The sequence below is a fragment of the Protomyctophum parallelum genome, assembly GCF_964188405.1.
Source record: "Protomyctophum parallelum genome assembly, chromosome: 1".
In the NCBI taxonomy this organism is placed as follows: Eukaryota; Metazoa; Chordata; class Actinopteri; order Myctophiformes; family Myctophidae; genus Protomyctophum; species Protomyctophum parallelum.
The window spans coordinates 89154834-89226922 of record NC_139697.1 but is presented as its reverse complement, the minus strand read 5'-3'; the positions used below and the strand labels follow the sequence as shown (position 1 = coordinate 89226922).

The window sequence follows — 72089 nt, the reverse complement described above, 5'->3', positions numbered from 1 at the left end:
GGCCGGAGGTCGGGGGGGGCGAGCATGGCAGAGTGGCGCTCCACCAGCACCCAGGGTACAGATGAGCTTATATGTAATGGCCTTGTCTACACACAGTTACGCGCACGCACGCACGCACGCACGCACGCACGCACGCACACACACACACCAGTTCATCAAATAAAACCTTCTGTTTTTAGTCTTAAGAAAGGAAAATGTGAGACTTTTTATTTTATTTTATTGAAACCTATGTCCCCTAATGTAAAAGAGGATAAATTAATATATTTAATGAAAAACTGTATAGTTTCTTGGAGTTCTTTTTTCTTCTTCCTGTTCCAATTTCTTTACACAGTCAATCTTGCAAGTGATCAATTAATTTTTTGTTTTTTTTTGTTTTGTTTTAAATTAATGCTTTGACCGGGCACTTTTAATAGGGAACTTCTCTTACCGGTGTGTGTGTGTGTGTGTGTGTGTGTATGTGATTTGCTGCCGATCCTGACAACGCTGTCTCACTTAATCTAGCAGTGTGCCTGGATCCTAAATGATCCTGAGTTGTTTCTACTACAGAGAGAGAGAGAGAGAGAGAGAGTGTGCGTGTGCGTGCGTGTGTGTGTGTGTGTGTGTGTGTGCGTGCGTGTCTTACCGTTCTGCATAAAAGACAGATAGCAAACAGGAATCCCGAAGGATCTTGTTGTTGTTGTCAGGAATTCTTGGCTCTGACTATTATTAAAGATGGAGTGCCGTGATTTTTTTAATTTTTATTTCCAGCATTTCATGTGTTTATGAGGTGACAGTACATTAGACCCCTTGGTGTGGTTTTTATGTGCAATGATTATCTTCCCTTTGTATTTAGGGTTTATTCCTGGAGGCTGAAAGCTTGACAGGTCAAACGTGCCAATGAAAAAAACAAACAGTGATATAGTGACATCACAATACATGCCCTCTCCTAATCCCTCCCCCTTCATCACACAACCACAGCTGTGGTTGTTGCTTAATTCAGTTCAGGTGGATCACCACCCAGGCATAGGCCTACTTAATGGACTGGCGGACGTGTCCACATAAAAGCGACATTTTTACAAATAAAAAAAAAACTTTCGCATCACCTATAAATCAGGCGTATGCACAGGTGCGTAGGACAGTGGACATCAATGAAAGCAATAAGGTACACCCGCACACTGTGTATTTGTCCCTGATGCCTGAGGAAGGTCCGGAGGGACCCAAACGTTGCTTCATTAAATAAGACAATACTCATTGGCCGAGCAAATACACAGTGTGCGGGTGTACCTTATTGCTTTCATAGGGTAGGGGGGGAATCACGGCACTCCGTCTTTTAATTCTTTTTTTTATCTGGCAATTTTTCCTTTGATGTTTACACTCAAATATCTCATATAGTGACTTCAAGATCAAACACAATCATAACAATTTCCTCTTGAAGCCACGTCAGGAGAGAGAGAGAGAGAGAGAGAGAGGGGATTGGTTCTGTGCATGCAGCCACCCGACGCCGAGCGCCACACACACACACACACACACACACACACACACACACACACACACACACACACACACAGCACTACAGCTGGAGAAGCGTTATGGTATGCACATGATGTACAAAGAGGCTTTGTTCTTTTTGAATTGTAATTATTTCTATGTACGATATACTGTAGGACTGTTTCTGAATCAGGTCACTGTTTTTAAGGTTCCTCTCTGTCATTTAGCCCGTTGAGACCTGGAATGCACCACTGCGTGACCACTCTAGACATTATTTTAAACTTTTAGCTGTTGAAAAATAGCAGATCTACAAGCAGATCTGCTTTTTTTTTCCCAACAGCCATTTTTTTAATCTCGTGAAAACGTGTGCAAATCTTTGAATATATTCTTTCATAGCGAACGTTTTTAAAGATTTTTTGCCTTTATTGATAGGGTACAGTATAGTCAGACAGGAAAGGGGGGAGAGAGATGGGGGGGGGGGGGGGGGTGACACGCGGCAAGGGCTCGGGAGTCGAACCCACGGCACGCCGTCCGACTGGCTCGGCATGCAGCCTATAGACCGATTCACAGAGGGGTGCCCTGGGCGCGGCCATTACTGACGTGAAATCCATGGAGCAGGTGCTCCGTAGGCCAGGTGTAGCTAATCAGTGCTGTTGAGCTTAATGGTACACCTCAGTAATGGCCGCAGCCAGGAAACCCTCAGTGAATCGGCCTATAGGTGCCCAGACGGTTGAGCTAACCGTCCGGGCCAGAGCGAACGTTTTTTTGCGTCCGGGGAGGGGTCGGTCCCTGGAACAAAGCTTTTATTTTGAGACAAGAAGGATTCCGCTGCCAAATATTAGAGATATAATTCCAGGGTTTCTCGTCATCAAAACGTTTGAGAGAACCACTGACATATAGAAAACATAGGGGTTTTTTTATCATGAAACTGACACGATTTAGGAGACATTTAGTAGAATGTGGTCTCGGGTCTGAATGGGTTATAAAGGAAGTATACGTAATCAGGTTGTCTTGTACATTATAGTCTCTCTCTAGACTGTCACAATGCTGCATTGAATCCAGGTGTCCTGTAATAACACACCCCTTTGTTCTTCAATATACCCGTGAGGCTTGGCAACATGATTGTGAAATAAATGCTTTATTTTTAGTGCAAAAACGAAAAAAGTAATGGGATAATAATTCTGACACCTTAAATGGCCAAAGTCAGGTTAATTAGCAAGGACATGCTGTTTTTGAAGATGTTCCATATGATTATGTTGGTTTCCTCGTTTCTGATCATTTCTGTAACCTGAAAAAAAAACGATATACACACCTTACTTGAATTGTTGATATTTTCTGTTTGGCAGGTATTGAAGGGTGTTGGTTGGACAAAACTTGTTTCTGGAGCAGAATAAATAGAAGTGTTACTAATGACAATTAGAACCTGACTATTTAACCAAACCAGAGTTGTTTTTGATCCACATTTTTAGTCCAAACCGTTATGTGTATTCACTACTGATTCTGACCTGTGCTTGAAAAGACCAAATTGATCACTTGCAAGGGAGGTACACAAAGGACTTTATTATTCTTCTTCTTCTTCTTATTTTTTAAGTTAAAGTGGAAACAGCAAATGCATTGTTTATTTTATTGTACACTGTCACTGGCTTAAACCTACTGAGACTACTGTAACTTTAGAGTGTCATGATTGTGTATGAATGTTCTGCCTACTGATGTGGGTGGAGCTGTGACTGTGTGTGTGTGTGTGTGTGTGTGTGTGTGTGTGTGTGTGTGTGTGTGTGTGTGTGTGTGTGTGTGTGTGTACTGTACACACACTGATGATGATGTGTGAGTGTGTTCACACACTGATGCCCATGTTCTGTCCTCACGTCCTTCCCTAAGGCCTGATTCACACCTAAAGGACACCTGTCTTGTCCGTGCCTTGTGTCTTGTCCATGTGACTTTCCAATGGGAGTCACATGGTTTGACCAAACTTTTCTGTTTGATGGGGCAGAACACAGCCATCAAACAAAAATGTTTGGTCAAACCATGTGACATCCATTGGAAATGCATTGGGGGGTGGCCATTAAACACAGACAAGACAGGTGTATTTTAGGTGTGAATGAGGCCTGAAACACCCCTTCAGAAGCCTTAAGTATTTTGGTCCTTGGACGTTCCTTTTGAAAATGAGCATGGTTTTAATGAAAACCCCAAATAATAATAATAATAATAATGGAAGAAGGAAAAATAATGGTAAGGATACTTGGTGGAAACGGTAATTTCTTATTTTGTCTATCATTTTTCTGAATAGAAAGCAATTCCTTAGAGAGATTCGTTCTTACGGAGCGCAAACAAAATGGAGTAATATTTTGTAATTATATATTTTAGAGAAACGCATAGTCACTGGGCTTTAACATCCCCCCCCCCCCCCGCCCTAGTTCCCCAGGTTTCAAAGCTTCAGTTTGCAATTGTTACTATTTAAAATACTTGATTTGCTTGTTATTTAAATCTTATTTTATTTTTTATTTTTTTGTTTCTTGTACTATTGCTGTGAAATGGAAGAAGGTCCATAAGCCTTTGTTTCGTGTCATTCTGTACGACAGATAAGAAGCAAGAGAGAGAGAGAGAGTTCTGCTACTCTTTTTTGTAATATTGTAATAATAAAATAAAGATCTAATTTATGCTTTGATATGAGTTCCACTTTGATGCCTAATTGTCTCATTGGCTGTGATTCAATTACAACTACTTATTGTCATTACTTTGAAGACCTCTTTGACAGTGGTGGAAAATAACTAGCTACTATAAGTACTTGAGTTAATTGAGGCTAAGTTATGTACTAACAAGTACATAACTTATCCTCAACTCAAGTACTGTACAAAAAACACTCCTTGGGCTAAATTAGGCTTGCCAAAATGTGCCCAAAAGTTATGAAAATGTGATGACGGTCACAAATGTGAGTGTTTTTCATGCAAAACTAATGCTCAGCGGTCCAGGCACCTTGGCTGGTAATCCAGTCTGGCAGTGTGCCGCGGGTTCGACTCCCGATCCCGGCATGTCACCCCATTTCCTGTCAGCCCTATACTGTCTATCCCTCCATAAAAAATATATATATATAAAATAAAATATACTAATGCTTGGAATGAATTCAAAATCATGAAAAAAAAACCCTAGTTTGATACATCACATGCTACTTAAATCATAATGAAATTTAGAGAAAAATGCCTTACGGTATATAGGTTGTTAATGGTGGCCATATGGATTTGGCCGCTGTGTCGACCCCAAAGGTCGCCCATAGAAACGCTGATAACAGCCCAGCTAGGCCAGTATAGCACCTATACTGAACCATAGCTATATAGAGGATGACAACGGTGATAAAAGGCCCCTTTCAATAGGATGATAAAGTGAACATAGTGAAGATGACTGCCTCTCACAGTAATCGGTTTCACAAACCCATTTGGACCTGAGATCGGATTCAAAAAATGTCGTCTACATCCTGACAGTTTTCTGAAAAAGCTATGTTTCTATGTCAGTCGTTCTTCGATTTTTCTAAAATAGCAGACCTACAAGCTTGTGGCGCGCCACCGAGCTTGTAGAGCGAGCTTGTAGATCTGCTATTTTTCAATAGCTAAAGCATGACATGATGCTAACACCAAAAGGGGTTCCCGCCGAAAATGGGCGGGAATGGGCGGAATATAATATAATAATAGACAACAACCAGCTTCATATTCCTCCAGTAGTCGTACAGTAAGGATACCATTCTGCAACATGGTGCAAAAAGCTGCTGGGCGGTTCGGCAGAGGAAGAATAACATAAGGCATAAAGGACAATAGAGTGCCTATACTAACACACCTGTTGTCCCCATGTTGGGATTACTCTTGTGTTATTATATTAAATATTGTAATATTGTGTACGACGACCGTGTATGGTGAAATAGATCCATCGATGTGTTCAATAGTGTCGTATGCTTTGTGTTTTGATGAAATGCTCCATTTGTGCATTGCGATGTGTGCAGTGCTATAATCAGAGACATATCTGTCTATATGACAACTGAAATAAATGACTCCATTATTTACAACCCCCCCCCCCTCCACACAATTGATACCATTTTGTCAATACTGAACAAGGACAGAGACAGGTTTGTTGAGGGAATGCTTGAAAATGTATTGCCATAGATCAGGCGTTCCCAAAGTGGGTTCCGGGGACCCCCAGGGGTCCTTGAGAGAGTTCCAGAGGGGGTCTCCAGCTAAATGATAGTTTGGAAGCAAAAGGGCCCTTATGGGATCTGTAACTCGGGTCCATTTGGTTCCATTTGTGCACTCTCGGAGTTAAATTAGCATTGATTTTACAATATAAATGGACCCCAGAGATAGAAATGCCATTATAATAATAATAATAATAAAGCTTTACTTATATAGCACCTTTCAAGAACAAGGTCACAAAGTCAAAATATTCATCAAAATCTCTTTTTTGCAAGTAGAAATTAATCCGGGTCTTACAGGGTTAACAACAAAGGAAACACAATAATGAACACAATAATAATAGCAAAACATTGGATAACAGAAAGTGAAAAATACATCAGAAAATACATAACATTCACAACGATAAAGGATTGAAAGCAGCTTTATAGAAATGGGTCTTCAGGAGTTATTTAAAACGAGGAACCTCCAAGGCTGACCTCCAGGGGCAGGGCATTCCACAGTAAGGGTGCACAGACTGCAAAGACCCGGTCACCTATAGTATAGTTTTTATTGTTCTCATAGGGGTCGAGTAGGAGGATCTCAGGCTCTAGGGGTCGAGTAGGAGGATCTCAGGCTCTAGGGGTCGAGTAGGAGGATCTCAGGCTCTAGGGGTCGAGTAGGAGGATCTCAGGCTCTAGGGGTCGAGTAGGAGGATCTCAGGCTCTAGGGGTCGAGTAGGAGGATCTCAGGCTCTAGGGGTCGAGTAGGAGGATCTCAGGCTCTAGGGGTCGAGTAGGAGGATCTCAGGCTCATAGGGGTCGAGTAGGAGGATCTCAGGCTCTAGGGGTCGAGTAGGAGGATCTCAGGCTCTAGGGGTCGAGTAGGAGGATCTCAGGCTCTAGGGGTCGAGTAGGAGGATCTCAGGCTCATAGGGGTCGAGTAGGAGGATCTCAGGCTCTAGGGGTCGAGTAGGAGGATCTCAGGCTCATAGGGGTCGAGTAGGAGGATCTCAGGCTCTAGGGGTCGAGTAGGAGGATCTCAGGCTCTAGGGGTCGAGTAGGAGGATCTCAGGCTCATAGGGGTCGAGTAGGAGGATCTCAGGCTCTAGGGGTCGAGTAGGAGGATCTCAGGCTCTAGGGGTCGAGTAGGAGGATCTCAGGCTCTAGGGGTCGAGTAGGAGGATCTCAGGCTCTAGGGGTCGAGTAGGAGGATCTCAGGCTCTAGGGGTCGAGTAGGAGGATCTCAGGCTCTAGGGGTCGAGTAGCTCCGAGATGTAGGACGGGGCAAGGCCGGTCGTGGCCTTGAATGTAAAGAGCAGAATTTTGAAGTCCATTTTAAAGGAGTTTGTCAACCAGTGGAGGGTGGCCAGGATAGGTGTGATATGGTCAACCAGTGGAGGGTGGCCAGGATAGGTGTTATATGGTCAACCAGTGGAGGGTGGCCAGGATAGGTGTTATATGGTCAACCAGTGGAGGGTGGCCAGGATAGGTGTGATATGGTCAACCAGTGGAGGGTGGCCAGGATAGGTGTTATATGGTCAACCAGTGGAGGGTGGCCAGGATAGGTGTTATATGGTCAACCAGTGGAGGGTGGCCAGGATAGGTGTGATATGGTCAACCAGTGGAGGGTGGCCAGGATAGGTGTTATATGGTCAACCAGTGGAGGGTGGCCAGGATAGGTGTTATATGGTCAACCAGTGGAGGGTGGCCAGGATAGGTGTGATATGGTCAACCAGTGGAGGGTGGCCAGGATAGGTGTGATATGGTCAACCAGTGGAGGGTGGCCAGGATAGGTGTTATATGGTCAACCAGTGGAGGGTGGCCAGGATAGGTGTTATATGGTCAACCAGTGGAGGGTGGCCAGGATAGGTGTTATATGGTCAACCAGTGGAGGGTGGCCAGGATAGGTGTGATATGGTCAACCAGTGGAGGGTGGCCAGGATAGGTGTGATATGGTCAACCAGTGGAGGGTGGCCAGGATAGGTGTTATATGGTCAACCAGTGGAGGGTGGCCAGGATAGGTGTTATATGGTCAACCAGTGGAGGGTGGCCAGGATAGGTGTTATATGGTCAACCAGTGGAGGGTGGCCAGGATAGGTGTTATATGGTCAACCAGTGGAGGGTGGCCAGGATAGGTGTTATATGGTCAACCAGTGGAGGGTGGCCAGGATAGGTGTGATATGGTCAACCAGTGGAGGGTGGCCAGGATAGGTGTTATATGGTCAACCAGTGGAGGGTGGCCAGGATAGGTGTGATATGGTCAACCAGTGGAGGGTGGCCAGGATAGGTGTTATATGGTCAACCAGTGGAGGGTGGCCAGGATAGGTGTTATATGGTCAACCAGTGGAGGGTGGCCAGGATAGGTGTTATATGGTCAACCAGTGGAGGGTGGCCAGGATAGGTGTTATATGGTCAACCAGTGGAGGGTGGCCAGGATAGGTGTGATATGGTCTCCCAGTGGAGGGTGGCCAGGATAGGTGTGATATGGTCAACCAGTGGAGGGTGGCCAGGATAGGTGTTATATGGTCAACCAGTGGAGGGTGGCCAGGATAGGTGTTATATGGTCAACCAGTGGAGGGTGGCCAGGATAGGTGTGATATGGTCTCCCAGTGGAGGGTGGCCAGGATAGGTGTGATATGGTCAACCAGTGGAGGGTGGCCAGGATAGGTGTTATATGGTCAACCAGTGGAGGGTGGCCAGGATAGGTGTGATATGGTCAACCAGTGGAGGGTGGCCAGGATAGGTGTGATATGGTCAACCAGTGGAGGGTGGCCAGGATAGGTGTGATATGGTCTCCCAGTGGAGGGTGGCCAGGATAGGTGTTATATGGTCAACCAGTGGAGGGTGGCCAGGATAGGTGTGATATGGTCAACCAGTGGAGGGTGGCCAGGATAGGTGTGATATGGTCAACCAGTGGAGGGTGGCCAGGATAGGTGTGATATGGTCAACCAGTGGAGGGTGGCCAGGATAGGTGTTATATGGTCAACCAGTGGAGGGTGGCCAGGATAGGTGTGATATGGTCAACCAGTGGAGGGTGGCCAGGATAGGTGTTATATGGTCAACCAGTGGAGGGTGGCCAGGATAGGTGTTATATGGTCAACCAGTGGAGGGTGGCCAGGATAGGTGTGATATGGTCTCCCAGTGGAGGGTGGCCAGGATAGGTGTGATATGGTCAACCAGTGGAGGGTGGCCAGGATAGGTGTTATATGGTCAACCAGTGGAGGGTGGCCAGGATAGGTGTGATATGGTCAACCAGTGGAGGGTGGCCAGGATAGGTGTGATATGGTCAACCAGTGGAGGGTGGCCAGGATAGGTGTGATATGGTCTCCCAGTGGAGGGTGGCCAGGATAGGTGTTATATGGTCAACCAGTGGAGGGTGGCCAGGATAGGTGTGATATGGTCAACCAGTGGAGGGTGGCCAGGATAGGTGTGATATGGTCAACCAGTGGAGGGTGGCCAGGATAGGTGTGATATGGTCTCCCAGTGGAGGGTGGCCAGGATAGGTGTTATATGGTCAACCAGTGGAGGGTGGCCAGGATAGGTGTGATATGGTCAACCAGTGGAGGGTGGCCAGGATAGGTGTGATATGGTCAACCAGTGGAGGGTGGCCAGGATAGGTGTGATATGGTCTCCCAGTGGAGGGTGGCCAGGATAGGTGTGATATGGTCTCCCAGTGGAGGGTGGCCAGGATAGGTGTGATATGGTCAACCAGTGGAGGGTGGCCAGGATAGGTGTGATATGGTCAACCAGTGGAGGGTGGCCAGGATAGGTGTGATATGGTCAACCAGTGGAGGGTGGCCAGGATAGGTGTGATATGGTCAACCAGTGGAGGGTGGCCAGGATAGGTGTGATATGGTCTCCCAGTGGAGGGTGGCCAGGATAGGTGTGATATGGTCAACCAGTGGAGGGTGGCCAGGATAGGTGTGATATGGTCAACCAGTGGAGGGTGGCCAGGATAGGTGTGATATGGTCAACCAGTGGAGGGTGGCCAGGATAGGTGTTATATGGTCAACCAGTGGAGGGTGGCCAGGATAGGTGTTATATGGTAAACCAGTGGAGGGTGGCCAGGATAGGTGTGATATGGTCAACCAGTGGAGGGTGGCCAGGATAGGTGTTATATGGTCAACCAGTGGAGGGTGGCCAGGATAGGTGTGATATGGTCAACCAGTGGAGGGTGGCCAGGATAGGTGTGATATGGTCAACCAGTGGAGGGTGGCCAGGATAGGTGTTATATGGTCAACCAGTGGAGGGTGGCCAGGATAGGTGTTATATGGTCAACCAGTGGAGGGTGGCCAGGATAGGTGTGATATGGTCTCCCAGTGGAGGGTGGCCAGGATAGGTGTGATATGGTCAACCAGTGGAGGGTGGCCAGGATAGGTGTGATATGGTCAACCAGTGGAGGGTGGCCAGGATAGGTGTGATATGGTCTCCCAGTGGAGGGTGGCCAGGATAGGTGTGATATGGTCTCCCAGTGGAGGGTGGCCAGGATAGGTGTGATATGGTCAACCAGTGGAGGGTGGCCAGGATAGGTGTGATATGGTCAACCAGTGGAGGGTGGCCAGGATAGGTGTGATATGGTCAACCAGTGGAGGGTGGCCAGGATAGGTGTGATATGGTCAACCAGTGGAGGGTGGCCAGGATAGGTGTGATATGGTCTCCCAGTGGAGGGTGGCCAGGATAGGTGTGATATGGTCAACCAGTGGAGGGTGGCCAGGATAGGTGTGATATGGTCAACCAGTGGAGGGTGGCCAGGATAGGTGTGATATGGTCAACCAGTGGAGGGTGGCCAGGATAGGTGTTATATGGTCAACCAGTGGAGGGTGGCCAGGATAGGTGTTATATGGTCAACCAGTGGAGGGTGGCCAGGATAGGTGTGATATGGTCAACCAGTGGAGGGTGGCCAGGATAGGTGTTATATGGTCAACCAGTGGAGGGTGGCCAGGATAGGTGTGATATGGTCAACCAGTGGAGGGTGGCCAGGATAGGTGTGATATGGTCAACCAGTGGAGGGTGGCCAGGATAGGTGTTATATGGTCAACCAGTGGAGGGTGGCCAGGATAGGTGTTATATGGTCAACCAGTGGAGGGTGGCCAGGATAGGTGTGATATGGTCAACCAGTGGAGGGTGGCCAGGATAGGTGTGATATGGTCAACCAGTGGAGGGTGGCCAGGATAGGTGTGATATGGTCAACCAGTGGAGGGTGGCCAGGATAGGTGTTATATGGTCAACCAGTGGAGGGTGGCCAGGATAGGTGTGATATGGTCAACCAGTGGAGGGTGGCCAGGATAGGTGTTATATGGTCAACCAGTGGAGGGTGGCCAGGATAGGTGTGATATGGTCAACCAGTGGAGGGTGGCCAGGATAGGTGTGATATGGTCAACCAGTGGAGGGTGGCCAGGATAGGTGTTATATGGTCAACCAGTGGAGGGTGGCCAGGATAGGTGTGATATGGTCAACCAGTGGAGGGTGGCCAGAGTAGTAGGTAAGGACACCCTATATCCCTCCCACCCTTTTTATTTAGGGGGGATTTTTATTCCCCAGGGACCCCTATGTCCGATTTCGGTATTCTCAGCCTGAGGACACTTTGTGGGCGGGGCCTAACCCTTTTTTCCGATGACGTCATAGTATTGATTTTGCTATTGGCACTTTGCCAGTTTGGCAGTTAGTGTCATCATGATTGTAGTTCTGCTTTTGTGTGAGGATCTCATCGTATTGATCCTGTTTGGGTGGACTTTGCCAGTTTGGCAATCAATGATCATTAGTTCAGACTATCTTCAACCTTATTTACTATATACGTTTATTCATTAACCAGTGGTACTCTGTACATGCCAGTGAAACTAATTCTCGCCTCGTCTGGGGCAGTAGGTTCTGTACAGGCTGTGTGGCTGTGTGTGTGAGTATTGATTTTGCATGCTTGGATCAATAGTTCGTATATGGGTCGTGACAGGGACATGCTTTTGCTGGGTGTGTGTGTGTGTGTGTGTGTGTGTGTGTGTATTGCTCTTACTCCCATTTTTGGGAAAATGTATTGAGTGAGTTATAAGCAGACAAATTATAGCGATGGTTTTTAACAGCTTAGATTATTTCCAGTTTGGTTATAAAAGTCAGAGAGGAACTGATTATGCAACTATCAGCCTGCTTATCCCCATCTTACTAGGCCAGCTTTTTATTGATTTTACGTTTCCTTTCAACCGCAAGCAGTGGTCTCAGTTGTCTTACTGAGGAAGGGGGGACAGTGGGGAGGAATCATACAGAGCATATCTATTATCTCTTCAGAACTGGTGCGGGGAAGAAAAAAAAAACTCGTTAGGGATCAATGTGACAAAAACAAAAGAAGCTTGTCATTCATGAAGAGGAACCTGTGCAGGCCATTACAAATGGTGGACAAATAGTGGAGGTAGTAGACAGTTTTAAATACTTAGGCAGATATATTGACAGCAAACTCAATTTTCAGTGAAAATACTGAACAGATTTTTAAAACTTGTAACCAACGTCTCCACCTACTACGCAAGCTCAACTCCTTTAGAGTGAGCAAGCATATCGTGGAAACAGTCTATAAAAACCTGATAGAGGGAGTCTTGAGTTTTAACATGGCAATGTGGTTTGGCAATCTAAAGGTCAAAGGAAGAAGCAAGCTGCAGCGAATAGTAAATCTAGCCTCAAAAATAATTGGGAAGAGACACCAGCAATTAGGCTGTATCTACAATGAGATACTTCGTAAAAAAAAAAACTATCAAGATAGCAAACGACCCCGTCTCATCCACCCTCCACTGACTTCCAGCTACTTCCCTCTGGTAGACGGTACAAACTAGGCATGCCACGGTATGAGATTTTACAGTACGGTACGATGCCGATATTGATAATCTATACCTTGGTATTCCAAGGTATTTATATTTATAAAAATAAAATAAAAAGATTGCCCCCCCTGACCTATGTCTAGTGACTACCTCCACATCCTTATAAGCCCTTCTTTGTTCCCCAACATGCAGGCCTACACATATATATATATATTTATATATATATATATATATATATATATATCATAATATATGCCATGATTATGAATTGATTACCCTGGACCGAATGGAAACAAGACAGCAAGGACTTTTATCAGTGATCCCTTTGGATATGTGGTTGACTGTATCCTATACTGATTACACTTCTGCCAATAATGTATTCAGTCAGTGAATCAATAGCTATTCCCCTGTCCCCATTGTATTTCACTGTACTATGGCTCCCCCTAATGGCCGTTTTGTACCCAGTATGGTGGAGCAGAGGTGATGCAATCTGCGCATGATCACAACCGTCAATGTGTGCCTCCGTGTTGACAGTCCACACTTAGTTACTACATATGGAAATATGGAATATACATTTGGATCTGGGTGTTTTTCAGCAACACTAACTCAAAGGTAGGAACCAACTTTTCAATCTACTGTATCTGTGGGGTGAAAATATTTGTGTTAAGTGTTGTTGATGTTGTTGTAATCGTTTGTTTTTTACTGTTTGGTAAAGTTTTGCATGGTTCAGGTTGTCTTAAGGTTTTGTTTTAATGTATGACTTGGATTATTTTGGTACGTGGTGGCGTATTTTGTGACATTTGCATGGTTCAGGTTGTCTTAGTGTTTTGTTTTAATGCATGACATGGGTTATTTTTGGTATGTGATGTGGTGTTTTATGAGTTATGCATGGTTCAGGGTGTCTTAAGGTTTTGTTTTAATGCATGACATGGGTTATTTTTGGTATGTGGTGTGGTGTTTTGTGGCATTTGCATGGTTCATGATGTCTTAATGTTTTATTTTAATGTGTGACATGGGTTATTTTTGGTATGGGGTGTGGTGTTTTGTGACATTTGCACGGTTCACAGTGTCTTAAGGTTTTGTTTAATGTATGACTGGGGTTATTTTGGTATGTGATGTGGTGTTTTGTGAGTTATGCATGGTTCAGGGTGTCTTAAGGTTTTGTTTTAATGCATGAGTTGTATTATTTTGGTATGTGATGTGATGTTTTGTGACATTTGCACGGTTCAGGTTGGGTTAAGGTTTTGGTTTAATGTATGACATGGGTTATTTTTGGTATGGGGTGTGGTGTTTTGTGACATTTGCATGGTTCAGGTTGTCTTAAGGTTTTGATTTAATGTATGACAGGGGTTATTTTGGTATGTGATGTGATGTTTTGTGACATTTGCATGGTTCATGGTGTCTTAATGTTTTGTTTTAATGTATGACTTGGGTTATTCTTGGTATGTGTTGTGGTGTTTTGTGACATTTGCATGGTTCATGGTGTCTTAAGGTTTTGTTTTATTGCATGACATGGGTTATTTTTGGTACGTGATGTGGTGTTTTGTGACATTTGCACGGTTCATGATGTCTTAATGTTTTGGTTTAATGTATGACTTGGGTTATTTTTTGGTAGATGGTGATGTATTTTGTGACATTTGCATGGGTCAGGGTGTCTTAATGTTTTGTTTTAATGCATGACATGGGTTATTTTTGGTACGTGGTGATGTATTTTTGGTATGTGGGGTATGTGGTTGGGGAATTTTTACATGGTTCATGATGTCTTAATGATTTGTTTAAGGTAGGAGTTGTATTATTTTGGTAAGTGATTGTATGTTTTGTGGCATTTGCATGGTTCAGGTTGGCTTAATGGTTTATTTTAATGTATGACTTGGATTATTTTTTGGTACATGGGGGTGTATTTTGTGGCGTTTGCATGGTGCATGGTTCAGGCATGCCACGGGCATATCTGTGGCCGTTTGAGCTGTGAGGTTGGGGTTAGTACTGAGTAATGTACGGTTAGTTCATGCTAGTAGGGTACATGTTTAAAGTAATCATGTATATCATATTGGCGTAACTAAATTTGAAATGAGTTGAGTGGACTATGTATTTTTAGATGAACACACTATGTTGTTCACCTATAATTATAGGGATCGATGACTAGAGTAGATTGACGGCATTTTACAATAGCTAGTATTAGGTATTATTGACATTTAAAGTTAGATAGACTATAGTCTATACTACATGGTGGTATAGGCATCCATGGATTTCCAGGGAATTCAACCCGAATCTGTAGACGGGGTCTGTACACAAAACACAATGTTTTGTGTTGACAATAACTACGAGGCAATAACAGCCATCATACTAGTAAATATTATGTATACTAGTTAAATTATCTAAACTCTGTGATTTGGCATAGACATTTTTCACGACACATAGGAAGAGTCTAAACTACATGCATAATAATAAAATATGGTTGAATGTTTCAAATAATGGATAGTTAGAATGGGTCATGCATGATTTTAATACAAGCACCTTAACATCACCATGTCTGATGGTGCAGTGTGTAAATGTAACAGGTTATCTACATGGTGTATACTAAAGCATGTAATACTGATGTACCGATGTTTTTCCAAGAGTTCAGATCGTATAGTTTAGAAAATTGTGTAAGTCTATACTATACGAGGTCTTTAGATCATGGTCAGCACCAAATATCATACCAAAAGTCTGTATCTTATGTTTATCAGGTTTTATTTTGATCAGAAAATAGACAATTATGCAGATGAACATACACTGTAGCACAACATGGAGCAAAATGTACAAGACAATGAATTCACCAGGACATCAAATATACTCAGTCATCAACTATTTCTATTGTGTATATATATATATATATATATATATATATATATATATATATATATATATATAGATATATATACAACGATGCAATCAGGTCAATCATAGTGGCAATAGTTATGTCCTTGATTATTATTTTTTGGATCATATCAGGGTAAATCCTTCCAGTAATGCAAATAAGATGTACATAGCCTATGGATTCTTGACATTGGCAGTGGTCCTACCTCAATACCGCTACTTCTCAATACCTTAATAACACCCGGTATAAAATCATCAGTCCACAACTTGTTCATTAAATCTTTAAAATGATTGTAGAAGTAATATCGGGGCGTAATATTCAAACATGTGTGCTCGGTTTGACTAGAATGGTCTATGCGGCAGCCGTTGCAATCATCCTTCATCTGTTCGGTTATAGCGTTTGCGAGTAGTTGACCAACATGTATTTTCAGAATATCTGTAAGATTTGTGGGGTTTGTCCCAGCAAACTCATCCAAAGTCAGTGGCCAATTCAGGGGGTATGGCGGCGAAAGCAATGGTGTGTCGGAGGCTGGAGGGTCATGGGGAGCAGTTGAATTTGGGGGTGATAGGTCTACCCTCTCAAAATACTCTGTGTCCCCCGCACCATAGACCCAAAATGCCCTCTCAAAATGTTCATCGTTCTCTGGATCATAGTCGCAAAATGCCCGGGCATCATCATATTCATCGCTGTCCGTATCTGCAGTACTGATGTTATGCCACCACGGGGGGGTGTATACATGGTCCATTGAGGGTCCATACACCATGAGAGGTCCCTTCATTCGAGTTTGATTCTCCCAATGAAGAAGTAGAATCCTCCATGGTCCGTGAATGGCGCAATATACTGGCAATAATGAGTTAGCATTTTACCTATAGTGTAGGAGGGGGTGGGCTGGTAGCTGCAATTGTTGGCCCATCGGTTTCTAGATCAGAGTGGGGTGTGGGTGCATCGTTTTCTAGGGCGCTGTACGAATTATGATTTACAGGACGGTTATCCATTGAGAATATATTCTTATCTTGGTAGCAGGTAGAGTACATGTCGTCTTTCTTTCTTCGTGGGCAGCTAGTGTCTCTATTGTAGGATTACTCAGTTATGCAGGGTTATTCTCCGTATTTAAGGACATCCCCGGAGAGGTGGAACCTAAAGAATAACTGCCATACTAATCATATGGCCGACCTTTGAGGTCAAACAGGGTTTTTTATACAGTACCGGATACGTTACACCCCCAACAAAAGAAAGGCAGGATCATCACCAATGCATAATCCTGATTAGTTACAATAGTCGCAAAGTTTAGTATACTACCACCGTAAGAACCTAACTAGAATCTAACAACGGTAATAGTGTAAATATATATATATATATATATATATATATATATATATATATATATATATGAAATAAAAACAACAATGAAGATATGTTGATTTTTTTTTGTTTTTATTAGTGAGAAACATAGCACGTATTTACACAAGTATGTTACACATTACATTTAATAGACATGTTCAGTTCATTCCCATTCGCTTTGGGGTTTCAACCAGGTAGAGTTGGGTTTCAACCATCTAGTTTTTAGGTGAAGCAGACGCTGAGATCATCGACATGCCTTGGGTGGAGACAGAGGGGAGGGTATGTCCTCATCACCAGAGTCTGCAGGGGATGGTGGTGGATTGGAGTAGTTCTCTGGTTCAGAGTTCGGTGCTCGGGAGGACGGGGTTGTAAGGGAGAGGTGTACAAATTCCGCATTTTCGGCCAGTCCAGGAGTTTTCTTGCTCGTAGTCATGTCCAATGGTTCGATGCTAGCAAAATATTCCTCATCCGTATCGATTATTAACCCGTCCGACTCGAAGTCCTGCTCATCAATTCTCGACATATGGTTACTTAGCAGCTCCGCGGCCATGATCTCGTCCTCTGCCCTCTCTTTGTATAATTCAAAATCACGGGTATAGACAAATCTACCCCGTGTTGAATTATATTCCTCTAGTCTGAGAGGGGTAATATACGGGCTATATGACTGGTGCTCCACAGGTTCAACGGGTTTACGTGGTTTACCCATAGCCTCCATGACTAATACTGAGAGGAGAAAGTTGATAACAAATGGTGTTTCCTGAGAAATTATCTCCTATAGCCTTATCCTCTGGTGTGAATAAGCCTTATCCTCTGGTGTGAATAAGCCTAACTCTCTTTGCTCTATACATACATCTAGATCTGAGCCCTCCCTTTTAATTAGTTTGTTCCTTAGCTATACACCCCACCCCTCTCAGTGATTATTCATAGTAGTGTCTACAATACATTTACATTGATACATTTCAACTAGGCTATTAACCTATGTTGTCGTCAGCAGTTTCAAACCAGTATCTAAAAAATAATGCATGTTTCTACATGTACATGTATCAATTTTTGTTAATTATTAGCCATACGATTTTGAACAATATTGATCAATATACTTTATAATTTAAGCTTGGAGAGTCCATGGCATAGGCTATATAGAGTAGATGCATAGATGTAGATAATATCCTTATTGCCAGTATATTGCGCCATTCACGGACCATGGAGGATTCTACTTCTTCATTGGGAGAATCAAACTCGAATGAAGGGACCTCTCATGGTGTATGGACCCTCAATGGACCATGTATACACCCCCCGTGGTGGCATAACATCAGTACTGCAGATACGGACAGCGATGAATATGATGATGCCCGGGCATTTTGCGACTATGATCCAGAGAACGATGAACATTTTGAGAGGGCATTTTGGGTCTATGGTGCGGGGGACACAGAGTATTTTGAGAGGGTAGACCTATCACCCCCAAATTCAACTGCTCCCCATGACCCTCCAGCCTCCGACACACCATTGCTTTCGCCGCCATACCCCCTGAATTGGCCACTGACTTTGGATGAGTTTGCTGGGACAAACCCCACAAATCTTACAGATATTCTGAAAATACATGTTGGTCAACTACTCGCAAACGCTATAACCGAACAGATGAAGGATGATTGCAACGGCTGCCGCATAGACCATTCTAGTCAAACCGAGCACACATGTTTGAATATTACGCCCCGATATTACTTCTACAATCATTTTAAAGATTTAATGAACAAGTTGTGGACTGATGATTTTATACCGGGTGTTATTAAGGTATTGAGAAGTAGCGGTATTGAGGTAGGACCACTGCCAATGTCAAGAATCCATAGGCTATGTACATCTTATTTGCATTACTGGAAGGATTTACCCTGATATGATCCAAAAAATAATAATCAAGGACATAACTATTGCCACTATGATTGACCTGATTGCATCGTTGTATATATATCTATATATATATATATATATATATATATATATATATATATATATATATATACACAATAGAAATAGTTGATGACTGAGTATATTTGATGTCCTGGTGAATTCATTGTCTTGTACATTTTGCTCCATGTTGTGCTACAGTGTATGTTCATCTGCATAATTGTCTATTTTCTGATCAAAATAAAACCTGATAAACATAAGATACAGACTTTTGGTATGATATTTGGTGCTGACCATGATCTAAAGACCTCGTATAGTATAGACTTACACAATTTTCTAAACTATACGATCTGAACTCTTGGAAAAACATCGATACATCAGTATTACATGCTTTAGTATACACCATGTAGATAACCTGTTACATTTACACACTGCACCATCAGACATGGTGATGTTAAGGTGCTTGTATTAAAATCATGCATGACCCATTCTAACTATCCATTATTTGAAACATTCAACCATATTTTATTATTATGCATGTAGTTTAGACTCTTCCTATGTGTCGTGAAAAATGTCTATGCCAAATCACAGAGTTTAGATAATTTAACTAGTATACATAATATTTACTAGTATGATGGCTGTTATTGCCTCGTAGTTATTGTCAACACAAAACATTGTGTTTTGTGTACAGACCCCGTCTACAGATTCGGGTTGAATTCCCTGGAAATCCATGGATGCCTATACCACCATGTAGTATAGACTATAGTCTATCTAACTTTAAATGTCAATAATACCTAATACTAGCTATTGTAAAATGCCGTCAATCTACTCTAGTCATCGATCCCTATAATTATAGGTGAACAACATAGTGTGTTCATCTAAAAATACATAGTCCACTCAACTCATTTCAAATTTAGTTACGCCAATATGATATACATGATTACTTTAAACATGTACCCTACTAGCATGAACTAACCGTACATTACTCAGTACTAACCCCAACCTCACAGCTCAAACGGCCACAGATATGCCCGTGGCATGCCTGAACCATGCACCATGCAAACGCCACAAAATACACCCCCATGTACCAAAAAATAATCCAAGTCATACATTAAAATAAACCATTAAGCCAACCTGAACCATGCAAATGCCACAAAACATACAATCACTTACCAAAATAATACAACTCCTACCTTAAACAAATCATTAAGACATCATGAACCATGTAAAAATTCCCCAACCACATACCCCACATACCAAAAATACATCACCACGTACCAAAAATAACCCATGTCATGCATTAAAACAAAACATTAAGACACCCTGACCCATGCAAATGTCACAAAATACATCACCATCTACCAAAAAATAACCCAAGTCATACATTAAACCAAAACATTAAGACATCATGAACCGTGCAAATGTCACAAAACACCACATCACGTACCAAAAATAACCCATGTCATGCAATAAAACAAAACCTTAAGACACCATGAACCATGCAAATGTCACAAAACACCACAACACATACCAAGAATAACCCAAGTCATACATTAAAACAAAACATTAAGACACCATGAACCATGCAAATGTCACAAAACATCACATCACATACCAAAATAACCCCTGTCATACATTAAATCAAAACCTTAAGACAACCTGAACCATGCAAATGTCACAAAACACCACACCCCATACCAAAAATAACCCATGTCATACATTAAACCAAAACCTTAACCCAACCTGAACCGTGCAAATGTCACAAAACATCACATCACATACCAAAATAATACAACTCATGCATTAAAACAAAACCTTAAGACACCCTGAACCATGCATAACTCACAAAACACCACATCACATACCAAAATAACCCCAGTCATACATTAAACAAAACCTTAAGACACTGTGAACCGTGCAAATGTCACAAAACACCACACCCCATACCAAAAATAACCCATGTCACACATTAAAATAAAACATTAAGACATCATGAACCATGCAAATGCCACAAAACACCACACCACATACCAAAAATAACCCATGTCATGCATTAAAACAAAACCTTAAGACACCCTGAACCATGCATAACTCATAAAACACCACATCACATACCAAAAATAACCCATGTCATGCATTAAAACAAAACACTAAGACAACCTGAACCATGCAAATGTCACAAAATACGCCACCACGTACCAAAATAATCCAAGTCATACATTAAAACAAAACCTTAAGACAACCTGAACCATGCAAAACTTTACCAAACAGTAAAAAACAAACGATTACAACAACATCAACAACACTTAACACAAATATTTTCACCCCACAGATACAGTAGATTGAAAAGTTGGTTCCTACCTTTGAGTTAGTGTTGCTGAAAAACACCCAGATCCAAATGTATATTCCATATTTCCATATGTAGTAACTAAGTGTGGACTGTCAACACGGAGGCACACATTGACGGTTGTGATCATGCGCAGATTGCATCACCTCTGCTCCACCATACTGGGTACAAAACGGCCATTAGGGGGAGCCATAGTACAGTGAAATACAATGGGGACAGGGGAATAGCTATTGATTCACTGACTGAATACATTATTGGCAGAAGTGTAATCAGTATAGGATACAGTCAACCACATATCCAAAGGGATCACTGATAAAAGTCCTTGCTGTCTTGTTTCCATTCGGTCCAGGGTAATCAATTCATAATCATGGCATATATTATGATATATATATATATATATATATATAAATATATATATATATGTGTAGGCCTGCATGTTGGGGAACAAAGAAGGGCTTATAAGGATGTGGAGGTAGTCACTAGACATAGGTCAGGGGGGGCAATCTTTTTATTTTATTTTTATAAATATAAATACCTTGGAATACCAAGGTATAGATTATCAATATCGGCATCGTACCGTACTGTAAAATCTCATACCGTGGCATGCCTAGTTTGTACCGTCTACCAGAGGGAAGTAGCTGGAAGTCAGTGGAGGGTGGATGAGACGGGGTCGTTTGCTATCTTGATAGTTTTTTTTTTTACGAAGTATCTCATTGTAGATACAGCCTAATTGCTGGTGTCTCTTCCCAATTATTTTTGAGGCTAGATTTACTATTCGCTGCAGCTTGCTTCTTCCTTTGACCTTTAGATTGCCAAACCACATTGCCATGTTAAAACTCAAGACTCCCTCTATCAGGTTTTTATAGACTGTTTCCACGATATGCTTGCTCACTCTAAAGGAGTTGAGCTTGCGTAGTAGGTGGAGACGTTGGTTACAAGTTTTAAAAATCTGTTCAGTATTTTCACTGAAAATTGAGTTTGCTGTCAATATATCTGCCTAAGTATTTAAAACTGTCTACTACCTCCACTATTTGTCCACCATTTGTAATGGCCTGCACAGGTTCCTCTTCATGAATGACAAGCTTCTTTTGTTTTTGTCACATTGATCCCTAACGAGTTTTTTTTTTCTTCCCCGCACCAGTTCTGAAGAGATAATAGATATGCTCTGTATGATTCCTCCCCACTGTCCCCCCTTCCTCAGTAAGACAACTGAGACCACTGCTTGCGGTTGAAAGGAAACGTAAAATCAATAAAAAGCTGGCCTAGTAAGATGGGGATAAGCAGGCTGATAGTTGCATAATCAGTTCCTCTCTGACTTTTATAACCAAACTGGAAATAATCTAAGCTGTTAAAAACCATCGCTATAATTTGTCTGCTTATAACTCACTCAATACATTTTCCCAAAAATGGGAGTAAGAGCAATACACACACACACACACACACACACACACACACACACCCAGCAAAAGCATGTCCCTGTCACGACCCATATACGAACTATTGATCCAAGCATGCAAAATCAATACTCACACACACAGCCACACAGCCTGTACAGAACCTACTGCCCCAGACGAGGCGAGAATTAGTTTCACTGGCATGTACAGAGTACCACTGGTTAATGAATAAACGTATATAGTAAACAAGGTTGAAGATAGTCTGAACTAATGATCATTGATTGCCAAACTGGCAAAGTCCACCCAAACAGGATCAATACGATGAGATCCTCACACAAAAGCAGAACTACAATCATGATGACACTAACTGCCAAACTGGCAAAGTGCCAATAGCAAAATCAATACTATGACGTCATCGGAAAAAAGGGTTAGGCCCCGCCCACAAAGTGTCCTCAGGCTGAGAATACCGAAATCGGACATAGGGGTCCCTGGGGAATAAAAATCCCCCCTAAATAAAAAGGGTGGGAGGGATATAGGGTGTCCTTACCTACTACTGGCCAGGATAGGTGTTATATGGTCAACCAGTGGAGGGTGGCCAGGATAGGTGTGATATGGTCAACCAGTGGAGGGTGGCCAGGATAGGTGTTATATGGTCAACCTGTGGAGGGTGGCCAGGATAGGTGTTATATGGTCAACCAGTGGAGGGTGGCCAGGATAGGTGTGATATGGTCAACCAGTGGAGGGTGGCCAGGATAGGTGTTATATGGTCAACCAGTGGAGGGTGGCCAGGATAGGTGTGATATGGTCAACCAGTGGAGGGTGGCCAGGATAGGTGTGATATGGTCTCCCAGTGGAGGGTGGCCAGGATAGGTGTGATATGGTCAACCAGTGGAGGGTGGCCAGGATAGGTGTGATATGGTCAACCAGTGGAGGGTGGCCAGGATAGGTGTGATATGGTCAACCTGTGGAGGGTGGCCAGGATAGGTGTTATATGGTCTCCCAGTGGAGGGTGGCCAGGATAGGTGTGATATGGTCAACCAGTGGAGGGTGGCCAGGATAGGTGTGATATGGTCTCCCAGTGGAGGGTGGCCAGGATAGGTGTGATATGGTCTCCCAGTGGAGGGTGGCCAGGATAGGTGTGATATGGTCTCCCAGTGGAGGGTGGCCAGGATAGGTGTGATATGGTCAACCAGTGGAGGGTGGCCAGGATAGGTGTGATATGGTCTCCCAGTGGAGGGTGGCCAGGATAGGTGTGATATGGTCAACCAGTGGAGGGTGGCCAGGATAGGTGTGATATGGTCTCCCAGTGGAGGGTGGCCAGGATAGGTGTGATATGGTCAACCAGTGGAGGGTGGCCAGGATAGGTGTGATTATGGTCAACCAGTGGAGGGTGGCCAGGATAGGTGTGATATGGTCAACCAGTGGAGGGTGGCCAGGATAGGTGTGATATGGTCTCCCAGTGGAGGGTGGCCAGGTGTGATATGGTCAACCAGTGAGGGTGGCCAGGTGTGATATGGTCAACCAGTGAGGGTGGCCAGGATAGGTGTGATATGGTCAACCAGTGGAGGGTGGCCAGGATAGGTGTGATATGGTCAAGCTTTCTTGCCCCTGTTAAGAGGCGGGCTGCTGCGTTCTGGACCAATTAAATGGGGGTTCGTAGCCTAATGCATGTCAAACTGGGGGTCCTTGAAATTAAACGGGTTGAGTCTCTGGCATATCTCTTCAAATGGGGGTTCGCAGACTAATACATGTAAATTTGGGGGTTTGGGAACCACTGCCAAAGATATACCTATATATAATTACAGGGAATAGGCTATTATGAGATTATTTCTCTGAGTACGTCAGGACAAAACACACAATGATCATTTCATTGGCAAATTAGAAATCTCCTATCAAACTATATCCTATCCTTGGTACCATAGGCCTCACTTCCCCCACCAACAACGTGAAAAGGAGGGAGATCTCCGTCTGAAAGCCCAATCACACACAGCTAGTGTGAGTTCTCAGTTCAGCAGGTGGGGAGGTATATAGCAGCATGCAGGCTCCATCAGGCAATAATACAAAGTTAATGATGCAGAATGGTGTCTTTCTCCATGCCAAAAGGAGACGTCAATACAGGATGTTTAAGAATGCAGCTCCTAATTACGCTTTTTAAATTCGCCCCGGTGATGTGATTGATGATTTCAATGGAAAGCCAGGCATTATTGATTCACTCCACAGACAAGTCTTATTGATTGCAACTGTAGAATGAATAAAACTTCTTTTTTTCCTCTCTCTTTTTTTCTTTCAACCCCCCCCCCCGACCGAGGGAGAGAATGTGCAATCAGAACATCAATGTATGTGACCTATGGGTAGATTGGGGGCTAAATCACCTCTTTGTACAAGCATCTGAGTCAAGGTCTCATAATGCACCCGTTTCGACTGTTATCAATCGACCGCAGTGATGACGTAGGATCAGTACGATTGTTTTCGACGAGTATATAGGCATGCTCTGCCGATTGATTAAACGAAAACCCGGGAAAACAACATTAAAGGACCACTTCACTACTTTTCAACCTATCTTCATATAATAGGTCCTCACTAATAATCATGAAAGAATGGCACCATTTTTTCTCATAGGATGGCTGTGGGCAGTTCAGAAACCGTCTTCCAGTGACATCATCAATGGGGAATACAAGCTAATAGAAACTGCAGGCTTTCTAGTCCTGAAAGGTTGCAATGCGAAAATGGAAGCCATCGTTCTAACGATAATGAGAATCTAAACATTTTTGTAAAAAAAACTTGTTTAAAAAAGAATCTATACCTAATGATGATGTCACTGGAAGACGGTTTCTAAACTGCCCACAGCCCTACTATGAGACACAGACTGAGTAGAAAACAATCGTGCCATTTTATCATGATTATTAGTGAGGACCTATTATATGAAGATAGGTTGAAAAGTGGTGAAGTGGTCCTTTAAGTTATTTGACGCTGCCCCGGTTTCAACGCTGCCCAGGCCAGACGGTATTGCACTCCCCCCCCGCCAAAGATAAAAGCATGATGTCACCACTGTCTAATTTATCTGGTCACCCCAAAGAGATCGAGATAATTTATCTCTCCATTTGTTAATTGGACAGTATAGTCTCGCGTTGCCAGACTGTTTCGTCTTTACAGTCGCACAAATGTATCCTAATATAAATAGAAAACATCTCAGCATTATTATAATATAGCTTGTTGCTTAGCGGAAAAGGAAAATATAAATAAATGTAAAGATATTTTAAAATATACTTGTATTTTCGTGAACGGAAATGCCAGCTCCCTTACTGGGATTTCGGGAGGAGTAGTTCCAGACTCTATAGAACATTCGGAGATTGTGGAATAGTTGTCTGGCTATACGCGAGACTAATTGGACAGCTCCTCTGCCAATAGTCTTATCTGTGGGTCATCAGCATGAATACACGATTTGAAAGTCACTTTTCAACTTCTCTTTGAATATATTATTGGTCCTCACTAATCTATCCATCCATCCATCCATCTTCAACTGCTTATCCATAATCGGGTCACGAGGCAGCGACTGTACTCCGAGTCTCTCTCGTGTGACTGAACTTCTCACCCTATCTCTCTCTAAGGGAGATGCCAGACACACTCATTCCGGCCGCTTGTATTCGCAACCTTATTCTTTCGGTCATGACCCACACTTCATGACCATAGGTGAGAGTAGGAACGAAGCTTGCTTGGTAGACGGAGAGCTTTGCCTTCTGGCTCAGCTCTCTTTTTGTCACAACAGTGCGGTACAGCGACTGCAATACCGCCCCCCCCTGCAGCTCCGATTCTCCGGCTGATCTCCTTCTCTGTCCTCCCCTCACTCGTGAACAAGACCTTGAGATACTTCAACTTTAAATAAAAAATACTTAATACCTTCACCTTTAACTCCTTCAGCTCTCACTCGACCGGTTTGCAGTCGAGTGTACGGCGGCTGGGATGAGGATCAGCGTCTCCAAATCTGATATGGTGAGGCCATGGTTCTCAGCAGATTGAGCAGTCCTATATAGGGACCCCAGGTGAAGGAGTTTAAGTATCTCGGGGGCCTCACTAATGTTCCTGATAAAATAAAAGAATGTCCCCTACTCAGCCTGTGTCTTTGTACGGGTTGCACACAGCCCTCCCATGAGACCCACAGAGCGAGTAGAAAATAATTGTGGCATTTCATCATGAACATTAGTGAGGACCAATTATATGAAGGTAGGTTGAAAAGTGGTGAAGTGGTCCTTTAAGTAAGAGTCCTGGCCTGTTTTTCAGCATTATGCCTCTTATTACATGCACTTTTGATGGACTGATGAATGCTTTAATAGTTTAATTCGGCCTCAGGCTTATTTTTTGTGCGTTATTTGAAAAATTGCCTACTGTTGCACATCTACTGTACACGCCAGTTATACTTTCAGGCAAAACAAGAAGAGACAATGCTGTCACAAAATGTGACGTGACAGACAGTACTGAATTTATGGCTGCGAGTCGGCAAGACCAGTAGCAAAATGACTGCATTTGTATGCAGTACGTCATTTTGACTCTCTATTTCTAATATATCTTTTCCCTGTCAACAACACACTGTATTCCATTGCAATTATGTCAGATGAATTATTATAGGATCAATTGCAAATTGACTTGCAGGAAAGCAGAGGGGGGGTTTTCATCACGCCATACTAAATCTCACTGGCGAGCGCACTCGCTTCGGATGGTATAAAGTAGGCTGCGGTTATGATTAAATGCTCTGCAGGCACAGCCTGCCTTTTTGTCTTCTTTCTGAAGGCCAAAGTTAATGCAGTCCATAGAAAGACACACTCCCACGTGAAATGGCCATGTGAGGAAAGCCCTGAGGGAGAAAAGGCCTTGAATGCGTGTGTGCGTGCGTGCGTGTTTTGGAGTGTGGGAGGGGAGAGTATAGGGAGAGAGAGTTCAAAGTTCAAACATAACTGATCCTGCAAGATATCCCTTCGTTTCTGGTTCAATTTGGAATCCTGCAGTATAAGTGTCCGCTAAAAGGCTCTGTTTTTGTTGCTCTTCCTTTTCTGTGGTGCTTTCGGAGCTTAAGATGATGACAGATTGTCGAGGCACTTGATATCCTTCATCGTTCATATCCCCAGTGGAGGTGTTTGTTCCGCCCTCGGCGAGTCCTCGAGGACTAACAAACAGCCGGCATGTTTGATGGACTACGGGGAGACATCTGTTCTCGGGTTTTTTTTACCGTAGTATAGAGACTGAGAACAATGTGGAACAGTAATCATTCAACACGCAAACTGTCCCCGACCTTGCTCATTAATCCTTCAGACAGAGAAGTTCAGACTTATAGGCGAAGGCGAGTGACTAAAGTCCTGGACCGGAAGTTGACAGAATGCACTGGACTCAGGGCAACAGCCCAAGCTTTAATGATCTTAAATCCCTTTATTTTAGAAAGTTTTTTTAGTACAACATAACCATTACAGAGACTTTAGTTGTTACTGTACAATACTGTTGTCATGTTGGACACATGCCTAAAACGTTGCTGATATTTGCGCCGCCCTCGTTGAAAACAATGCATTTCAAACTCCAGCTTGTCACTCTCCAGGGCTCCATGAACAGCGCTCGAGTGCTGTTTTCTGCCCCCTCAATGACGCCGCTCTGCTAGTCTACACACACCGACACCACTCTGTCCTAGTCCAGAGCCATTGAAGGTGAGTTACAGTACGACATCTCTGTTCCCATCATGGGGCCAGTCCAATGGCGGCTCCTCTTACTGTATCAGCTTGTCATTGTAGTGAATTTGGAAGCGATGAGCTGCTTTTTGAAATAGCTCTGTTTGACTTTGGAACCTCATATCTAGTTATCTACGCTAGATATGAGGTTCGGTTCCTAACGGAGTGAGTAGCTATAGTCTACATACCAGTGAGACGCCTGGGGACGAGAAGCATTGATTTAGTCGACTAAAACAAAGGAAAAATGTTCATTGACTACTTTTTTCCACTGACAAAAACTATTGGAAACTAAATAAAAACTAAGCTATGATGACTTAAACTAAGACTAAATATACTGACAATTTTGAAGTATTGTAAGTAAGTAATTTTACACTTGGTTGCATGCTGAAAATAGCAGCGTCGCAACGCGTCACAGCTCGGCGCGTTGTGAGCTTGTAGATCGGCTATTTTCAGCAAGTGTAAAAATAGTCATTACGACGGAATCAAGGACCAAAATACATTTTAATCGACTAAACTATAGATTTAGTCGACTAAAATCTCATGACATTTAGTCGACTAAAACTAAACCAACACTAACACATTCCAGGTGACTAAAATGTGACTAAAACTAAGTGAAAACGAATCAAGAGACTATGACTAAAACTAAAATTATGTAGAAATGTGCTGCCAAAGACAACACTGGCAAGAAGCGTAACTGCAGAAATAATGAAGGCTTTCACCTATAGAGCTCCATATATGGAGACAACAGCGCTGACATCAGACTATAGTGTAGAAACCTCATATATGGATATGCACGCCTGGCACCGTCATGGTGATACGTATACTCAGTTGGCTGGGCATGACACGTTGGTATAGTGAACCAGATAAAAGAGGTTCTGTGGAGGTTCTGTGCGACTACACTGCTCAGCGAGGACCCAAGCAAGTCACAGGATACAGGATACAGCACATATAGGACACAGGGTACTCAAGGCACCACACTCATGTCACGATGACCTGGGGTGAGTGACGGGGAGAGCGTGACGGGGATTGTGGGTTAGGTGTCAAAAACGCAAGGTTTCATAGTTAAAGGTTTTATGACATTCATTTTCATTTCTTTTTTCTTTTAGGTTTTATGACCTCAATTACACCCAAAAAACCTGAACTTTGAACATTCAGTGGATTTTCTGTGGTCTGAAGTTTTTTGGGGGGGTTTGGAAGCCTTTTGAGCTACAATGAAAACAGGCAACACAGTGAAAACAGTGACATCTGCTGGCAAATCCCATTGACATATATGGGATTTGCAGGATCTTACATCACAATCTGCCGGAAAATCAGAGCACCTGTTTGAGCCAGAAAACCCCAGATCACAGAAAATCTACTGAATGTTAAAAGTTCATGTTTTTTGGGTGCAATTGAGATTAGAAAACCTAAAAAAAATAAGAACAATTCCAAAACCTTTTTTTAAATGTCACAATCCCTTTAAGTGTTAACAATAAGTGTTTTGGGGCAACTGCTGGAGAATATTGGTTCACCGATCTTAACAAAATCAATGGCCGATGACAAAAGGGGCCCCAGGTGCTCTTTTCGGGGCCCTCAAACCTGCAGTATGTGCATTCCGATTTCCCAGAAGGGACAATTGAGAGCCCATTAACCCATTTAGACCTGAGGACGATTCTACAAAAATGCCTTCTAAATCATCACAGTTTTCTGAAAAACCTCATGTTTCTATTATGTCAGTCGTTCTCAAACATTTTCATGTCAAGGACCCACAGAATTATATGTAATTGGCCGCCGACCCCCCCATGCGAAAATATGTTGTTCCAGGGACCCCGCAGCAGCAAAGATTTGAGTTAAAAACGTTTGCTGTGAAATAATATATATAAAAAAATGTGTGCCACATTTTCACGTAAAAAGAAATATCAGATCTACAAGCTCGTAGTAGCACGGCACTCTGTGCCGCGCTAGCTATGAGCGCCCAATGGTCATTTTGGCCCTGCGTTCAATATGATCAACACCTTCCCCACCGTGTTCAGTAGCCGAACAACTTCAGTCAGATTATGTGTGATGATGATGTGCGTATCTATAGATATTTAAAATAAAACGAGGAGTATGTGCGGAAGTAGGTGCAAGTATAGCTTCAGGGATATAGGCAGCCGCAGGGCCCTTCTTTTACATTTAGAATTATGGCTTATATCAGCCAGATGTGTTTCCGCACTGTAATGAGATCACTTGAAGTTGATATTTTAGGCCAAGTAGACGACGAAGGCCATTCGTTCAACCCAGATTCGGCACAAACAAGGGACTAAATTATTTTCGCTCCTATGACTCCTTCAAAACCGCTCTCAAAGGGCACCTATACGGACGGCTGCAATTCGAAACTGGCCCCCGTAAAATCTGAATCCCCCCCACCACCCACCCTTTTTTCCTTCCCCTCACTGTATATGTTTCTTTTTCCTTTTTTACCTCCTTTATGATGAATTCCTGTTCTGTTCTTTGGCTATATAGAAGTGTCTATTTGTACGTCTCTAAATGTTTTGATGATTTGAACATGGTGGAGTTTGCGCTTGAATTGTACTGTAATTCTGCAAACTGTTAATACATATTTCAATCAATCAATCAAACAATCCCGGCCGGTCCGTGTCTCTACAACAGCAATGCATATGAGACGTGTATCTATCATGGTCTGGTGGTCGCATTTATGTTAAATAACAATTACGTTCCAATGTTTCTGCGCTCTCCATTGAGTCAATGGTGGAAAGTATAAGTAAGTAAGTACATTCACGTAATAAGTGTTTGTGCAATTTTTAGGTATTTGTACTTTACTTGAGTAGGCCTATTTCAAATTTCCAATAGGCCTACTTCTACTTTACTGCTACATTTCAGAGGCAAATATTGTACTTTTACTCCACGACTATTACTTGAACTATTTAGTTACTTTGTAGATTTGGAATTGGATTACAAAATATACATTAACTACTTCAGGCTCTTCAGCCCTATATTGACCATTTGAAAATAGCTGATCTACAATGCATTCACAATCACAATGCATCGCGATGCGACGCATTGTGAGCTTGTAGATCGGCTATTTTCATAATTTGTTTAGGCCTATACATTTGAAAACTTGACATGGGACATTCTGCATAATGAGTAATGTAATTGCTCATTATGCATGTAATTTTAATTCTGAACTTTTACTTAGTAGTTCTATACAGTTTGCAGAATTACAGTACATTTCAAGCACAACTCCAAACAAAAACTGTTCACTGTGGACGACACCATAAAGCATTACACTTGTTTACAATAGGGTTCACCGTTTTCAATTAATCGGTGTTTACTAAGGAGTTGAAAACTATAGTGGATGTCCTTATTATTATTGGTCGCTAGAGGGCAGTAGTGCTACCGCCTCGACTAAAATTGTCTCGACGCAGTCGCTCTTGAATGGAAGCAGGGGCGTGTCTTTGGTTTCCAACATGGCGGCGCCCTATGCGGTGTGTAAACCTAAAACCAACGGTGTAAGACAGTCATGTCATGTCATATGCTTAAATAACAGGCGGTGTCGCTGAAGCCGTGTGTATTAAATAGTGATAGACAGTAAATACTCGACTCGCTTATACTGTTGTTGTAAAATAAACAAGATGGCTTTCACACTAGCAGCGACGCTGAGGACATCGGCCTGCATCTTCTCCAGGGTGATGGTCGGCTCTGCTGCCCGACATGGAAACAAGGCGTCCTCTCACGTCAGAACGGGTCAGTTCATACAGCCAGGTTTTCTTTAAGTTTAAACTATGAATTTATGTATAGTTTAATAATGTGTGAGTGAGAGAGAGGTTGTCTGCTGCGTATCTGTTAACGTAGCGATGCTGCTGTCCTCACACAAGAATAACGTGCTGCTGCATCATGGTTGTTCGTCTGGAAGTAGCCCCTTTCGGGACCCTACGTAAAACTTTTTTGATATTTTGTTTAGTTTTACGTTGGGTCCCTGCTCGCTAGTGTATTTTCGTATGGAAATTCCTAAATGCGGATGTGGAGATTCTCTCTAAAATAGGACCCGCGGCATGTGACGCCATTATTTTCCTTGAGTTATTCTGAATTCGGTAACTTTAAGTAGCTATACATCCCGGTGCGAATATCTCCTGTGGCGCGGAAGCCGTTAAGTATTTTTAATCTTTGTTTGACCGATTTGGTCGCTTTATTTCTTCTTGTTTGTTTACCGTTTATTGTACCGCCTCCCGGTGTGCGGTTGGCTTGTGAGGCTACGTCCCTGCCTCTGATCTGCTGTGTCATAGCTATAGCGCCACTAGCTAGCCAGATAGGCGGTACAATGAGGTGTCAATAAACAAGAAGAATCCAAGCTTCCAAATCGGGCAAACATATATTAAAAATACTTAACGGCTTCCGCGCCACAGGAGATATTCGCACCGGGATGTATAGCTACTTAAAGTTACCGAATTCAGAATAACTCAAGGAAAATAATGGCGTCACATGCCGCGGGGAGGCATTTTAACATGTAAACATGAGCCAGTAAATGTTTTAATCAGGTGGCATGGACGACGTGGAACAGGACCCAATGCACTGGGTCGAACAAATGTCAGAAACTTCAGTAGCATTTGGGTTCTGCTTGGAGGGCTAGTCTGGAAGCTGATCGCATGTCCATGTAAACAAAGGCTTGATTGATTGATTGATTTTGATTGATTGAAATATTTATTAACAGTTTGTAGAATTACAGAACATTTCAAGCACAAACTCAATACAAAGACTGATAACTGAGTGGACGAGTTTGTGCTTAAAATGTACTGTAAATTCTACAAACTGTTAATAAATATTTCAATCAATCAATTTCAAACGACCCAATTAAGCATTACACTTGTTTACAACAGGGTCCACATTGTTCAATTCATCAAAACATTTAGAGACATACAAATAGACACTTCTATGTAGCTAAAGAACAGAACAGGAATTCATCATATAGGAACTTAAGCAAAAAGGGAAAAGATATATATACAGTGAGGGGAAATGGGGGGGGCCGCGGTGGGGGGATTCAGATTTTACAGAGGCCAGTTTCGAATTGCAGCCATCCGTAGGTGCCCTTTGAGAGCGGTTTTGAAGGAGTCAAGGGATTCACATGTCTTAATGACTGTTGGTAGGGCGTTACACATTTTGGTGGCATAGGAGCGAAAATAATTTAGACCCTTGTTTGTGACGAATCTGGGTTGTACATGGTTTGTTGCACTCCCTCTGGTGTTGTGGGTGTGGACTTCGTTTACATTAAGGAAGTATTTAGACAGGTACATGGGTATCTTGGTGGTGTATCGAATCTTGTGGACCAGACCCATTGCAAGATGCTGTACGTCGACCCTAAGCCATCCCAGCCTGTCAAAGTGGGCAGGGGTGAGGTGGGTTCGGGGGGTGAGGCCAAGTAGGAGCCTGACCAGTTTGTTTTGGGAGGTCTGGAGCCTTGTTTTAAGGGCCTTTGAGGTGCTGTGGTACCAAGAGGTGGATGCATAGTCAAAGAAACCTTGTACGAGGGCTCCTGTTAAGGTCTTCAAGGTGTTTTTGTTGACCAGTGAGGAGATCCTGTAAAGGAATCTTGTTCTTTGATTTACTTTTTTGATTACGTTGGTGGCCATTTTATCACCGGAAAGATTGGCCTCCAGAATGGAACCTAGGTAGGTAATTTGATCTTTTCGTGTGATAATATTCTCACCCACTCTAACCAAGAAGCCATCTGCCTTGCTGAGATTACTATTTGATCCGAAGAGAATGGATTCAGTTTTTCCCAGGTGTAAGGATAGTTTGTTATCAGCGAGCCAGGTGCAGATTCTACCGAGTTCAGAGCTGAGGGTCTTTTCAACCTGCAGTTTGTTCCTGTCCGAGACAGCAGTGCTGAGTCATCTGCGAACAGGAACAAGTTGCAGTCACAAGCTGATGTCATGTCGTTAACATATATTAGGAACAGTAAGGTATGCTTCTTGTGGGACGCCACAGCTCACTGGGAGGGGGGGGGACAGTGTTCCGTTCACCTCCACCATCTGTTCTCTCCCCTCCAGGTAGGATTGCATCCAGCTCACTGATGTGCTATCAAAACCAATAGCAACTCTTTTAGGGTTTAAAGTCAAATCCCATGTCAAATCCCCTTTTCTCAATGGGAGAAATGCGTTTTTGAATGATTTATTGAAAATTCTCTGTTGTGACTCTGCGACAATAAAAGACCTTCAGAGAAAGCTTGACAAGTTTGCTTCCAGGAAAAAAATGAATTGAGTTGATACAATGTTTAGTTTTTGTGTTGGAAGCCATTTAAAAAAGAATGCGCTTACACAATGTAGTGTTTTTAGCACATGAAAAAAAGATACAGGCGTTTTAAGGTTTATTTTGGTAACAACTTTTTTTCTACAGGGAGCACATACCTATGACATATCTCATTTTAAAGGGTGAGTTGTCTAGTTCAATAATAAAAAAATAAAAAGTTTCCCACATCTACCACTGTAGATATTTTGCCATCTATAAATAGCAAGGTCAGTCATGAGCAAACTGACCAACCCAGCTAAAACTGCCTACTGCCCCCTACTGGAACAAGATAGAAACTAAATGTTATTCTTTCCTGAAACTTGACATTTTAACGAAGATTTCGATATATAATATGTTTACATAGTCTTACCAGTACCCTAGTCTATTCATTCATGTATCTCAAAAACCTGTTATGAAGAAACACAGTTTTGATAAAAAACACATCCAATGACATAGTTTTCCGGACATGGTGCCTATGATATGTATAGAAATGTAGACTTGAATGTACTGTATTATATAAAAAAAAAAATGGGTTCTTACCATCTACCGTTACAGAGTAAATCACAGTTGAAACTCGCTTAGTCAGAACATAAACCTCAGAATAGTGTAAAAATAGAATTGAAAAGTGCAAGTTTTATTTCTTTTTCTTACAAACATAATTATAATGCAATAGGACACCCACTGCCCCCCCTCCTCCCCCCCTGAACCACCGGAGATCTGCTCCAGTACATCTGTGATGAGACTAACCGCTATGCAGCGCAGTCCATCGCAAACGTGTGTATTGTGTATATTCCACACGGATGTGTCTGTGATCGAGCTGAAAAACTTCTTCGGCCTCTATTTCCTTACTGGCATCGTGAAGAAGCCAACCCTCGTGTCCTACTGGTCTAGGTGTAAGGCTAATGAGACACCGCAGTTCAGGAGAACCATGAAACTGGCCCGGTTTCTGCTGCTCAAGCGGTTTCTTCATTTCAGTAACCAGGAGACTCCAGGTGTACTTTGCTACTGTCTTTGGGAACCCATGTATGTGGGACCATGAGGAAGAACAGGGAGATGAAGCGGCTTAGCAAACCAAATGACATGAAGCCGGGCGAGACTCTCATGCGCCACAACATGACGGGGTGATGCTGTTGGCTTGGCGGGACAAGAAGGTGGCGAAGATGTGCACCACCATCCACCCACACACGATGGTCAAAGTCACTGAGAGCCAAGGCCTGACGCAAACTGACGCCAGGCCAGCCAGTCAGGGAGGACAAAATGAAGCCACATTGTGTTGACCAGTACACCACAAGTATATGAATGGTGTGGACAAACTAGATCAACACATCTCGTATTACCCGTTTGCCCGTAAGTCATACAAGTGGCCTGTAAAGTTCTACCTGTTTCAGATGGCAATGTACAATGCGTTCAATTGTCCGTTCAATTGTACAATGTACAATGCGTTCTTGTTGCACAAGCAGGACAAAAAATCTCCTGGACTATCTAATGTTGGTGGTGGAGAAGTCGACATCACTGCGGGCAGAGGAGGAGGAGGAGGAGACATCCGTCCATTTCTTCACTCTGGAGTGGGTCATGGATCTAGATAGATAGATAGACAGACAAGTTAGATTTATTTGCAGAAATTACAAGTGTTGATCCATTTCAGAGCCAACACATTGTAGCCAACACACATCAGTGTTGATCATCCATTTAATTATCACAACGAAATGTACGTCATTGTTCTTTACTTTGCCGCTGGTACTGTAATGCAGGCGGCTAAGCTAATTTATTATACTACTACATCTATATAGTATTGCGCTTGCATGATGATCAAATGAACGTATTGTACCGTGGTTTATATGCTATATATTATGAGAAATGTTCCATTACTTCCCCTCCCATATATATTCAGATCGCTATTTATGATCGCTGTTTTGTTTTTTTTAATTTGCCGAGGAGTTGCTAGCAGCTAGCATTACAGGCTGCGGCCTGTGCTCGAGGCTCGGCAAAAAAAAACAAAAAACTGCAATCATCATAGCGATCTGAATATATGGAAGGGGGGGAAGTAATGGAACATTTCTCATAATATATAGCATATAAACCACGGTACAATACGTTCATTTGATCATGTAAGCTCAATACAGATCTATTTGAAAGCCCCAGTGGTTGCTAGCAGCTATAGTAGCATGGATGGATGGAAGAATATCCATCCATCCATTATACATTAGCTCAGCGGCGCGGCAAACAGCGAGCAGAAACTAATACACACTGAATAGATATAGCATATAATGTTTCAGACAATAAGATTCTTACCATAGAAAAATCTGGTCACCCGTCCAGATCGGAGTACGATGACATCGCTCGAGCCAGGCGGTCGGAAAGCCCGCAACAGCTGGCTTGCTCAGCATAAAGAGGTTACGCGGCCGGTCCTTCAGGACGAAGATCGTACAGAGGTGTTCCTCCATTGTCATCTGACGCACCAGACAGACAACAGACTACTAACTAATACATCTAAACTAAATATAATCGCTAAATATACTCAATCACTTTCGACACGCCACCAACTGTCTGAGTCCCCATGCAGAACCGCAGGGGGCGGACACGTTTTTATAGCCAACGATGTGCGCACGTGTTACGTGACACGGGATTTCTGGGTATTGTAGTTGGAATTTCAACAAAGGGACTTCACACAGCGATGCGGAGGTTATTAATCTACCGATATTCATTAAAAAAAAAAAAAACGAAGAAATTCGTTTTTCCCCACACTCAGAACGTTATTGAATAACGCATTTATTAGTGATTGCCCTTCTAAGGGTTGTTAACCAGTATGGAGTGGTTCACGGTGTCAAAAGCCTTTTGGAGGTCCAGCATGACCATGCCGCAGTATTTTCCAGCATCCACCTCGTGTTTGATGTTGTCGCTCAAATAGAGGAGGCATGTGTCAGTGGAGTGGGATGTTCTGAAACCAGATTGGAACTTGTGGAATCACTTTCGAGATGGAGCTTAGACTAGAAATAGGGCGGTAGTTGCCGGGTTCTAATTTACTCCCTTTTTTGTACAGGGGGGTTACTTTGGCCAGTTTAAAATCTTGGGGGACCTGTCCCTGTTTGATGGAGAGGTTTACTATGTGGGTGATGACTGGAGCTATGGAAATGGCTGATGAGAAATTTGGAGGGAATGTTGTCATGGCCAGTGGCCTTGTGGGGTTGGAGGGCACTCAGTTTTTTAAGTACCTCCTCAGTTGTTACCATTGCCATTTTAAAATCATCTTTACAAACACCTAGGTTTTAGTAGAAGGCTTTGATGTGCTCTACACCAAAGCGCCCAGAGTGGGAGGGCAGTTTGTTAACCAGCATTGTTGCAATGTTTGTAAAGAAGATGTTCAAGTGGTTGGCTACATCAAGCTTGTCAGTGATGAGGGTGTTAATCGATTTGATGTTTATGTTAGTAAACCTGGTTTTTAGTTTCTGACCACAGCCTAGTAACTAGTTGGTTGTTTAGTAACTTCCAGAGCTCTCGAGGATTGTTTTTGATTTCCTCTGCTTTATCATTGATAAAGTTACTTTTGGCTGATTTTGTCATGGCAATTACACCGTTTCTTAGCTTGTTACATTGGGTTTTTAGGATGCACAGTTTGGTTTGGAGATCACTGTCGAAGCGCTTGCGCTTGGCTAGCTTGGACTTGCATTTAAGAAGTTCAGAGCATTTGTTGTCTCTGGCTTTCATTGCAGTCAGTATGTCCGAATTCATCCATGGCTCCGAGCGGGTTTTGACCCTGATGGTTCTCAGAGGAGCCATGTTGTTTAGTACCGATGTAAATTTGGTTTTTTAAAGCCAAGCCATGCTTCTTCGACTAGTGAGCTCCTGAGCACATCGGACCAATCCAGACTCTCCAGTTCTAGGTTAAAGGCCTCGCTAGAGTAGGTTTTGAGGTCCCTAGATATGACTGTTTTGTGACAGTCAAACTTTAGTTTTTGTATTTTGCGGGTACAGAAAATCATAAAATGATCACTGAGCCCACATACAATAACCCCTTTCTTGGAGATTCTGGATTGATTGTAGTATTTAGTATGCAGCAGAATGGTATACATTTCAAACTAATGCCCAACTCGTTACAAAAACTGTTACTTACGACAGGTTCACCATTTTCAATTCATCAGAATTCATCAGCTTCATTATTATGTGCTGTGCCACTGTCTTGTGTCCCTCCTCCTCCAAGCTCCAATTTGCATAGTAGTGTTTGCTTCATCATTATTTTGTTGCTGCCGATGACATTTTTCTTTTCTTTTTTAAATTAGTTATTTATAACCGTATCTAGTCTACAGTTCCCTTTTCTACTGTCTACTCGTAACCCTTTTCATGAGATTGATTAATCAACCAGTCAGATATGTTTTATAATTTATTATTATTATTATTATTTATTGCGACTGCAGGTCGCATTTACTATGAAATGAAATTGTACATTTCCCCGTCAGTCAGTCAGTCACTCAAAATCCCCATACATGGGAAAGCCCCCATATATGGTGCCCATGTCTCGTGACATCACGTGGCATCATCAGGGATGGAGATCCCTGATGTCATAGTAGAAGTGATCTGCTGTCACAATTAAGCCCATATATGGAGATCCATGATGTCATCAGTATTGGCCAGCAACTCTACATCTGACCTCAAACGCTTAGATCTCCATATATGGATATCCATATGTTGATCCTACCCCATCCTTCCTTCCTCTTCGATGTCTCCCTTCTGACTGATACTGTACCTGTCCATTCAAACTTTAGACGGGCCTGCCCCAAAGTCCGGCATCTGGCGAGACTAGAGTTCTCAACAGGCCTGGAAATCAGGCCCGCCCTCATCAAACCCTGTACACTTAAGACATGCTCCTTATATGGCCAGTACAGAATTCATTCCATGTTGATCTGACCCCCCCCATGCCAAAGCACCAGCGCTCGCCCAGCAGTCTGCTGTCAACGAGGCGGATGCGTGCACGTCTGTCTGTCTGTCTGTCTGCCTGTCTGATTGCCTGCCTGTTTGTCTTTATAAATGTGTCTGCCAGCTTCATATGTGAATTAAAGACAAACGTTTACTTTCGGCTATCCAGGTAATCCAGCCTTCATCAGTGACCGACAGCCAGAAACATTTGTCTTTAACTCCCTATGCAAGAATAAAAACTAAAGCAGTTCTTGGTGTGTGCGACCCATCACCGTTCTTTCTATTGCATGATTTGACCGGGTGACGCACCATGAGTCGGAGTGCCGTGGCCACAAAGAAAAGTTATTTGCCAGCTTCCATAATATTTCATGAACAAGCAAGGCAGTAAAATCACGGCTCTGTCTGCTGGCAGTGAAGTGAGCTGGTGTTGATGCATTTCTCTCTTTTTTTTCTTTTTCCAGGATCTGTCGCCTGCTGCAGCCCTGGAGGGAGGAACGGTTTTAGCTTCACTCCTGCCTGCTTTATTACATCAGATGCGTTTCTGAATAGACTGGCGACAGATAAAGCTGCCGAGGCGGCAGATGGCAACTTTCATCAGTACCCAGGCTCGGTTCCAGCCGACAGCGGTAAGCAGCCCCACTGGCTCAGTGGTTTCAGCTACAACAATTCATGTGAACATCGATAAAACCCCAAATGCTTAAACTCATTTTGGGGCGGGAACCCCTTTTGGTGTTTTAAAATTACTAAGCCCTTACCTGTTGTGAGATATTGCCCCCCCCCCCTTGTGGCCGCAGGGGGTACTGCGCCTTGGGTGCGTTTTCGCATTTTTAATTCACTAATACATTCATTATTAATTTATAAGTTGTTAAATTGGAAAAAGGGCTTTGTTAAGACCTCCATATTACTATGGTCAATGCCTGTGTGAAAAGTGATTGGTGCAGGCAGTGAGGAGCTACGGCAGTCACAGTGACACACACAGACAGACATTCAGACAGACATAATAATAGCTATTGAAAAATAGCACATCTACAAGCTCATAGTGTGCCACTCAGTGCTGCGCTATGAGCTTGTAGATCTGCTTTTTTTTATTTTATCGTAAAAATATTTATTTCAGAAAACTGGCGGATTTAGAAGATTTATTTTAAATTTTGAGGTCAGGCCTAAATGGATTAAACTCAATCAAAACCAACCTACTGGTCTTGCACTTCCCTTTTTGTATGCAATATTTAGTTCTCACTTACCTGTGTGTGTATGTGTGCGTGTGTATGTGTGCGTGTGCGTGAATTCTGTGCAATGATTTCTTGAATTTGTGTCATCATTTTTTGTCCCAGGCGAACAACTATCTCTTTTACTGAGACATCCAAATCAGCCCGAGGACTCAAAGATTTTGAGAGTGGCCGTAATAGGTGCCCCAAACGCAGGGAAGTCCACGTTGTCCAACCAGCTCCTTGGCAGAAAGGTTAGCACTTCCAACGTATAAATAATATTTTGGATCCATTTGAGTCAATGTTCTTAGCCTCGACGACCTTGCAGGCGTATACAAGGCTAAAATGATGTCATTTAGATATGTCAGCGATATGAGTAGCACAGCTTGATGTTGTGTGGTAAGTACTGGGAGTTGATGGTTGGTGTTGTAAGTACTGAGAGCTGATGGTAGGTGTTGTTGTAAGTAGTGGGAGCTGATGGTAGGTGTTGTTGTAAGTAGTGGGAACTGATGGTAGGTGTTGTAAGTAGTGGGAACTGATGGTAGGTGTTGTTGTAAGTAGTGGGAGCTGATGGTAGGTGTTGTAAGTACTGGGAGCTGATGGTAGGTGTTGTTGTAAGTAGTGGGAGCTGATGGTAGGTGTTGTAAGTACTGGGAGCTGATGGTAGGTGTTGTAAGTACTGAGAGCTGATGGTAGGTGTTGTTGTAAGTAGTGGGAGCTGATGGTAGGTGTTGTTGTAAGTACTGAGAGCTGATGCGGTAGGTGTTGTTGTAAGTAGTGGGAGCTGATGGTAGGTGTTGTAAGTACTGGGAGCTGATGGTAGGTGTTGCGCTCCACCTCGGCAATCCATCTCCCCGAGCGGTCTAGCGCATTGAAGCGGGGATAGACTCCCGCAGGGACCCGGACACAATTTCCGATGGAGCATTAGTCCGACATGCGCGAACAGCGGTCGGACTAGCGCTCCGACATGCACTGCTCTTGTGCTTGCTAGTTATGGCAAAGATGGTTTATGTATGAAGATGGGCCAACTTCGTTGGAGCCACTTGACGCGAAATGGTACACAAAGCCTACAAATGGTCTGCTAAATATAGTAGACGTGGTTTGCTTCTCCCCGACCTCCCCCCCCCCCCCCCCTGACAACAACACTGTTTCCACACTCAGTCTAGTAGGTGGCGGTAATGCTAAGGCTGCAACAACGAATCGATTAAATCGATAAAAATCGATAATTAAATTCGTTGCCAACGAATTATCTTATCGATTATTATTGCGGGTGTTTTCCAACATTAAAATGTAACGTAAAGCTGCTTTCTTTTTACCGTTCCGTAACGGCACTAGGCTGAACGAACAATATGCAACGGGTCGGTATAAACACAACACAGGGCGCGTTGTGGCCGCAGGGGGTACTGCGCCTTGGGTGCGTTTTCGCATTTTTAATTCACTAATACATTCATTATTAATTTATAAGTTGTTAAATTGGAAAAAGGGCTTTGTTAAGACCTCCATATTACTATGGTCAATGCCTGTGTGAAAAGTGATTGGTGCAGGCAGTGAGGAGCTACGGCAGTCACAGTGACACACACAGACAGACATTCAGACAGACATAATAATAGCTATTGAAAAATAGCACATCTACAAGCTCATAGTGTGCCACTCAGTGCTGCGCTATGAGCTTGTAGATCTGCTTTTTTTTATTTTATCGTAAAAATATTTATTTCAGAAAACTGGCGGATTTAGAAGATTTATTTTAAATTTTGAGGTCAGGCCTAAATGGATTAAACTCAATCAAAACCAACCTACTGGTCTTGCACTTCCCTTTTTGTATGCAATATTTAGTTCTCACTTACCTGTGTGTGTATGTGTGCGTGTGTATGTGTGCGTGTGCGTGAATTCTGTGCAATGATTTCTTGAATTTGTGTCATCATTTTTTGTCCCAGGCGAACAACTATCTCTTTTACTGAGACATCCAAATCAGCCCGAGGACTCAAAGATTTTGAGAGTGGCCGTAATAGGTGCCCCAAACGCAGGGAAGTCCACGTTGTCCAACCAGCTCCTTGGCAGAAAGGTTAGCACTTCCAACGTATAAATAATATTTTGGATCCATTTGAGTCAATGTTCTTAGCCTCGACGACCTTGCAGGCGTATACAAGGCTAAAATGATGTCATTTAGATATGTCAGCGATATGAGTAGCACAGCTTGATGTTGTGTGGTAAGTACTGGGAGTTGATGGTTGGTGTTGTAAGTACTGAGAGCTGATGGTAGGTGTTGTTGTAAGTAGTGGGAGCTGATGGTAGGTGTTGTTGTAAGTAGTGGGAACTGATGGTAGGTGTTGTAAGTAGTGGGAACTGATGGTAGGTGTTGTTGTAAGTAGTGGGAGCTGATGGTAGGTGTTGTAAGTACTGGGAGCTGATGGTAGGTGTTGTTGTAAGTAGTGGGAGCTGATGGTAGGTGTTGTAAGTACTGGGAGCTGATGGTAGGTGTTGTAAGTACTGAGAGCTGATGGTAGGTGTTGTTGTAAGTAGTGGGAGCTGATGGTAGGTGTTGTTGTAAGTACTGAGAGCTGATGCGGTAGGTGTTGTTGTAAGTAGTGGGAGCTGATGGTAGGTGTTGTAAGTACTGGGAGCTGATGGTAGGTGTTGCGCTCCACCTCGGCAATCCATCTCCCCGAGCGGTCTAGCGCATTGAAGCGGGGATAGACTCCCGCAGGGACCCGGACACAATTTCCGATGGAGCATTAGTCCGACATGCGCGAACAGCGGTCGGACTAGCGCTCCGACATGCACTGCTCTTGTGCTTGCTAGTTATGGCAAAGATGGTTTATGTATGAAGATGGGCCAACTTCGTTGGAGCCACTTGACGCGAAATGGTACACAAAGCCTACAAATGGTCTGCTAAATATAGTAGACGTGGTTTGCTTCTCCCCGACCTCCCCCCCCCCCCCCCTGACAACAACACTGTTTCCACACTCAGTCTAGTAGGTGGCGGTAATGCTAAGGCTGCAACAACGAATCGATTAAATCGATAAAAATCGATAATTAAATTCGTTGCCAACGAATTATCTTATCGATTATTATTGCGGGTGTTTTCCAACATTAAAATGTAACGTAAAGCTGCTTTCTTTTTACCGTTCCGTAACGGCACTAGGCTGAACGAACAATATGCAACGGGTCGGTATAAACACAACACAGGGCGCGTTCGGAAATAGCGCACTGAGCGCACTGTGCAATGCAAACTAATAGGCGAGTGCGCTCCCGGTGTGCATTTCCAAACGCACCCACAATATTGTCTTGAACGTGACCAGAGCGCCCGGTCCGCATCTACACCTCTCTCTCCCAACTAACTTCAGTCTCCCCCACACACACACACACAGAGAGGGAGAGCGTCAGCTCTGTGGCTGCGATGATCTGCTTGCAAAATGCCCCAAACAGGTCCCAAAACATGGCATTTGTGAGCACGGCCACTGTCCATATTTGTTTGTCTTATGACAAAAAATGCTCCACAATGTCTGAATCTGTTTGCTTGCAGGCTGTCTATGACGAGCACTATAGCAGTGTAGCTTGCTAACGATCGTTAGCTCCTCATTTGTTCCACCTGTGTAATCACAGCAGCGCATTGAAGTGGGCACAGGGCAAAAATCTCCGTGAAGTGAACGTTTTTGCTTAATGATTTATTCAGTGCTGTTTAACTTTAGCAATATGTGATACTAGAGCATAGACCCTAGAGAACATGCCAATATGGCTGCTATAAGAACGGTTTCCCCTATCAGCTAGCATGCTACTTGTTGTAACTTGTGTGCACTGTGTGTGTGTGTGTGTGTGTGTGTGTGTGTGTGTGTGTGTGTGTGTGTGTGTGTGTGTGTGTGTGTGTGTGTGTGACTGACTGTGTGTGTGCGTGCGTGCGTGTCCAAACAGACTGTGTAGGACAGTGGTTCTCATAGTGGGAGTTCCAGCTACATTATAGATAGTTAGGAAGTAAACCAAGTGGACCCTAAAGGGTCTGTAACAGAGAGTGCAAAAATGGAACCAAATGGACTCACAATTGATTTTACCATAGAAATTAAAAAATAAAAATTGGGGTCCCAGAGATAGAAATGGAAAGAGACAGTCAGCTATACACGGTCAACATTACAGATTACAGTATCATTACAAGTAGGAATGGCAATGAAATCAAATTGGATAAAAAAGGGGGTAAAATATTAATTTTGAATGAGTATTCATTTTTATTGTCTTTATTGTTAGTTACAACATGCCTAAAATAATTTGAAGCTAATTTTTTTAAGTAATTGCAAAAAGGTGCCATAATCCGATTCATCGATTCATCGTTTAAATAATCGGCCGATGAATCGATTATGAAATTAATCGTTAGTTGCAGCCCTAGGTAATGCACCATTTAGGTTTGCCACTTTGGCCCCCTGACATTACAGTCCTCCCTGTTCATATATTCCAAAATGTATTATTAAATACATGGATACAGTACGTATTTGTACAGTATTTGAACAAAAATGAAAACAAATAAAAAAGGCCATTTTACATGTAAATGGCCCTCCTCATTGACCAGGCCTTTTCAAGGAATGAGGCAAATGAAAAGGTGTACTTTTGAAATGGTCGTTTTAGTTTCTCGAAGTCCTCCAACCATATAAATTCATGATTTGGATCTATCTTATTAAAAAGTCTCTCCCCTAATATAGTTGTAGAATGGCATTTCATTTTAAATTTCCTTTAGATAATCTATCCTCCTCAACCGTGCCTACATATCTGCCTGTCTCAATATGCAGACCAAGTATGCCAGCTCTAATTTGGGCAAATAAGGATAATTTGTAATCGTTTTAAATATATCCATTCATTTCACGTTATAATATTCACATTTTCACATAATTCTCATCTTAAATAGGGGGCCAGAGCCCCCTATGTGTTGTCTGTGAAATTGCAGATGGACAGAGAGTAGTAGATTTTCTCCTGTTTTGTCTCGCTAAAAGAAGCCATTTCACTATGAATATCTTGTAAACATTGTGTGCCTTGTGACAATTGGGTCCAGTATTTAGTTCAGTGACCATGGAGTTAAGGAATGGTTCATAAGCTGTGTTCACTCTCCCATTGGAAACGAATAGACTCCAACATTCTTCCCGTCTCCTAATAATGTTACAGGCCCACCTCGCGCGGATACGGGAAGTAAAGCAAAGTTGGCCTCTCTTGCTAATTCTCCTCTTGGGTTATGGTTGGGTTAGGGATAGAGGTAGGTTGGTTATGGTTGGGTTAGGGATAGAGGTAGGTTGGTTATGGTTAGGTTAGGGATAGAGGTAGGTTGTCGGCCTAATGACCGTCGGACCAAAACACGTGTTGGAACTTGGTGCTCCACCCCTCACACACTCCTTGGCTGATACCGACAACAAGCCTCTCTGTCTCACTTATTATGTAGCATTCTATAGTGTATACATATAGTTTCATTGTACAGATATCCTACTGTTATACGGATGTTACAGTAGGTTCTTAGATTACTTATTTCTATGTTTTTGATGTATTACCGCGTGTTGTTGTTGCTTACTGTAAATCGCTCTGGATTAAGAGCGTCTGATAAATGCCTAAATTGTTTATTTTCACATTCTAACAGCCCCTAATCCTTTCATACAGGTGTTTGCCGTGTCGAAGAAAGTGCACACTACACGCTCACGGGCTCTTGGTGTGCTAACGGAGGACGCTACACAGATAGTGAGCAGGATTTATTTTATTCCTCTGATGAATAATACGTTGACGGTTACGAAAATCTCATTCAATGCTACTTCTTTTGACCGTAGATTTTACTGGACACTCCCGGTTTGACCACTCCATCAAAAGTCAAAAGGTAATGTCTCACGTTTATTGTTTTGATTGGTCTTCAAGCAGTGATAATATTAGAGAGTGTTTAGATAGATGCTAGTTATGCAATGCAGATATCTTTGGTTATAACGTATTTGTTCACATGTGTTATATAGATTTATTTTTGCTTGCCGGCAAATGCTAAGAATGTTATTAATACATTGTTTTCTCTGTGCTCTACTTATAGTAAATGGTGCATTTATATAGTGCTTTTTATCCAAGGCGCTTTACATAGATTGTGCATTACATTCACACATTCACACACCAATGGCGGCGGAAACCATGCAAGGCACCAACCTGCACATCGGGAGCAATTGGGGGTTCAGCGTCTTTCTCAAGGACACTTTGACACAAACTCTGGGGGGAGCCCACAGGGATCTAGCCGCTCTACCCCATAGCCACCGCCGCCCACTTCACGCCATTCACTCTCTCTCTGGATACGAGCGTCTGCTAAATGGCTAAATTGTAATTAGATTGTCCTTCTGTCTTCTTCCCAGACACCAGTTGGAGAGGTCGTTGCTTGTGGATCCCTGGAACACGGTCAAAGAAGCTGACTTCCGTAAAGAACAAAAAAAATAATACCTTACTACATTATAATCTACAGGTATATGAGGTTTAAAACGTGAGTTCGTAACGTTTCGTGTCTCTTACCAGTTGTGGTGATGGTGGACGTGGCAGAGAGGTGGAGATCCAACGCACTGGACTTTGAGGTCCTCAGATGCCTGGCTCAGCACGCTGACATCCCTGCAGTCCTCGTACTCAATAAGGTATGCTTTTGATTTTCACTTCAGGCCAAGAAAGGCACTCGTATATATATTTTTAGTAACATTTGACATTACTCTATGTATGTATCTGTTTGATCAATACGGAGCCAGGGCTGGACTGGCCATAGGACGTACCGGGCATATTCCCGGTGGGCCACGACCGTACGGGGCCGCCATGATTTGAAAAGATAATTATTATCGAGATAATATCTTGTACGGACGAGATCAAATATATTTTGAATGCATGGCCATTCAGGGGCTCCGTAGATCTACAAGATTGTGTTAAAAAAATAATAAAGCAAAAAAGTACATTATTATCATTGAATGTCTACCATCAACTCATTTAGGACTGATGCCCATTCATTTAGGACTGATGCCCACCGAGTGGCGCGCTACGAGCTTGTAGGTCTGCTATTTTTGAAAAACGACTGACATATAGAAACATAGCTTTTTCAAAAAAGGATGTAGAAGAATTTTTTTAGAATCTGATCTCAGGTCAGAATGGGTTAACTCTTACGACCTTTCATCTCTCAGGTGGACCTGATGAAAAGCAAGATGAGGCTGTTGGCGATCACGGAGGAGCTGACGTGCGGAGTGGTGGGCGGACGCAGGCTGAAGGTCAAGCCCACGGTCAAGCCTCCGTGGGGGGTGGAAAAGAGGCCGCCGCCGCCGACGTTGTGGGACGGCGCCGCACCCAGTCCGGAGTCCTCCCTGGACGAGGGTGACGACGCCACCGAGCCTGGCGGCGGGGGCAGCGGGGCCGCCGCCGAGAGCCGGCCGCCGCCCGGCGCACCGCTCAGCGCCCAGCGGCTGAAGGCACTGAGCGCGCAGCGGGGCTGGCACGGCTTCAAGGACGTCTTCATGCTGTCCTCACTGGACAGGGAGGACGTCGAGACGCTCAAGGTTTGCCTCGTTCCGTTGACTCAATTTTGCACTTACTCGAGTACTGTGATGAAAACCCATTTTGGTGTTTAACCCATTTTGACCCGTGATCAGATTCTAAAAATGTCTTCTACATCCTGACAGTTTTCTGAAAAAGCTATGTTTCTATGTCAGTGGGTCTTCGATTTTTCAAAAATAGCAGACCTACAAGCTCGTAGCGCGCCACCGAGTGGCGCGCTACGAGCTTGTAGGTCTGCTATTTTTCAATAGCTAAAGCATAACATAATGCTAACACCAAAATGGGTTAAAGCATTGTGTTGTGCTTTAGCTATTGAAAAAATAGCAGATCTACAAGCTCGTAGCTATGAGCTTGTAGGTCTGTTGTTTTTGAAGAATTGTGACAATGTGGCGCAAATCTTTGAACATATTCTTTCAGAGAGATCGTTTTTAACTCAAATCTTTGCTTCTGGGGGGGGGGGGGGTCCCTGGAACAACATATTTTCAGATAGGGGTCGGTAGCCAATTACATACCGGTATATATTTATTCATAACGGGGGTCGTAACAGGGGTCCTTGACATGTAAATGTTTGAGAACCACAGACCTAGAAACAGAGGTTTTTCAGAAAACTGCCTGATTTAAAAGGCATTTGTAGAATCGTCCTCAGGTCTAAATGGGTTAAGTACACGTTTGAGGTATTTGCACTTTACTTGAGTGTTTCCAATTTCCAATACTTCTACTCCACTACACCTCAGATAGCCTGGCATGGCCAAAGTAGCATATTTGTCTGGTTTCCAGGCTACATCTCAGAGGCAAACATTTTACATTTACTCCACTACAATTATTTGAAAACTTTAGTTACTTTGTAGATTTTTGATTATCACAAAACATACAGTAGCGACTTCAGCCCTATATACGTTTCGGCCACTTGAATATAGCCGATCTACAAGCTCACAATGCGACGCATTGATTGCTAATTTGCTATATAGATCAGGAGATTCTTTGTAGCTTGTAGATCTGACCTGTTGGATGTGCATGCTTGACAATCGAAAAGTGTGACCCCTCTTAGAGGTACCTCGTGGCTGCAGCGCGACGATAGACTGTAAAAAATATGGACAAGGCGTTCCCCGGGTCTAACATGGACGTAAAATGAAGCCTGTCAGTCCTTGCACTGTAAGTCGCCATATTTCTAGATCCGTTTGGGCCCAGCTGGCCATTGGCTGGCTCCGTTTGGGCCCAGCTGGCCATTGGCTGGCCCAGACAACGAGGCGGGACTTCCCCCCTTAAGGCCTATTCATAGTCTGGCTTTTCGGTGGTAAGGTGAGCTGACCACCAGAGCTGAAATAACGTTGAGCGGTGGTGAGTAAAAACAGAGATAAGGGCTGGAGCGGTGGCGGTGGTTTGCTCTTCACCGCGGCTCGTGACGTCATGTTGTAGTTCGGTGGTCACCCCACCACCGAAAATCCAGACTATGTATGAGCCTTTACTCTTCGTTGGTTTTTATTTTGACTGAACGGGGGGTGGCTCCCGATCATAGACTGTAACGGTAGCCACGCCCCTCAGAACATACGCGACTTTATGGTAATTATTTTAATAAATGGGACCATAATTTTCCAAAAAGAATATTATGACATGAGAAATGAGACTTTAAACTAGTGACTGGAAGCAGAAAGTATTCATGACCATGTTTATTAAGGTAATACAGTCTAGGTGAAGTTGGGCCCAAATACATGGGCCTCTATGGAGCTATGGGTTTTTTTTGGGCCCAATGACAGCGCCACAACAGGCCATTATATGAACTTTCAGGGAGTTAGTGGCTTCACGAAATATCTCTCTGACTGCCCCCCTGAGCGCGGCCCGGGGCGTGGCAGTACCACAGTGACATAATGTAATTTATTTGACCCCTCTTAGAGGTACCTCGTGGCTGCAGCGCTGCCCGGGGCCTGGCAGTACCACAGTGACATAATGTAATTTATTTGACCCCTCTTAGAGGTACCTCGTGGCTGCAGCGCTGCCCGGGGCCTGGCAGTACCACAGTGACATAATGTAATTTATTTGACCCCTCTTAGAGGTACCTCGTGGCTGCAGCGCTGCCCGGGGCCTGGCAGTACCACAGTGACGTTCTGACGGACCAAAGTCCCGAGGACGTCTGCACCAGCATCATCAGAGCGAAGCTTCTGGAACATCTGCCCCAGGAGGTTCCCTACACCATGAAACAGGTCAGTGACAATGTTGACATCTGCCCCAGGAGGTTCCCTACACCATGAAACAGGTCAGTGACAATGTTAACATCTGCCCCAGGAGGCTGGGGGCGGAGGGTCTTCTACCCCCCCAGCCATTGTAAAATACCCGGTAAGCTGGGGCCTCGAGTGGCTTATTGCTTTTCTACAACGGTTACAAACATATAGGCATAGGCTCCTGCGGGAGGTTTGCACATGCTCAGTGTAAACAAGAACTGCGATGATGGAGTGTTCCAGCAGAGGTGCTAGATAGAAAGCTCTGCCGTAGTCTGAAAACCCACCTTTTCAGACTCCATCATGGCCCATAGCACTTACCCCACCCCCTTAGATAGCATTTCTGTAGACTTAGATAGCATTTGATACAGACTTATAGCATGTTATGTAGACAGCACTATAATTGCATTGTATGTAGTCATAGCACGTCATAGTACATATGTATAGCATAGTAGTATAGATGTATAGTTTATATACATAGCTTCATTATATAGATATTCCACTGTTACTTTCTTAGCTTACGCATGTTTCTTGATAAATGTTTTTATGTGATGTATTCCCATGCTTTTTTGTTCTTGCTTAATGTAAGTCGCTCTGGATTAAGAGCGTCTGCTAAATGCCTAAATTGTAATTGTAAATTGTAAAGCTCATAACTTGTGATGTAAATAATGAGATCCAGAACAGTTAGTTTAGTTTAGTTTAGTTTAGTTTAGTTTATTTGCACATGTAAAATAATAACAACAATATGGTAAAATAAAATAAAAATACAGAAAGCAAATATTTCAAATAGGAAACAAGATTCATTACATGCATGATGTGCTGGAAGTGCCAAAAAAACCCAAAGGGGCTTATCGAGTGGCCTTCCCATATGGAAGCTACACAGTTGAGCTTAAATAACAGAAATTAAGGTATGAATAATATTGGTAAACCTAAGGATTGTAAATAATAATAATGAAAAAATAAAATATATTCTAAAAATAAAATATCAAATAATAACATGACTAGGGCGTGTTGCCCAAGCTTGTTAATAAAAATAGCAGTAATTGTCTCTTAAAGGAGCAGAGACTAGTACAGATTCTGATATGAGACGGTAAGTTATTCCAAAAGTGTGGTCCTCTGAACTTGATGGAAAATTGGGCCGATGTTGTCCTGAAGAAAGCAGAATGAAGATCAATGGATGCTCTTGTGTAATGATTGTGGATTTCGTTATTAAAATGGAATACATTTGAGAATTAAACAGCAGCCACCCTTCCCTTTTCAAATGTTTTGTATCATCCACAGCACTTGAATGAACAGTATCCATGTTCCTTTGTCATTTCACAAAAAGAAAAGTTTGACATGGAAAATCCACAAAAGAAAATATACAAAAACATTAACATTTAGTGAATGTACTTGTCCTTTATCTTTCAGTCTGTTACACACAAAAAAAATTCCACAGTTATGAAATTGATATACTTTTTAAAATAAAAACAAAATCAACTTTGTACTATTCTCTTTTTGTGATATCCTTTTTATTATTTCAGTTCAGTGTCAGCAACTCTCATGCACATCTAGCACCTCTGTTGGAACACTCCATCATCGCAGTTCCTGTTTACACTGAGCATGTGCAAACCTCCCGCAGGAGCCTATGCCGCGCCTCCGTGCACTATCCTTCTTATTCATTCTAGCTCGGCAAGTAGCCTATGTGACGGGAGAATAGCTCTGGATGTCCTTACGGGGCTGCCTGGAGCCACACATTCATATGAGCCGGGCGGTGCTTACACGCCCGCACGGCATGTGTTTGTACAGCAATCAAGTGCTCGCCTTCCCCAGTACAGCTACAGAGATGTGGAATCAGCTGCGAATGATATACAGTGATTGAAGGTGTGGGTTAAGTATTGCGACTAACCGTTTTAGAATACTATATTAACAAGCACAATGTCTTTGTCCTCAGTCAGTTGACCTCTGGCAAGATGGAGCCAATGGGGAGCTGATTATAGCTGTGAAACTCTACGTCATGAAAGACACTCACGTGGTAAGTGGATTGCACATAATCTAATTGTCACTGTCTGTATATATACACAAGGTAAATAAGCCTAATTTATGCGTTGCCGCACACCAGCGTTACTGGCCGAACATTTATTTTCTGAAAGCAACGCCATTGTGTAAACAAAGTCTTAACCCATTAAGACCTGAGACCAGATTCTACTAAATGTCTTCTAAATCATGCCGAACCCTAATGTCTGAAAAACCCTAATGTTTCTATGTCGGTGGTGCTCAGACTATTTCATGTCAAGGAGCACCAGAATTATCCGTATTTGACCGCGGGGGCCCCCATCTGAAAATATGTAGTTCCAGGGACCTCCCCAGAGGCAAAGTTATGAGTTCAAAATTATGTATTTGAAGATTTGCACTCGTTTTCACGATTCAAAAAGATATATTTATTTTTCAACAGCTAAAGTTTAATATAATGGTTATAGTGGTTAAAAGCTAACGCGTCCTCGGGTCTAAATGCGTTAAATTATGATTTGGGTCTTTGTAGTGCATCAGAGCCAGGCGCGTCAACTCCGGGGGTGCCTGGTAGCTGAAACACCCACAGGCAAAATAATAAGCCAATATTATGCACGTAGTCACACACCTTTACGGGGGGTGGGGGGCGCTTGGGCCAAGAGGTGTTTGGCCGCCCAACTTGGGCATTCAAATGCTAATAAGGTGGCTTTTGTTCTGCTGCCAGGTAGAGAGTATAAATGTTGCATACAGTACAGTACAGGCTTTATTTGATGAAGCCACCTCCAGCCAAGAAGAGATTTGTCCAGTCCTTGCTACAATTCGCCACATCGACTCCAGTGCCCGCTGCTGCCGCCTCCTGGGGAGCACTCACTAACGTTATAAAAAGATTACGCCCCTGATCAGAGCTGTCTTTAACTGTAATTCCTGGCCTGGGCCGTGGCTCAGCGGTCCAGGCACCGTGGCTGGTAATCCAGTCTGGCAGTGTGCCGCAGGTTCGACCCCCATCTCTCTCCCCATTTCCTGTCAGCCTACTGTCTATCCCTCTATAAAATAAAAATATATATAAAAAACAAAAAAACAAACGGTTTAATCCCTTAACATGAGATTGTGGGATAACGAGCTACAAGAGACCAGTGTTAAGTGCCAGACTCCATTTGTGGAGATGTGATCGACTTGCATTGCTGCTTCCGTGCCGTTCAATCCTATGTTTTTTTTTCTTGCTAACCCTCTTAGATTTCTCCCTGTAATCTTCATCAACTTTACATTTGGAGAGTTACAGTAACGCATGCATGTACCACCACCGTGTATAACAGTCAGTCCCAGAGGCTGGATCCTTCTGTCTTAATTCTAGAGTAGACTATAGACTCTATAGTCTAGAATTAAGACTCTATAGTCTAGAATTAAGACTATAGAGTCTAGAATTAAGACCATGCTGCCACAGATGACACCTGCAATACATGTACTTCTGATATTCATTAGCAATTTAACACACACACACACACACACACACACACACATACACACACACACACGCGTTGAATGTTCTATTCTATAAAAAGCTATATCCTTCTCTTTACACGGCAGCTGCTCTGAATACTGGGTCTTTTTTTTTGCCCTTTTTTGTTTTAATTTCCCTTTCCACGTCCACAGGCAATCGTGATTGGAACAACCGGCCAAATGGTGGCACGGATGGCCCGCGAGGCTGAAGAGGACCTGAGCAGGGTGTTCCTGAGGGAAGTGAAACTGAGACTCTCCGTCAAGTTGAAGCAGTGAGGAGGATGGATGGAGGTAACGCGTTGGTCAAAGTCCGAAGGAAGAAGAAGGAACAATTCATTCTAAGCGACGGCAGACTTAAAACTATGGATTAGCATCTCATGCTATCCAACATGGTTTATCTGGGGCCTCTCAGAGGGCTGTTTTCTCTTGGCGGGAAGCCTTGTGCTAACAACATGGACTGTAGATAACTGAAGTGGAACCTGCCGTGTCATTCTCAAGATGTCATGTATAATATACAACGTCCAGGCCTGTGCTTCATAGTGACGTGTTTCTCGACGAAAAATAAGCAACATCATGCGTGCAGCCAAGCATACATTATGGCAAAAATGTCCTCCACTCTCCCTCGCTGCACTTTAAGTCACTTAACTTCCATTGCCAAGTACTGCCCTGCCATCCCTTCATCAAGTCTCGCTTTTTCTTTTTGTTGTTTCCTTGCTTTTTCTCCACAGTTACTCTGCCTCGCCTCACAAAGCCTCGCTCTGCCCCCAAGGACTGAGTTGTCTCCCTAATGGAAGGCAAAGTGGAGCACCGCGCTAACCCAGCGCTAAAATGGGTCAGATAATGGTGATTAGATCCATCCCTCTGCCCAATGACTTAGCTCAGTGCTTAACCCATTTCATAGCGCCGAGTGCCGCGCTATGAAATTGTAGGTCTGCTATTTTTGAAAAATCGTGAAAAGGTAGTGCAAATCTTTGAATATTTATTCTTTCAGAGACAACGTTTTTTAACTAAAATCTTTGGAACAGCATATTTTCAGATGGGGGGTCGGCGGCCAAATTTTTGGGGTCCTTTTTTTTTTTGAGAACCACTGATATAGAAACATGGGGTTTTTCAGAAAATAAATACATTTTAAAAATAAATTAATTTCGACTTCAGGCCTGAATGGGTTAAGTTACTCTATCCAGGCCATCTTCATGAATATCCAGTTAGTGGCCCTAAAGCAATAGCAGAGAGAGAGGCTGGGCTTCGAGTGTCACCCCCTGAACACATTTTGGGCGGGAACCCCTTTTGGTGTTTTAAACATGTTATAATTTTGGTATTTAAATATAGCAGATCTACAAGCTCATAGCGCGCCACCGTGTGGCGCGCTACGAGCTTGTAGGTCTGCTATTTTTGAAAAATTGTTAAAATGTGCCTCAAATCTTTCCGAAAATTTTCATGATTTAGAAGATTTTTTTTTTTTTCCCCGACGTCTGGCCTAGATGGGTTAAGTTCTGGGCTTCTCTCTGCAACCAACGGCTGCTGCCCAGTGATTAGACAAGACGGTTTGCACGGCAAAGATCACCACTCAGACAAGCCAACCGCTGCCTGCCGTACTGTGTAGGTTGTCGTGGCGAAGGAAGGTACGTCGAGCAAGCACAACACACACAAAGTGATCTCGACAAACGCACACTCGGAATGTCCCAAATGATACCATTCTAAGGAGCTTTATTGGCATGAGAAAACGTAACGTTTACATTGCCAAAGAAGCGGTGTCACAATATAATAAAGACAGTTGAAAATGGGGCAAAGTGTATATACAGTTGGGAGTCATCCACGCATCGTGTGTGGGTGTGTTTGTATAATGACGAATTATTGTTTGTTTTTTGGAACAATGAACTTTATTTACATGTCAATCAAGTGCACGTTATTTTACAAAATATTCAATAAAATTAATGCATTTGGACAAATGTTTCTGATTTGTATTCCAGTTTCACCATTTTTACAATTTGGGCATTTATCCCTTCTGTCCAGAGCTCCTTACAAAGTGTAAGAGAGGATTAAAACGAACGGCATTTATTACTTGGCATCTATTACTTGGCATCTATTCTAAATTGCATACTTGGCATCGGTCGACATTCATACTGCATACATCTATTTAAATATACAGAACATAATTGAATAATTGAGCAGTTGAGACGAAAACCATCCATAGTACTTAATGATCCATAATGTATAAATCATGGATAATTACGGGGTCGGGACAAAAAGGCCTTTTCGGCGGAGGGGTCAGACTAAAATATGGACTTATAGATGGTTCTTCATCTCAACTGCTCAATTAACCAACACGGATCTGGATAACTCATAACTAGCATCTATATATATGCTGTAAATAGGCAAATGTTCAGTATAAAAACGATTAGAAAATTCTATCTTGATGTTCATTTAGCAGTAAAACAATCAATACATTGGATTATTTTCCATCACGTGGTCGATCGGTCGGTGGGTGGGTCACAGAGGATGATATTGAGTCAAGGCCATATAACCCTTACCATTACTCAAAAACTCAGTAATGGTAACGGTTTGATTGCCCTGCCCTGCTCTGCTCTGCCCAGCTCTGGTCACTGTGTGGTCAGCTCTGGTCACTGGTCAGCGGAGCGACGGAGGAATGAAACCCTGGATAGTACATCATCTATACTGTAGTGTCTCTATAATGAACTTACAGTATATGATGATATCCTGTCCAGGGCACAACATTTACTCCTCCGGGTGTTCCCCCGTACGTTATCCTGTAAGACCCAAGACGGAACAAAATAAGTATATTTACTTCGCCATGCCAACACATTCAAGTGAATGCAAGTGAAACATTCTCAAGAATCCCTGGTTAATGAGTGTAATTTAAATTACTAAATTATGTGAAGCGTATTAATGTTTTCAGGGTTGAAATGGAAGGAGCATGCAAACGGAGGTCTTCCAATGAACTGCTCTTTCGTCCAGTTCCACACCATGAGAGACCAGTTAGGCCTCACGCCTTTTAGAAAAGCAACTGGATCACTTGGTCCTACATTTAGGTTTTATTATAATTAACATTTTCAAAAAACATTCCCCCCAAAAATCTAAAAGTTTTCATGAAACCCATTTTGGACTGAGGCCGATTCTAAAACGCTTCTATATCCTGAGTTTTCTGAAAGACATTTATAGCGGCATCAAAACTTTAACATTTTTTAATACTGTACATACTGTACAGAACCCCAAAAGGGATCCAGAATGGGTTACCAAATTGAATGATTTTATTTTTCAAGTCATTTCTTGAATACGTAAAAGAAAAGTCTTAAGAAATGCCATAAATTAGAAAACAAATGTTTAAGAAGTAGTGGAAAATAGTTGATCTACAAGCTCACAACACGGCACGAAGCGACGCGCTGTGAGCTTGTAGATCTGCTATTTTCACAGAAAAAAATATCCCAGGGACCCAAACTTACAAAAATAAAATCCATTATGATTCAACCACTTAAGCACTATTTAACGGTGATATTAGCCAATCTACAAGCTCACAATGTGTCACTATGAGCTTGTAGATATAATTGCACAATTGTTTTGTTGTGTGTATGTGTATTTATATATATATATATATATATATATATATATATATATATATATATATATGGAATAATAAATATATATGGAATAAATAAAAAAGATGTTTGAACTTCTTACAATGAAATTGGAATATAATACAATATATTGTATTACAAAAAAATATGAAAATAATTGTGAAATATCTGTGACCACATTGTGAGTCCACTCACCTCTGGCTGGTGTTCTTTAGGCCCCCGGGTGGGTGATGAATGATGCAGCTTTTGGGCTTCTACCATATTTGTTCCCCCATGTCACCCATCCATGCATGCGGTCCACACAGCAGAGCCCTCCTCACAGCTGACGCCAACGGTACCGTATACCTCCAAGGGGCTTTGAGTCGACACTTTAAAGACCCACCACCACCGGCTCATTAGCATAACGGAGATGACATCTGGGGAGGAACGAGGGTTGAACTCCTCTTATCTTCTCCTAACCCGGCTGCCCCCCCCCCCCTCCCCCGTCCACAGATTGTCCTCCACGCCCCTCTCACACCATGCAGTGAATTACACTTTTATTATTTATTCCATTCTGGACGGGGGAACCTATTTTTGGTGGGGTTTTTTTAAGCATTATGTTTAAATACTTTAGCTATTGAAAAATAGCAGATCTACAAGCTCATAGAGCGCCACCGAGTGGCGCGCTACAAGCTTGTAGGTCTGCTATTTTAGAAAAATCGTGAAAATGTGGTGCAGATCTTTGAATATATATATATATATATATATATTCTTTCAGAGCGAATGTTTTTAACTCAAATCTTGAGATGAAATAGAAACATTGTTTTCTCCTGAAAACTGTCATGATTTAGAAAGCATTTGTAGAATCGTCTTCGGGTCGAAATCATATTTTTTGACCTGTGTATTTTTTACAGTGCCTTTAACCCATTTTAGGACTGAGGCTGATTAAAAAAAAGGCTTCTAAATCCTAACAGTTTTCAGGACCTGTTTCTAGACCCCCATCTGAAAATATGCTGTTCCAGGGACCCCCCCCCCCAGAAGCAAAGATTAGAGTTTGCTCTGAAAGAATATATATTTCAAAGATTTGCGCCACATTTTCACAATGTTTCATAAATAGCAGATCTACTCAGATCTACTAGCTCATAGCTAGGAGATTGTAAATCTGCTATTTTCCCAATAGCTAAAGTATAACATAATGCTTTAAACACCAAAAGGGGTTCCCTTCCTGAATGGGTTAACCTCTTATTTATTTATTACATACAATGTATACAGTGTAGTTGTTTGGCTTTAATCTCATACTACAAAGACACATTAATGTTTCAGTTTCAATGTCATTTAGTCATAGGGGAGGCTAATGTACCCCCCAAAGTTCACATCATACCTCCCAGCCTCAATGAGGTCAATATTCTAATGTGATTCAAATTGATTATTAAACTAGGTGTCAAATAACTGCTTTTTGCACATGGCTGCCAGGAAGATGTGCAACACACGGCTTAACCCATTCTGGGTGGGAACCCCTTTTGGTGTTAAAAAGCTAAAACTTAAAGCATTATGTTATACAAGCTCATAGCGCGGCACTCGGTGCTGCGTTATGAGCTTGTAGGTCTGCTATTAACCCATTCAGGACAGTAACCTCTTTTGGTGTTTTCTTTATTTCTTTATTTTTTATAGAGAGACAGACAGACGGACAGTAGTAGGCTGACAGGAAATGGGGGGAGTGACATGCAGTGAGGGCCGTCGGGATCGGGAGTCGAACCCGCGGCACACTGCCAGACTGGGTTACCAGCCATGGTGCCTGGACCGCTGAGCCACGGCCCAGGCCCTCTTTTGGTGTTTTAAGCATGATGTTATACTTTAGTTTAGCTATTGAAAAATAGCAGATCTACAAGCTCATAGCGTGTCACCGACGCTTGTATATCTGCTATTTTTGAAAAACCCGTGAAAATGTGGCGCAAATCTTTGAATATTCTTTCAGAGCGAAGGTTTTTAACTCAAATCTTTGATTCTGGTGATGCTGTATGGAGCATGAGGCTTGGAGAACAACAAAACACAGGCTGCAAACATTCACCAACACATGCCTGAGGAGAATTCTACACATCTGGTGGAGGGACACAGTTAGCAATGTGGACCTGTGGAAAACAACAAGCCAGGATACCATTGACCTACAGATCCCAAAAGAGAAAGTGGAGTTGGATTGGCCAACTGGATTGGATTTGGATTGGCCAACTGGATTGGCCAACTGGATTGGAGTTGGATTGGCCAGCCTGCAACAAATATCACCCGACAAGCCCTGAAATGGAACCCCGCAGGGGAAAAGGAAACGAGGTTGCCCCAGGAACAGCTGGAGAAGGAGCATCCAGGCAGACATGGCAGATAGTGGGCTCAACTGGGGAGATCTCGAAAGAACGGCTAAAAGCCGAGTGAAATGGAGGACATTTGTCAACAGCCTATATGCACCCTAGAGACTAATGGAGCAAAGGGCTTAAGTAATTTAGACCTGAGGACGATTCTACAAATGCCTTCTAAATCCTGACATTCATTCATATTCAAAGATTTGCGCCACATTTTCACGATTTTTCAAAAATAGCAGACCTACAAGCTCGTAGCTATTTTTCAATAGCTAAATTATAACATAATGTTTACAACACCAAAAGGGGTTCCCGTCCAAAATGGGTTAAGTCAAGTAAGTCAAGTTTGCTTCTGGGGGGGGGGGGGTCCTGGAACAACATATTTTCAGATGGCACCACTGACATAGGTATTTCAGAAAACTGTTAGGATTTAGAAGAAAATAACATTTTGAATCGGCCTCAGTCCTGTAATGATATTGTTCGTACGTACGTGCGTGCAGGGTGACGCACTGACACCCTCGCTCTGTGAGGACGGTGCGAGCTGGGACAGCCTGTTACCACTGGTACATTTACTTAAGTACTGTACTATTTTAAGGTACTTTTACCTTAGTATTTCCATATGAGTACTTTTACTTGTAGTGCTTTAAGTAGCCTACATTTTGATGCCGATACTTTTGTACTTTCACTCGAGTACATGTTGAGTACGGGGCTTCTACTTGTAACGGAGTACATCTACTGTACATTGCAGTATTTATAGTTTTACTTATTAAAGTAAAACATTTTAATACTTTTTCCACCACTCTGTGAGGACAGTGCAAGCTGGGACAGCCTGTTATAGTTACCATGGTAACGTACTCCCCTGGTTGGGGGTGGGGGGGGGGGGGGGGTCTGTTGGGGGTGTGATCATCGGTCTGGCTGTCCTCACAGATAACGATGGCGGCAGCCAGGCCTATCTAAGTCAGACATGCAGGGCAACTGGCGGCCCGGGGGCCACATGCGGCCCACCCACCGCCTTCACTTAATGGGGAACCTGCAGGTTAAATATCGGAATAATGACATTATTGATTTTTCAGCTGTTACAATTCCAAACATGCAATTCCAAACGAGCCGCTTGTCCAATGGATTTGTATTTAGTTCATAACGTTATCATAACTATGATTAAAGGCATTTGAAAGGCATTTGGCAATAGAAAAACACATCAGGATTCCAATTCAAAAATAGCAAACAAAAATATTCAGGATTTCAATTCAAATAATAGCAAAAATAGCTGATCTACAAGCACAAAACACATCGCAGTGCGGCGCGTTTTGAGCTTGTATAGGTCAACTATTTTTGCTACGACGGTAATATGCAACGTGGCAATATAGTGGCCTTCTCCATGGTCAAAGTTGTCCACCCCTGATAAGTGACGTTGGGTTCCCTCCAACTCTTTATCTGTTAGGGAAATGCCTGTCCCCTCTGTCCCTTCTCTATGAATTCTCAATTGCATTCAAAGATAAGATGATTTTTGTTTTGGCTTCATTAGTCAAGGCAAAATCCCTAACTGTGCAACACACTAACCTTAGCTTAGTGGTTCCCAAACTTCTTCATGTCAAGGACCCCCATTTGAAAATATATGCTAGGGACCCCCATAAGAGAAGGGCCCCCAGTTTGACATGCATTAGTCTACGGACCCCATTTAATGGCATTTCAATCTCTGGGACCCCAATTTATATTGTAAAATCATTGTTAATTTAACTCTCTGAGAGTGTTAATGGAACCAAATGGACCCGTTACGGTCCATTTAGTTCCATTTGTACACTCTCAGAGTTACAGACCCATAAGGGTCGTTTAGCTGGGGACCCCCTGCAACTCCCTCACTTTGTGAACCACTGGCTTAGCTGATTAACTTGAGATTAACTTGAGAAACCAGTTTGATTACAGTGCCTTGCGAAATTATTCATTTTCATCTCTTCCACATTTTGTTTTGTTACAGCCTTATTCAAAATGGATTCATTCACTTTTCTTTGCTCAGAATTCTACATTAAATGTTGCATAATAATAATAATAATAATAACAATAATAATAAACTTTATTTATAGAGCACCTTTCATGACACGAGTGCAGTGCAAAGTGATTTACAAGACAAATAAAGTACAAAGTATATCAAACTAAAAATATCAAACAACATAACCATCAAGGCACAATCAAAGTACAAAAGAATGCCAAAAACACCAAACAACATCACAAAAGAATGCATAAAACATCAACCAACATCATAATCAGGGTCACAATCAGAGCAAGATCAGTGAAAGCATATAGGACAGAGGCGTGATGAAAACATACATAAAAAGACAATGAAATAGGTAAAACAGTGAGTCAACAAAAACATTAAAGTCAAAGGACTCAGCCAAATGCTAGAGTAATAATGACAAATAATGACAAATCTAAAGGGGTATTTTCGAATTTTTACAAATGTATATATAAAAAAAACATGCACATAAGTAGAGATGCCCCCATACTGTATCGGTATCGGGAAAAGTATCGGATCGGCCCTTATTTGTCATATCGGGTCATATTGTTATCGACAAATATGCCAGTCTAACCACCGATCCGACACAGGGGTATAGGGGTCAACACTATATGGCTATATGGTAAATCAAATGTTGGGACATGTGGAGTTTACTTTGGAGTTGCCCAAACTGCAAGTTCACATCTGAGTGAGGAGTCTGCTATAAACACAACACGAGATATATAGATAGAGTGCTATCACAACATGAGATCACGACACTGGTATCGGTATTCCGTATCGGCTAACACAGAAATTGTGGTATCGGGATCGGATCGGAAGCGAAAAAAGTGTATCGGGACATCCCTACGTATTCACACCCTTTAATGAACACTTTGTTATACACCTCTGGCAGCAATTGGAGACTTTCTTTCCCCGGGTATGATGCTACAACTTTGGCACATGTATTTTGGGACAGATTCTCTCATTCTACTTTGAGTGGGAAATTTGGTATGTTGTTTTTTATTGGCCCAAAATATTGTCACATTCACTTGCTGACTGGCATTGAGCAATTTGTTTTATAGGGGTTTATATGTGACCATGTCCATATGATACCATTAACATGCAATATAAGGCAAAACATATTTCAAAATGTCATATGTAGCGTGTCATGATTCTGAATCCATTCCAAGCATTAGTTTTGCACTAAAAACACTCATTGGGCTTAAAACGGCCATAGCCGTCATCACAAATGTGATGAGGTCAGCACATTTTGGGCACATTTGGGCAAGTCGCTATGGCCGTTTTTTAGCCCAAGGAGTGTTTTTAGTGCAAAATGAATGCTTGGAATGGATTCAGAATCATGAACACGCCCTAGCATGTCACATGCTACTTAAAGCATAATGACATTTTGAAAAAACATAGGCCTATAGGTTGTTAATGGTATGGTCACATATCCCCCCATAAAAGATTTGCGCAATGTGGTCCGCATGTGGATTCATAAATGTATGTACATTATTTTAGGCAAAAAAAAGACCCACTTTAAACAAAAGAAACCTGTTGGCTGCCAGACTATTTTCTGATCTTCTACAATCAGGTTGCTTCGGTGCACATGTTGAATGGGCTAAATGTCTTGGCTACGGGGTGAAAGAAGAGTACTGCCAGGCAGACAAAAGTTTAACTAAACTAAACTAATTTTAACTAAACTAAACTAAGTTTAACTAAACTAGTTTAACTAAACTAGTTTACACTGTTGACACAGTTGGCACTGGGGGAGACACTGGGGAGGCAATGGGGGGACACTGGGGAGGCACTGGGGGGACACTGGGGAGGCACTGGGGTGGCACTGTTGGGACACTGGGGGGACACTGGGGAGGCACTGGGGGGACACTGGTGGGACACTGGGGGGGACACTGGGGAGGCACTGGGGGGACACTGGGGGGGGGGCACTGGGGAGGCACTGGGGGGACACTGGGGAGGCACTGGGGGGACACTGGGGAGGCACTGGGGTGGCACTGTTGGGACACTGGGGGGACACTGGGGAGGCACTGGGGGGACACTGGTGGGACACTGGGGGGGACACTGGGGAGGCACTGGGGGGACACTGGGGAGGCACTGGGGGGACACTGGGGAGGCACTGGGGGGACACTGGGGAGGCACTGGGGAGGCACTGGTGGGACACTGGGGAGGCACTGGGGGGACACTGGGGATTGACTGTGTTTAGCATCTATATGGCTGTGGAGTTTTGGTACAAAATCAAAACAACTTGTCTAATATTTTGGCATGTTTAAACCTCCACCACAGTTTTTCATTAAAACGTCTTTGTCCTACTGTCCAGTTGGGATTGTGTTGAAGTCCAGACACTTTTAGAGAGAGGGAGAGAGGAGAGGGGGGGGGGGGGGGGGAGAGGGGAGTTGCACCACTCAGTTCACACAGGTGTGGTTTTTAACTATTTCTTTGGGTTTTAAGTATATTCTGGTCTCTGGCGTGCTGGTGTGTTGATCCCTTTTAGCTTGCTGTGTACCAGATAGTCTTTAAGATTTTTGTTTTTTGAGTGGTGCAACGACTCCTACATCCAGCAACGTCTGTGTACCTAGGAAGGTAGGTAGGTACCTGTATGTATGTTTGTATAAGTGAGCACGAGTATGTTACTTATTTATACCAGTAGGGGGCACCAGAGTACAGAGAAGAAATTGGAACGATACAGAGAAGAAATTGGAACGATACAGAGAAGAAATTGGACGATACAAATTGGAATGATACAGAGAACCAATAGACGGGAGTTGCACCACTCGGTTCACACTGGTGTGATTTTTTAAAAGAAAAATGAAAATCACGAATAAACGACATAGTTCATGGTTTCGGAGGGCATACTATAGTTAACAGTGTTTCTCAACCTATGTACCGCGGCACTTTACTGTGCCTTTGATTTGTCCAGGTGTGCCTCGAGATTTTGACCGAAAGTAACACTAGCCCTCCCCCGAAAGCGATAGCTAGGCGTCCTATTGTTGCGTCGTTGTTGTTGTCACACGTCTAAATAGACGTGCGAAAACAACATGACGACGGAACAATAGACTCTTAACGACCATCGGCCATAGAAATGTTAATCGCCTGGCAACTTTACTGTATAAATGGGGCACAGCAAGCGGGGCAAGCGGTCCCTCGCCCCGCCGCCAGGGGGAACGGCGACTACTACCAACGCCTACAAATAAAGCCCCTGCCAGACTGTACCGTGATGATTACATGAAGTTTGGCTTCACGTTTACTGGGGATAAAACGTACCCGATTCAGCTGTGTATTGTTTGTGGATTCAAGCTTGCAAACAGCGGCATGGTTCCGAGTAAACTGAAGCGCCACCTTCATACCAATCATGATGAACTCGCTACAAAGGACAAACACTTTTTCGTGAGCTTGAACGAAAAAAAGGAGAAAGACACAACGAAGCAGGCAAGTCTCTTGATACGCAGTACCACTAAGACTTCTGAAAAAGGTCTGGAATTAAGCTACCAAATCGCAGAGTTGTTGGCACAGTTAAAAATGCCACATACATTGGCAGAAACAGTAATAGCCAGAGCATTCAAACTCGCGGGGGGTGTGGGCTTGGTGCCAGCAGATCTTGCAAAGGAATTAGCAAATGTGCCGCTCTCAGATAGCACAATTGGGCGACGCATTGAAGAAATGTCTGCAGACATCGAGAGTGTTGTCATACACAAAATTATGACGAGTGGTAATTTGGACTGCAAGTGGATGAATCAACAGATATAAGTGGACACGCACAGCTGTTGGCAAACGTGAGATTAATTGATTGTGACGCGGATGGTGACTTCATCAGAGATAATTACCTGTTTTGCAAACAACTACCTGGAAATACAACAGGAGAGGAAGTTTCTAGATTATGAGTTTTCAAAAATAAATTGGTGAAACGAGGCACTGTCTCTGTCCTTTTCTTTCTCTTTAAAGTTATTTGACGAGTGCTGTCATGTGTGTTTTTAAAAGTATATTGGGTTAGTTTTTAATGATTTTGGAGGATTAAAAAAATCCATCAGGGCAGGGGTCCTTGGGGAGGTTCCAGGGGGTCCCCAGTAAATTTATTGAATACAGCGTCACAAAAATGAAACTACTTCATCCAAATGTTATACTTGGCTATGCAAAAATACCAGATATACAAGCCTGCACATCTGCTCTTTTAGAAGTTTTGAAAAATGTCGAAAAATGTTTGAATGTTTGAATAATATTGAATTTCAAAAAATAATTATTCTCTGATCTGGGGGTCGCTGGTACAACATAATGATCACATGTGGGTCCCTGGTACAACATAATGTTCAGATGGGGGTCCCTGGTACAACTTAATGTTCAGATGGGGGTCCCTGGTACAACTTAATGTTCAGATGGGGGTCCCTGGTACAACATAATGATCAGATGGGGGTCCCTGGTACAACATAATGATCACATGGGGGTCCCTGGTACAACATAATGATCAGATGGGGGTCCCTGGTACAACATAATGTTCAGATGGGGGTCCCTGGTACAACTTAATGTTCAGATGGGGGTCCCTGGTACAACATAATGATCAGATGGGGGTCCCTGGTACAACATAATGATCACATGGGGGTCCCTGGTACAACATAATGATCAGATGGGGGTCCCTGGTACAACATAATGTTCAGATGGGGGTCCCTGGTACAACTTAATGTTCAGATGGGGGTCCCTGGTACAACATAATGATCAGATGGGGGTCCCTGGTACAACATAATGATCAGATGGGGGTCCCTGGTACAACATAATGTTCAGATGGGGGTCCCTGGTACAACTTAATGTTCAGATGGGGGTCCCTGGTACAACATAATGATCACATGGGGGTCCCTGGTACAACATAATGATCACATGGGGGTCCCTGGTACAACATAATGATCAGATGGGGGTCCCTGGTACAACATAATGTTCAGATGGGGGTCCCTGGTACAACTTAATGTTCAGATGGGGGTCCCTGGTACAACATAATGATCAGATGGGGGTCCCTGGTACAACATAATGTTCAGATGGGGGTCCCTGGTACAACTTAATGTTCAGATGGGGGTCCCTGGTACAACATAATGATCAGATGGGGGTCCCTGGTACAACATAATGATCAGATGGGGGTCCCTGGTACAACATAATGTTCAGATGGGGGTCCCTGGTACAACTTAATGTTCAGATGGGGGTCCCTGGTACAACATAATGATCACATGGGGGTCCCTGGTACAACATAATGATCAGATGGGGGTCCCTGGTACAACATAATGTTCAGATGGGGGTCCCTGGTACAACTTAATGTTCAGATGGGGGTCCCTGGTACAACATAATGATCAGATGGGGGTCCCTAGTACAACATAATGATCACATGGGGGTCCCTGGTACAACATAATGTTCAGATGGGGGTCCCTGGTACAACTTAATGTTCAGATGGGGGTCCCTGGTACAAATGGTCGATGGGGGTCCCTGGTACAACATAATGATCAGATGGGGGTCCCTGGTACAACATAATGATCAGATGGGGGTCCCTGGTACAACATAATGATCACATGGGGGTCCCTGGTACAACATAATGATCAGATGGGGGTCCCTGGTACAACATAATGTTCAGATGGGTGTCCCTGGTACAACATAATGATCACATGTGGGTCCCTGGTACAACATAATGTTCAGATGGGGGTCTCTGGTACAACATAATGATCAGATGGGGGTCCCTGGTACAACATCATGTTCAGATGGGGGTCCCTGGTACATCATAATGGTCGATGGGGGTCCCTGGTACAACATAATGATCAGATGGGGGTCCCTGGTACAACACATGTTCAGATGGGGGTCCCTGGTACAACATAATGATCAGATGGGGGTCCCTGGTACAACATCATGTTCAGATGGGGGTCCCTGGTACAACATAATGATCAAATGTGGGTCCCTGGTACTTTGATTGATTGATTGAAATATTTATTAACAGTTTGTAGAATTTACAGTACATTTTAAGCACAAACTCAATACAAAGACTGTCAACTGTGAGTGGACGACCCAATTAAGCATTACACTTGTTTACAACAGGGTCCACATTGTTCAATTCATCAAAACATTTAAAGACATACAAACATTTAGAGACATACAAATAGACATTTCTATGTAGCTAAATTCATCATAGAATGGGGGGTCCCTGGTACAACACATGTTCAGATGGGGGTCCCTGGTACAACATAATGATCAGATGGGGGTCCCTGGTACAACATAATGATCAGATGGGGGTCCCTGGTACAACATAATGATCAGATGGGGGTCCCTGGTACAACATAATGATCAGATGGGGGTCCCTGGTACAACATATAATGATCAGATGGGGGTCCCTGGTACAACACATGTTCAGATGGGGGTCCCTGGTACAACATAATGATCAGATGGGGGTCCCTGGTACAACATAATGTTCAGATGGGGGTCCCTGGTACAACTTAATGTTCAGATGGGGGTCCCTGGTACAACATAATGATCAGATGGGGGTCCCTGGTACAACATAATGATCAGATGGGGGTCCCTGGTACAACATAATGTTCAGATGGGGGTCCCTGGTACAACTTAATGTTCAGATGGGGTCCCTGGTACAACATAATGATCACATGGGGGTCCCTGGTACAACATAATGATCAGATGGGGGTCCCTGGTACAACATAATGTTCAGATGGGGGTCCCTGGTACAACTTAATGTTCAGATGGGGGTCCCTGGTACAACATAATGATCAGATGGGGGTCCCTAGTACAACATAATGATCACATGGGGGTCCCTGGTACAACATAATGTTCAGATGGGGGTCCCTGGTACAACTTAATGTTCAGATGGGGGTCCCTGGTACAAATGGTCGATGGGGGTCCCTGGTACAACATAATGATCAGATGGGGGTCCCTGGTACAACATAATGATCAGATGGGGGTCCCTGGTACAACATAATGATCACATGGGGGTCCCTGGTACAACATAATGATCAGATGGGGGTCCCTGGTACAACATAATGTTCAGATGGGTGTCCCTGGTACAACATAATGATCACATGTGGGTCCCTGGTACAACATAATGTTCAGATGGGGGTCTCTGGTACAACATAATGATCAGATGGGGGTCCCTGGTACAACATCATGTTCAGATGGGGGTCCCTGGTACATCATAATGGTCGATGGGGGTCCCTGGTACAACATAATGATCAGATGGGGGTCCCTGGTACAACACATGTTCAGATGGGGGTCCCTGGTACAACATAATGATCAGATGGGGGTCCCTGGTACAACATCATGTTCAGATGGGGGTCCCTGGTACAACATAATGATCAAATGTGGGTCCCTGGTACTTTGATTGATTGATTGAAATATTTATTAACAGTTTGTAGAATTTACAGTACATTTTAAGCACAAACTCAATACAAAGACTGTCAACTGTGAGTGGACGACCCAATTAAGCATTACACTTGTTTACAACAGGGTCCACATTGTTCAATTCATCAAAACATTTAAAGACATACAAACATTTAGAGACATACAAATAGACATTTCTATGTAGCTAAATTCATCATAGAATGGGGGGTCCCTGGTACAACACATGTTCAGATGGGGGTCCCTGGTACAACATAATGATCAGATGGGGGTCCCTGGTACAACATAATGATCAGATGGGGGTCCCTGGTACAACATAATGATCAGATGGGGGTCCCTGGTACAACATAATGATCAGATGGGGGTCCCTGGTACAACATATAATGATCAGATGGGGGTCCCTGGTACAACACATGTTCAGATGGGGGTCCCTGGTACAACATAATGATCAGATGGGGGTCCCTGGTACATCACATGTTCAGATGGGGGTCCCTGGTACAACATAATGATCAGGTGGGGGTCCCTGGTACAACAAATGTTAAGATGGGGTCCCTGGTACATCACATGTTCAGATGGGGGTCCCTGGTACAACACATGTTCAGATGGGGGTCCCTGGTACAACATATAACGTTCAGATGGGGGTCCCTGACATTAATTCGGAGGTCCTTGAACAGCTTGACAATCATGACAGGTTTGGGAAACACTGATTTACAGCACCCAGAATAATCTTCACACATGCAGTGTCTGCTGGCGAAAACTAGATGGCAGCAAAACGTCGGTTTTCCGGTCTGTCCATGACAAGTGTGACTGACTTACACACCCAACAGACGACTTTAAACCAGTGGTTCCCAAACTATACTCTAAGTTCCCAAACCTTTTCATGTCAAGGACCACCAAATTGACATTTATTAGCCTGCAGACCCATTTGAAAAGATATGCCAGGGACCCCCATATAAGAAGATTTTTATGGCTCTAGTGTCTAGCAGTGAATCTCAACCTGTTTAATTTCAAGGACCCCCAGTTTGACAGGCATTAGGTTACGGACCCCCATTTAATGGCATTTCTATCTCTGGGACCCCAATTTATATTGTAAAATCAATGTTGATTTAACTCTGAGAGTGTACAAATGGACCCTAACGGGCAGGCCCGGCGCCAGGATGAAATGACAGAGGGGGCAATCGGGGGCAGGTATTGGACATGAAGACAATGCGGCACATTTGCATATCTATAGAGGGCTTTCAAGCAATGGAATTTAATTGAATGCCTGTAAATGTACCATTGTTTTGTCTGTAACTATTTGATCTAAGGGGGCAAAGAGGTTTATTTAGGGGGGCAAACACCCCCTTTGCCCCCCCGTGGCGCCGGGCCTGCTAACGGGTCAATTTGGTTCCATTTGTACACTCTCTGAGTTACAGACCCATAAGGGTCCATTTGATTCCAAACTATAATTTAACTGGGGACCCCCTGGAACTCCCTCAAGGACCCCTGGGGGTCCCCGGACCCCACTTTGGGAACCACCGATGTGCAAAAGCAGTGCATGGTTTTCAACCCATCATGTCCCATTATTTATTCGGCATTTGAGCCACGGACCACTGTGGCGGACCGTTCACATGTGAGACAGTTACAGTGGGATGTCCCAGTCACAGGGCAGCTTCTCAAATCCTCAAAAATGATTAAAAACGGCGTGCTATAGTATGCCGTACGGTATGGGCTATAGCCCATACCGTACGGCATACTATAGCACGGCATACTATATAAAAATAGGATAAAATAGGATAAAAAAATAAAAATCAAACGATGGGCTATAACCCATCGTTTTTTTTTTTGTCATCCTTTTCAAATCCTCAAAAATGATGAAAAACGGCGTGCTACAGTATGCCGTACGTCGATATGGGCTAGACGAGCGTCTAAAAATGGGATAAAAACGTCTAAAAATGAACACGTCTAAAAATAGACGTGTTTTAGACGTCTATTTTTTGACGTTTTTTATCCCATTTTTAGACGCACGTCTAATAGCCGGCTATTGCTCAGTGGGATGGTCAAAAATGATAAAAAACGAGGATTAAAAAAAAAATCAAAAAAACGATGTGCTATAACCCATCGTTTTTTTTGATGAATGATGAAAAATGGCGTGCTATAGTATGCCATACGGTATGGGCTATAGCCCATGGTCAAAAATGATGAAAAACGAGGATAAAATAAATAAATAAAAAGTCAAAAAACGATGGGCTATAACCCATCGTTTTTTTGTTGTTGACCCTAGTCAAAAAATAAAAACTCCTAAGCTCAGGCCAGGCCAGCCACAGTCATTTTCAATTCAATTCAGACAGTGTTGCTGCAGCACAACTACATTGTGTGTCTTATGTTAATGGAGGGAAGAAGTTAATAATATAAATAACATCAGATGGTACATTTCTCATGTGAAATTTGCTGCAAAGGCCCCCAAAATGTCCCCAAGGGCCCCCAAAATTCTGGCGCGCGCTATGCGCGCGCAGTGTGATTTGGATTTGGAGTTCCACTCAGGGCCTGCACTCTGCACCCCATTATTGGTTGGTTGGAAGGGGATCTGATTTGTATAAGCTTGGCTTGACCATACTAAACGGGGATAGAGCCCCGCTCTCCGATGGACGCCGCGCATGGGACTGGACCTCGGTCTTATTAAAAAAAAGAAAATTGTGGGACCTTCATCATTTCTAGTTGAGGACCCCTGCCGTACGATATGGGCTATTAGACGAGCGTCAAAAAATGGGATAACACTTCGTCTATTTTTAGACGTTTTTGCTCAGTGGGATGGTCAAAAATGATTAAAAAAAAAACAATCAAATAATCAAAAAAACGATGTGCTATAACCCATCGTTTTTATTTTTCCATGGTCCATGGTCAAAAACGATGAAAAACGAGGATATTTAGTTTTTTGAAAAAAATGAAAAAACAATGGGCTACCCATCGTTTTTTTCATTTTTTTCAAATCCTCAAAAATGATGAAAAATGGCGTACTATAGTATGCCGTACGATGTAGGCTATAGCCCATGGTCAAAAAGGATGAAAAACGAGGATATTTAGTTTTTTGAAAAAAATGAAAAAATTCAAAAAACGATGGGCTATAACCCATCGTTTTTTTCATTTTTTCATTTTTTTCAAATCCTCAAAAATGATGAAAAACGGCGTGCTATAGTATGCCGTACGATGTAGGCTATAGCCCATGGTCAAAAAGGATGAAAAACGAGGATATTTTGTTTTTT

General features: G+C 43.1%; 1 protein-coding gene across 1 annotated transcript; it reads left to right on the top strand.

Moving 5' to 3' along the window:
- Window positions 1–31410: 31410 nt before the first annotated feature.
- On the top strand, window positions 31411–53849 carry eral1 (Era-like 12S mitochondrial rRNA chaperone 1). Its single transcript, XM_083786234.1, has 11 exons — window positions 31411–31689; window positions 39600–39764; window positions 40470–40597; window positions 45969–46046; window positions 46133–46179; window positions 46691–46752; window positions 46848–46960; window positions 47492–47860; window positions 49907–50056; window positions 52005–52085; window positions 53711–53849. Exons 1-11 carry the CDS (start codon window positions 31578–31580, stop codon window positions 53831–53833), a joined length of 1428 nt encoding a protein of 475 aa, XP_083642360.1. The 5' UTR covers window positions 31411–31577; the 3' UTR covers window positions 53834–53849.
- Window positions 53850–72089: the final 18240 nt, after the last annotated feature.

Bases quoted from the DNA above. Each gene is read 5' to 3' on its own strand.
- eral1 (XM_083786234.1), top strand. From the start codon at position 31,578: ATGGCTTTCACACTAGCAGCGACGCTGAGGACATCGGCCTGCATCTTC. The intron at 31,690-39,599 runs GTCAGTTCATAC...TTCTTTTTCCAG, and splicing joins GTCCTCTCACGTCAGAACGG to GATCTGTCGCCTGCTGCAGC. The intron at 46,753-46,847 runs GTAAAGAACAAA...GTCTCTTACCAG, and splicing joins GGTCAAAGAAGCTGACTTCC to TTGTGGTGATGGTGGACGTG.